We start from the raw sequence: 72089 nt of genomic DNA, 5'->3' as shown, positions 1-72089 counted from the left end.
CTTGCAGAGAATACCTTGCTGAAAACCGCTTATCATTTCCTTCTGCTCCTCGTTGGGTTCGACACTCTTACTTATCGAAAGGACTACGATAGATCCCCTATACTTGTGGGTCATCAAATATGATGATCGAGGTTGTGTGGAGAAGACAAAAAAGGAGAAAGTCTCACATTGACGCGGCTAATCAACGGGCTATGGAGATGCCCATCAATTGATGTCAATGCGAGGAGTAGGGATTGCCATGCAACGGAAGCACTAGAGCTATAAATGTATGAAAGCTCAACAAAAGAAACTAAGTGGGTGTGCATCCAACTTGCTTGCTCACGAAGACCTAGGGCATTTGAGGAAGCCCATTGTTGGAATATACAAGCCAAGTTCTATAATGAAAAATTCCCACAAGTATATGAAGTGACAATATAAGAGACTCTTTATCATGAAGATCATGGTGCTACTTTGAAGCACAAGTGTGGAAAAAAGGATAGTAGCACTGTCCCTTTTATTTTATTATTTTAATTTTTTATTTGGCCTTTCTTTTCCCCCGTTTTTGGCCTTTTTGGGACAATGCTCTATTAATGATGATCATCACACTTCTATTTATTTACAACTCAAGGATTACAACTCGATACTACAACAAAATATGACTCTATATGCGTGCCTCCGGCGGTGTACCGGGATGGGCAATGAATCAAGAGTAACATGTATAAAATTATGCATGGTGGCTTTGCCACAAATATGATGTCAACTACATGATCATGCAACGCAATATGACAATGATGAAGCGTGTCATGATAAACATAACGATAGAAAGTTGCATGGCAATATATCTCGGATTGGCTATGGAAATGCCATAATAGGTAGGTATGGTGGCTGTTTTGAGGAAGATATAAGGAGGCTTATGTGTGATAGAGCGTATTATCTCACGGGATTCGGATGCACCTGTGAAGTTTGCACCGACTCTCAAGGTGAGAAAGGGCAAGGCACGGTACCGAAGAGGCTAGCAATGATGGAAGGGTGAGAGTGGTATAATCCATGGACTCAACATTAATAAAAAAGAACTCACATACTTATTGCAAAAATCTACAAGTCATCAAAACCAAGCACTATGTGCATGCTCCTAGGGGGATAGATTGGTATGAAAAGACCATCGCTCGTCCCCAACCGACACTCATAAGGAGGACAATCAAAGAAACACCTCATGCTTCAAATTTGTCACACAACGTTTACCATACGTGCATGCTATGGGACTTGCAAACCTCAACACAAGTATTTCTCCAATTCACAACTACTCAACTATCATGACTCTAATATCACCATCTTCATATCTCAAAACAATAATCAAGTATCAAACTTCTCATAGTATTCAATGCACTCTATATGAAAGTTTTTATTATACCCAACTTGGATGCCTATCATATTAGGACTAAATTCATAACCAAAGCAAACTACCATGCTTTTATAAAAGACTCTCAGAATAATATAAGTGAAGCAGGAGAGTTCATCTATTTCTATAAAATAAAACCACCGCAATTCTCTAAAAGATATAAGTGAAGCACTAGAGCAAACGACAAACTACTCTGAAAGATATAAGTGAAGATCAATAAGTAGTTGAATAATTATGTAACTATGTGAAGACTCTCTAAAATTTAAGAATTTCAGATCTTGGTATTTTATTCAAACAGCAAGAAAAGCAAAAGAAAATAAAATGACACTCCAAGCAAAACACATATCATATGGTGAATAAAAATATAGCTCCAAGTAAAGTTACCGATGAACGAAGACGAAAGAGGGGATGCCTTCCGGGGCATCCCCAAGCTTAGGCTCTTGGTTGTCCTTGAATATTCCCTTGGGGTGCCTTGGCATCCCCAAGATTAGGCTCTTGGTTGTCCTTGAATATTACCTTGGGGTGCCTTGGCATCCCCAAGCTTAGGCTCTTTCCACTCCTTATTCCATAGTCCATCGAATCTTTACCCAAAACGTGAAAACTTCACAACACAAAACTTAATAGAAAACTTGTAAGCTCCGTTAGTATAAGAAAATAAATCACCACTTAGGTACTGTTGTGAAATCATTCTAAATTCATATTAGTGTAATATCTAATGTATTCCAACTTCTCTATGGTTCATACCCTCCGATACTACTCATAGATTCATCAAAATAAGCAAACAACACATAGAAAACAGAATCTGTCAAAAACAGAACAGCCTGTAGTAATCTGTATCAAACGTATACTTCTGGAACTCAAAAAGTTCCTAATTAAATTGGTGGACGTGAGGAATTTGTATATTAATCATCCTAAAAAAGAATCAACTTAATAGCGCTCACCAGTAAAAAAGGTAGCTAATGTCGTGAGCGCCAAAGTTTCTGTATTTTACAGCAAGATCACAAAGACTTCACCCAAGTCTTCCCAAAGGTTCTGATTGGAAAAAACACTAATTAAAACATAAAACCACATCTAAACAGAGGCTAGATTAATTATTTATTAATAAACATGAACAAAAGGAAAGGAACAAAAATAAAATTGGGTTGCCTCCCAACAAGCGCTATCGTTTAACGCCCCTAGCTAGGCATGATGATTTCAATGATGCTCACATAAAAGATAAGAATTGAAACATAAAGAGAGCATAATGAATGAATTCAACAATATAACCATTACATAAAGCATTCTTTTCATGATCTACAAGCATATAATTTTTATTACTCTCCACATAAGCAAATTTCTTCTCATTCGGAATAGTGAGAGTATCATAAGAAACTTGAATACTATAAATTGTTTCCATATTGAAAGAATAAAATTCAGAAAAAGGGTAATCATAATCATGACAAGTTTTATAAATATAATCATCACTACTTTTTATAGCATAAGTATCATCACAATAATTATCATAAGTATCAACTTTGTTCTCATCATAATCGATTGAAACCTCTTCCAAGATAGTGGAATCATCACTAAATAAAGTCATGACCTCTCCAAATCCACTCTCATAATTGTCACAATAAGATTCAACACCCTCCAAAATAGTGGGATCATTACTTCCTAAAGTTCACACTCTTCCAAACCCACTTTCATCAATATAATCATCATAAATAGGAGGCATGCTATCATCATAATAAATTTGCATATCAAAACTTGGGAGGTTAAAGATATCATCTTCATAAAACATAGCATCCCCAAGCTTGGGACAAACATTAATTGCAGTAAATAAATTCTCAAACATGTCATTTTCATCAAACATAGCATCCCCAAGCTTGGTCCTTTCCATATCATAAGCATAATCACTCTCATCATTAATAGTATGGATAGCACCGATATTATAGCAACTATTATCATCACAATGAGTAGTAGGAGCAACATCATTTGAGAGGGATGCCTTTTTACCTTTTCTTCTCCGTCTTTTCTTTTTATTCTCCACATCATGTGTGGGTTTAATCCTCTTTTTGGAGCTCCTTATTAATGAGATTGGCTGAATAGAAGGCTCCTCCTCGTTACCTGATTCATCATAAGAAATAATAGGGGGATATTGGGAAGTCTCTTCCCTTTCATTAGTATTCTCTTCATCTTCTATTTGTTTTCTTGTCTTTGTGTAATTGGCAATATAAGGATTTTCAATGCAATTCACCACACAATACATATAAATTTCCTCTAGATCAAAATCAAGAACATTATCGAGGGCAAATTTTGGAATATCCTTAATTATGCATTTCATTTCTTCATAACCCTGAAGCAAACTAAGTTCATTATGATGCGCAAGGGAAATCAAGTCATCACAATTTTTGGACACGATTCGATCATGAAACAATTTGCATTGGATATTTTAATGAGCATGTTCATTGCAAAATTCACAAGGATGACTAAGAAAATTTAAATTTTCAGCACAAACATCTAGCCTTTCTTGCAACCATTTAGTTTCTAAATACTTATGCCTCTTGCAAAATCTATCTTCCCTATTTGGTGTGTACTTGCAAACTCTATGTACTCCACAAAAATTGACATGCTTATAAGAGACATTTTCATCATGACTAGTGCAATCATTATTAGTATCATGCATATTCAAAGAGTTCGTACTAACAACATTGCAATCATGCTCATTATACAAAGATTTAGTGCCAAACATTCTAATGCATTATTCTTGTAACACTTTGGCACAATTATCAGAATCCTTATTTTCATGAAAGACATTAAAAAGATGAAGCATATGAGGTACCCTTAATTCCATTTTGTTGTTGTTTTCTTTTATAGACTAAACTAGTGATAAAACAAGAAACAAAAAGATTCGATTGCAAGATCTAAAGATATACCTTCAAGCGCTAACCTCCCCGGCAACGGCGCCAGAAAAGATCTTGATGTCTACTACACAACCTTCTTCTTGTAGACGTTGTTGGGCCTCCAAGTGCAGAGGTTTGTAGGACAACAACAAATTTCCCTCAAGTGGATGACCTAAGGTTTATCAATCCGTGGGAGGCGTAGGATGAAGATGGTCTCTCTCAAACAACCCTGCAACCAAATAACAAAGAGTCTCTTGTGTCCCCAACACACCCAATACAATGGTAAATTGTATAGGCGCACTAGTAGCGAAGAGATGGTGATAGAAGTGCAATATGGATTGTAGATATAGGTTTTTGTAATCTGAAAATATAAAAACAGCAAGGTAGCAAGTGGTAAAAGTGAGCGAAAACGGTATTGCAATGCTAAGAAACAAGGCCTACGGTTCATGCTTTCACTAGTGCAAGTTCTCTCAACAATAATAACATAATTAGATGATATAACTATCCCTCAACATGCAACAAAGAGTCACTCCAAAGTCACTAATAGCGGAGAACAAACGAAGAGATTATTGTAGGGTATGAAAGCACCTCAAAGTTATTCTTTCTTATCGACCTATTCAAGAATCCGTAGTAAAATAACACGAAGCTATTCTTTCCGTTCAATCTATCCTAGAGTTCGTACTAGAATAACACCATAAGACACAAATCAACCAAAACCGTAATACCACCTAGATACTCCAATGTCACCTCAAGTATCCGTGGGCATGATTATACGATATGCATCACAAAATCTTAGATTCATCTATTCAACCAACACAAAGAACTTCAAAGAGTGCCCCAAATTTTCTACCGGAGAGTCAAGACGAAAATGTGTGCCAACCCCTATGCATAGGTTCACGAGGTCACGGAACTCGCAAGTTGATCACCAAAACATACACCAAGTGGATCACGTGATATCCCATTGTCACCACAGATAAGCACATGCAAGACATACATCAAGTGCTCTCAAATCCTTAAAGACTCAATCTGATAAGATAACTTCAATGGGAGAACTCAATCCATCACAAGAGAGTAAAGGGGGAGAAACATCATAAGATCCAACTATAATAGCAAAGCTCACGATACATCAAGATCTTGCGAATCAAGAACACGAGAGAGAGAGAGCGAGAGAGATCAAACACATAGCTACTGGTACATACCCTCAGCCCTGAGGGTGAACTACTCCCTCCTCGTCACGGAGAGCGCCGGGATGATGAAGATAGCCACCGGAGAGGGATTCCCCCCTCCGGCAGGGTGCCGGAACGGGTCTAGATTGGTTTTCGGTGGCCATAGAGACTTGCGGCGGCGGAACTCCTGACCTAGGTTTCTTTCTGGAAGTTTTGGGTTATATAAGAGGTGTTGGTGTCGAGAACAAGTCAGGGGGGTCCCCGAGGCTACCACGAGGTAGGCGGGCGTGCCCAGGGGAGTGGGGCGCGCCGCCACCCTCGTGGTGGCCTCGGCACTCTTATGGCCCATAGCTGGTACTCTGTGGGCTTCTTCTGGTCCAAAAATGATCTCCGTGAAATTTTAGGTCAATTGGACTCATTTTGGTTTTCCTTTTCTGCGATACTCAAAAACAAGGGGAAAATGGCACTGGGCTCTAGGTTAATAGGATAGTCCCAAAAATCATATACAATAGCATATAAATGCATATAGAACATCCAAGGTTGATAATATAATAGCATGGAACAATAAAAAATTATAGATACGTTGGAGATGTATCACGGTTTAATACCCTACTCCAGTGTGGTGTGGTGGATTGCCTCATGGGTTGAGGATAAACAGTTACAAGATCCACACCCTTCATCTTCATCCCAACTCCGTCCTTCTTTTGTCGATTTTCGCCTTCTACTGCGAGGCGTACGTCGAGGTGATGTCGTCCGTGGCGCTGTCGCGCCACTTATTCTTTGTCCGGCTTACGGAGGGCCCCTACTGGGGGTGTGTTGGCTTCGTCGCGGCCAACAAGACCAATGCCATCTTGAAGGCCGGGAAGAAGGCCGAGGGATTTAGGAGCAAATGGGTCCTGATGGACGCCAAGCGCGTCCACCCCTGGTTGGTGCTGCCGTCGGAGATGCCTGTGTCCCACGAGGGGTGGCTTCAAGGGAAGCTCACCGACCCGCGGGCGACGCGGGTGCTAGAGAGGATGACCGCCGACCTATAGCCCGGCGATTCGAGGACAACGAAGCTGACATCACAACGCGTGGCTCCCCTCCAGTCGCGCCCGCACCCACTGTGGAAACTTGGAGAAGGAGGGGATGACCTCCGCCTACGCCTGGAGTCCTTTTCGATGAGGAATTGCACTCTGCTCTTTGTTCCTTGGTCGGGGACGATAAAGGGTACCCGCCTGATGGCCTTGTTCCCCTGTACCAAGCATGGGCTTGTGCTGCCTGGGCCCACCGGCATCCTGGTGGCGACAACTCCGGTGATCATGTCTTCGGGTGAGTCTCGTGAGGAGGGTGAGGAGGAAGAAGAGGGAGAGGAGGAGCGCGACTCGGAGGCGACCCGCGAAGGGGCGGGGGAGACCTCCCCCTTATGCAAGGCCGACATCCTCCGCACCCTGTCTGATGATGATGACGAGGCTGATGTCCCCCCGGAGAGGGAGGAGCCACCCGTGGCTGGGGGCTGCTCGAGGCCCAAGGCAAGCCCCGGAGGAGGTCACTGGTCAACGTTCCGACGAGGGGCATGTCGGTGCAGATCTCCCGAGACGATGCTCCTGCCCGCTTCCGCTCCTGGAGCCAACGCGCCTGCGCCTCAGGCTACGAGGCTTTCAGGCTTCAAGCTTAAGAAGCGGGGGAGCTATGCTGCAGTGGACCAGTAAGTGTTCTTGTCCTGTCATGTTCTTGCTTCTGCTGCTTATCCTTTACACTTCTCTGCTGCTTGATTAGGCTGTCGCCCGCGGCAAAGAAGAGGAAGGAGGAAAAGGCGGTGCTGCTCGGGACCAGATCGCCTATGGTGGCCGCACCCTTCTCCGTGGACAAGGGCTGCGACGGCGCTCGCGCTTCTCCGTCCCGATCATCCTCGCGAGGCTTGGGAGAGCATCCTCGGGAGGAGTCAGCCCTTGTGGCCCCGCTGGCTCCAGAGGTGCCAACGTTCGGCCCGGGCGCTGGGGTCCTCGAAGCTCAGGAGCTTCTGGCCTCCTAGGCCATGGTGACGACGTCGCCTCCTCCTGCCGGACCGCAATCTCTGGGTCCTTTCGCCTCCCCTGACATCCTGGAGCGCGCTCTTTCTGCGACAGCTCTGCTGCAAGAAGATCTTCAGGGCGCCGACTCCCGCCTGGTAGCCGGGCGCCTGGAGTTGGTCTCTGGCTGGCTTCACTCAGACGTGTCCGTTCGGGCGGCACTGAGCAAGGCGGCGGCAACCTCCTAGAAGGACAAGCAGGCCGCCACTCAGGCCGCGGCCGCCCGCGAGGTGGCGCTGAAAGATGTTGTGGCCGCACAGGATCACTGCCAAATGCTGGAGGCCGAATTGAAGACTTTGCGCAACGAGTGTGCGGAAGAAGCTCGTGGCTGCAAGGGGAGGAGGAGAGGATGAAGGCCCGAGAGGACGCTGTCAGGGGTCGCAACACCGAGCTGGAGCAGTTGGGGAAGGCACAAGACGCGGAGTGCAGCCTGCTGGAGAAGCTGAAACGGGAGATGGAAGCGGAGAAAGCCGAGCTTGATGCCAAGGCGAAGGTCCTGGCCGAGGACCACGCGGCCTTCAAGATCCTAAAGGAGAGGTCCCGCAAGGCGCTGCGGTCACTCTACGAGAAGGGTTTGGAGGAGCCGCTGGCCACTGCCGACGAGGGACCCACCCAGCTGCTTCCTTATCTGGTCGAGGCGCTTGAGGAAGTCGTGAGCGGTGTCGGCCCCTTGGCGGAGTAAGAAGCCCACATTCTTTCTTCAACTGCATTGACGTGCGTCTTCAGCCACCTCCATCTTCGCGATCCCACCACCAACCTTGACGACCTGCAGGAACTTGTGGATGCCGAGCACTACGTAGCTGCTGCCGAAGCCGTGAAGAGCCAGGTGGAGGCCCTGCTGAAGAGGTTCCGCGCCTTCGATCCCGTGCCTTCAACTGGCGGTGCTGCTGATCTTGCAACTCTGGCGGGTGGTGTAGGTGAGGGCAACGCAGCTATAGGAGAAGCATCCCTTGTGGCCGACAGCGGCGTCCAGGAATGACTTGCTGACGGCTCCTTTCCTGTTTACTTTCTGCGATACACACCATGCCTCGTGGAGGCGTTAAACTTGCGTTTGGTTCAGGAGAACAATATGTCTTGTAATATTTGCTTTGAAATTGTGCGATTTCCTTTCCATTTTCTTTACGTTCTACATCGACAGGGCCCGACCACGCACATACCTCAGCCGCCATTGGGCTGTCCGGATCACCAGGACGGACCAAGGAGTGAGGGGCTACATGGTCAGTTAGCCTCCTGAGTCGCGATGCTCAGGAGTCCCCCTTGACGTGCAAACAACCTATAGAAAGGAGATCTGGGAGTAGGCCTAGTGTTCTACGTCAGTGAGGCCCGACCCCGCGCATACCTCAGCCGCCATTGGGCCGTCCGGATCACCAGGATGGACCAAGGAGTGAGGGGCTACGTGGTCAGTTAGGCTCCTGAGTCGCGATGCTCAGGAGTCCCCATTGACGTTCAAACGACCTTTGTACCTTGGCTCCGCTTGGGTGGGCACGTGATGACCAGGTCCGAGGGACCTGGCAGGGTGCTGTATGCTTGGGCGTGACCCGAGCGCAGCCCCCTCGCCCAGCCCCCTCGCGCGACTCTCCCGAGGGGAGGTATTATGATGAGGCCATACACTGAGCTTGGAGGCTCCCTGAGGTTGATACGGCCGTGAGGCCACCCTTAGTTGTTTATCACCAGCTCGGAGCATAGAGCTTCCGCACTTGCACGGGCATAGCCGCTCCTCGGCAGTGTCGACTGCCAGCGTGGAGCATGGTGCTTCCACTGGCACGTGGGAGGTGACTCCATACTGCGGAGAGCCCCCAGGGCGTGTACAGCCCCGCCCTGACAGGTGGCTTGCATGGTAGGGCTAGACGAGGTGTGTCTGGGCACTCATGAGCCAGCGCGGGATTCACGAGGCCCTACCTCAAGGCGGGTTGCGCTTGGTCTTGGTTCTTGTTGATTGCGGTGGTCCTACGAGATGGTTAGACAACCTGCCTCGATCGAATCTCATGAGGTTATCGCACGAGAAGGCCAAGCACCAACGACCCCAGGAGGTGACGTGAACAGGGCCGGCCCGCCAGACAGAGCTTCGTTGGATTTATCAACGTTGCAGGGACGGACCCGAGCATAAACGTCGTGCCTAGCCTTCTTATGCGAAGGATCCTAAAGAAAGACGATCGGCGCGCCGCTCCAGCGGTGGGCGGCAATCAAGAAGGTAGTGACGATAGGTAGCTTATGCATGGAAAGCAAACTAGCTGAGGTAAATGCAAGAACGATACATGCCACTGGGTCGGACCCGAGTGGCCTAGGGAAGGTGCAGCCCGGGGGGCGCCCCCAGCATGGTAAACTAAAGATGCAAGTGGATACATGCCACAGGGACAGGCCCATGCGACCTGGGAATAATGCGGCTCGAGGGGCGCTCCCAGCTAAATAAACTTGGAAAATGTCACCTGGTTTGGTTGTCGAAGGAGTGTTTGGGTAGCTGAAGGCGCGCGTTGAAGAAGTCGCTACTCACGAGCTGTCGAGACCCTGAGGCTCGGGAGGCTCTAGTGGCTCAGGTGGCCTCCTGAGGACCGTCTCATCTCCGCCAGGACCGCATGATGCCTGGCTTCCTGGGTCACCAAGACGCTCCGTAGATTGCGCTGGAAGGCAGTTGCGGTGCTCGGCAGGCCGAACGGCATGTGCACATAGTTGTGAGGTGAACCCTCACACCGACCAGCATGCGAAGGCCAGAAGCGCTCCTGAGACGCGGCCCTCTTGATCCCTAGGATGTCGATGCAGACGCGTAGCTCACCACCCTCGCCTGAGTGGGGAGCTACACCAGGTGGGCAGTGGTCGCCGCGCATCGCCCTTGCTTCCTAAAGCTCCTGAGTGGTCTTGACGATGAACTCCTTAGCGCCGGGTGCTCCTCGCCCGGTGCCCTCCTAAGGGAAACGTGCCGCGAAGCACGCCTCCACGTGCTGCCCGAGTGACTCCGTCGTGATCTTAGCCAGGTCTGAGGCCCTCCAAAAGAGAGCCCCCGTGCCCTGCCCCAGGAGGGCGCCGGGCGTGCCTTCCTATGCGAGGGAGGGAGGCACCCCAGGCGCGGGCGCTGATCCTGAGGTGGCGCCGCTCCCCTGAGGCCCAGTGTGGAGTAGTTGCTTCATATTGTTGGGGTTGGCCTTAGGAGGGTACTGCAAAGACGCGTTGTTAGGGTATTCGACTGCTGCGTCTTGGAAGGCGCGCTCGAGGGAGCACACCATGTCTCTTTCTTCGCAGGGGACTGTGATGATTCCACCGCTTCCCGGCATCTTGAGGACGTTGTAGCCATGGTGGGTGACTGCCATGAATCTGGCTAGCACTGGGTACCCAAGGAAGGCATTGCAGGGCAAGCGGATGTGGGCGACATCGAAGTCGACGAGCTTGGTGTGGTAGTTGTCGTGCTGACCGAAGGTGTCAGGGAGACGAACTTGCCCTATCGGGTGGTGGAGCCGTCAGTAACTCCTGAGAAGGGCTTGGTGGGCCGAAGCTGATCATATGGCACTTGAAGGCTATCAAACGTCTCGACGGACAGGACACTGAGCCCTGCACCGCCATCAATGAGGGTCTTGGTGACTTGGACATTGCTTATGATGGGTGAATAGAGCATCGGGAGGACGCCGACGGTTGCCGCGCATTTGAGTTGGTCCACTGTGCTAAAGGTGATGGTGTACTTGGACCATCCAAGCGGGCGCGTGGCCTCGAGCTTGGGGAGGGCTGCATTCACCTTGCGGGAGAACTGCTTGAAGGTGCGCTAGGAAGCCGAGGCCTGAGCACCACCCAAGATGCAAGCGATCACGCGCGGCTCCTGGAAGCCCCCAGCCCCTTCGTCTTCTTGGTGGTCGTCGTTCCTCCTTGGCGGTGGCGGCATCGGAGGGAGGCCAGGATTGCCCTAAGGATGGTCCTCATGAGGCTGGTCACTCCAGGTGCCCTCACGAGGCTGGTCGCACCACTCTTGGCGGGGCCCGTGGTTATCCCAACGTCCTCCACCTCGTCCACTTCCTCGGCCTTAGCCCCGGTCGCTACGCTCGGGGCGTCGACCGAAGCGTCCATCTCGAATGGCCCTAAGCTCTTGACAATCATTGGTGTTGTGGCTGCGCATGTTTTGGAAGGCGCAGAACATACGGCAGCCCTTGGACGACTCGAGGAGGTCCCGGCCGCGCTTTGTGTCTCGCTCTACCGCGAGTATGACCACTCCTTTTTGCTTCACGTCCTTGACCTTGGCCTTCTTCTCCTCTGGATCTGCAGCAGGGCCCTCAGCTCTTGCACACTTGGTTGCTATGTTGAATAGCTCCAAAGTCGTGCACATCTCCTCATGGATGGTGAGTTCCTCCTTCATCTTGATATCACGGACGCCATCGGAAAATGCTGAGATGATGGCCTCGTCCGTCACCTTGGGGATCTTGAGACGCACCTTGTTGAAGCGCTGGATGTACTTCTGCAGGATCTCTCCCAGCTGTTGCTTGACGCGACGCAGGTCACCCACGGCCGGAGATCGGTCGCGTGTGCCTTGGAAGTTGGAGACAAAGCGGTCGCGCATCTCACTCCAGGAGGAGATCAAGCCTGGAGGCAGGTTCAGGAGCCACGATCGGGCGCCGTCCTTGAGAGCCATGGGAAACTAGTTCGCCATGACCTTTTCATCGCCCTTGGCTACCTCGATGCTCAGCTTGTAAAGCTGCAGGAATTCTGCGGGGTCGGGGGTTCCGTCGTAGTGTGGAGGCAGATCCAGCTAGAACTTGCCTAGCCAGACGATGCTATGCAGCTCGGGAACGAGAGCCCAGCAGCCTGCGATGGCCACCGGGGCCCTCTGCAGGGGCAAAGCCTGCCCTTGATGCCCGCGCACCACCACCATAGGTGGCACATGGTCTTGTTGTGGTGCCAGGAGTGCTGGAGCATTTTCTTACGGCCGGGGAACCTCTCGGCAGCTTCCTTCTTCGTGTGCAGGCACACGACACGGTGGGTCACGCCGCGGGACCGCACGTCTTGGGGCAAGGACGCCGTCTTGACGCGGAGGAGGCAGAGGTGCTTCATGAGCCGCGTGTCTTGGCGCGAGGGAGCTGTCTTGGTACGGAGGAGGCGGAGGCACTCCATGAGCTACATTGCCCACAACTGGAGGTGGGCGAGGCAGCGAGAGGGATGGTGCAGGAGAGCCTCCAGCGCCGCTGACGAGCTCGGCGATGCGGTCCAACCAGTCCTTGTAGAGGTCATCGACCGGGCGGTAACGTGTCCCATGAGCAGTGCGGCCTGCGCGTCTATGGGTGGGCGGCGAGCGTGAGACGACGAGCCGGCCGGAGTTTGCGACGGGGTGGCGGTGCGGCCGTCCCGCCGCATGGAGGGGTGCAGTGAGGAGGCCTGCTGCTCGTTTGCCGCCAGGCTAGTGGCGGCATTGGCAAAAAGGGAGAACGACGGGGAGGCCCGACGACAAGCGCCTTCTGAGCAACATGGGCGGCGAGGCGGCCCGGCGCTCGGCACGGGCTCGGCGCACGTCCGGCATGGGTGTGGTGGAGCGAAGGGACGCGGATCAGCGGAAGGAAAGCTTCAGTGCACCCCTACCTGGCGCGCCAAATGTCGAAATTCAGGTTCCGGCAAAACCCTTCAGGTTCGAACACTGGGGTGCGTACGAATATCTCTTCCCTCTAGCTCTCGCCCTCACCACAATCTCAAGTCTTGGCCCATCGAACTCGCAGAACAAAGGAACACAAGATTTATACTGGTTCGGGCCATCGTTGCGGTGTAATACCCTACTGCAGTGTGGTGTGGTGGATTGCCTCGTGGGCTGAGGATGAACAACCACAAGGGGAAGAACGGCCTCCTGAGGAGAGGTGTTCTTGTGCTTGGCGAGCTTGTCTGGTGTCTGGTGGTCTGAATGATCCTCTCCCCTTGCTAAGGTGGTGGCTAGTCCTATTTATAGAGGCCCTGGTCCTCTTCCCAAATATTGAGCGGGAATGGATCCCACAACGGCCAACTTTGAAGGGGGACAACTAGTACAAGTTATCCTGACAAAAGTAGTCTTTGCCTGCCAAAGGCTCTGATGGTGACGCCGTCTAGGGCTCCACGGTGACCTCTGTCCTGCTATCCTGCTGGTCTTGGTCTTGTTGCGCCGATATGGAAACCTTTGCTGATGCCTCAGGACTCCACGCTTGAGCTTGCCTCTTTATTACCAAAGAGGAAACGAGGACACTACGCACGCTGGTGCCCGCCTGGCCTTGGTCGTCATGGCTTACGTCGTGGGGACCTCGCGAGGTCTCCCTTGCCTTGATCTCTTCGCCCCTCGCGAGCCAGCCTGGTGAGGCTGCCCCCAAGGCGGTCTTGCATTGTCCTCCTCGCGAGGGTCTTGAGTACTTGCTGGTGAAGATGGGCCACACAGGGCTGCTGGTGGAGCCACCCTGTGGGCCGCAGGCAGGCTAGTGTGGGGACCCCCGTTCCCAGAATGTCGACAAATTGTACTAGAATTAATCGTTCAGCTGTCGCTCTTTCGACATACTGTTTGTTTAGACCTTAACTGTTTTCAATCTTCATGTCTACTTAGGCAGTGCTACCACATGGAAAAAACGTATAACCAGTCGGTGGCGTAATAAGCACAAGGATTTTCTTAGTTCTCATGACATTCATTTGAAGACAATAACGACGGAAGTATATGCATCCAACCAGGTAAACAGAAGCTTTGCCACATTCTTCCTGTTGAATGCGAGGATATTATTGTCCATGAGGCTTAAGTTTTACTGCAAGAGATTTCTCACGGACGGACAGGTTGGACAACGAAAAAAGAAGTTTCAGGTGGACAAATGGGCTTCTAAACGTGCTCGGCTTCTATTTACAACAAGTTGTAGTCATCCTGAAATAATTGTTTTTGCACATGATGTTCATTTTATGGATCAAGCCGATCCGTTTGTTTGTGACTGCGAAAAAGAGTGGTTGGGTTGGATGTTACTTCCATGTTCAATCTAGGTTTTCTCTAAAAATTTGATGAACAATTAATCCTTGGGCTTTTTGTACCATTTGTAAGCTTGAGTTGCTTGTTGTTGCCCTCGTACTCCCCTCCACCTGCCACTACACTACCCCATCTTCCACGGCTGCTGTTCGTTCCCGTCCGAGGCCTATCCGTCATTCTCCGCCTTGGTTCACTCATTGTGCCCGCCGCCGTATGGCATTGTGAACATGGTCAACAAGCGACCCGCAAAAAAACATGGTCAACAACCAAGAGGAATCAGGAGATGACTGTACGTGGAGAGGCTGACAGTAGGGACCCACCAGGGTCATTCCATTATGCAAGCAGGTGCCTCGTTATTAGATGCCAAAAAATGTACTTCCTCCTAATTCCTCGCTGCTAGAAAATCACTTAAATGTCTTAAAAGGTCAAATGACCCCTGAAATTTTACAAATTTTGACATGACAGTTGTATTAGTACTAGAAAATTTCTTGTTCATTTAAAACACCATCCGTTGCAACTTTACTCCAAATTTGTATTTCACAGCTAATAAAAAGTATGTACAACATCACACACAGTTGTTTTCTAGGAACCGTTTGTGATGAAAATATCTGGGTCTATTTAAGTCTCCCTCCTTAAGCTTCGCCAACTCGTCTGCTCCAGTGCCGGCAACCCCCGAATCCACGAATCCCAATCCCCATTCCCGCACCCCCTTCTTGTAGAGATGACGCCGTAGAAACGCTTCGTGAAGGTCCGTACGATGGCCGCGTCCCCCCGAGCACCGCCCCCCTATGCCGAGAGCGCGGCCGCCTACACCGAGACTGTCGTGGCATCCGCATTGAGCATGTCCGCTTCTGCCGAGAGGGCGTCTGCGGCAGCTGACAGGGCAGCCGCGGCAGCCGAGATGGCTGCAGCTACTACTGTGACGACGGATGCAAACGCCGAGAGCACTCGAGCTGCCGTCTGTGCCGCCGATGTCGCCCTAGCCCGGGTCGAGGCCATCCATGCCAAGATCGAGGATGCACACGCCAAGATATTCCAGGCCACCTCGGACTCCCGCATGCAACCCACGTCTGAAAAGGCGACGGTGGCTATGGAGCACCTGCTTCCTCATGAGGTCGTCGAGCGGGAGCTGGAGATGCAAGAGGCGGCGGAGATCAAGGAGCGCTGGGAGGAGGAGTTGCGCGTGATCGAGGTCGATGTAGAGAAGAGTCTGTCCGTCGAGGAATTGGCGGTGGAGTACCAACGCGAGCTCTAGCGCAGCCACTACTACGAGTACTACAACCTTGAAGGCGGCACCGACGATGAGGAAGAGGACGCGGTCGACTTCAGCAAGGGGGGCGCGGAGTCCACCAACGGCAGCATGTCGCCAGGACAACTCATCAACGTCTCATCTCATATCGGTGATGCATAGGCCAGCGCGGTGGCGGATTTGTTAAAATTACACAACAAGCGGATAACACCAGGGACCCAGCAGCACGCCTAGTTGTTTTTTTAGTTTCATAGACGGACCTCAACTGCATGATGTGCGGGAGCTATGGCCCGTCTAGCCCACGCTTACGCTTTTATTGATGCACATGACGAGCCCAGTTCATATCTTTTATATTCTGAAAATAGCTAGACCAGTTCTTTTTTTGGAGAACACCAAAGCCGAGGCCTACTTGCTTTTCTCAGCCCTGCTGGGCAGCAAATCTTTCAAGACCAGGAGGGAGGGATGTAAAGTAGTAAGAAATGGGCTTCCCCAGAAAATGGGCTGTAAGTTGTAAGAAATGGGTTGTAAATATTTAAACCAAAGCCAACCGACAATTACATTAAAATATCATTTTTTTCTAGATTTCTCTACTCTCTACTCTTATAAAAACCAAATCCAACTAGCAATTACATTAAAAGATCATCCTTTGTCCCACAAGATAAACTTCTCATACAAATGCATCTTCATGTTCCGTGCAACGCATGGGCATCTTGCTAGTTAAGATTTTAAATTTCATTCATTTTTTGCAGAGAATTGTTTTTTGAATTTTATTTTTATATAAGTTTTTAAAAATTATTTTAACGCGACTCGAAATTTCGTGATTAAAAGAGTTCGGACCCCACCGAAATCTGAAAAATTTCGTTGATTTTTTTAGAAGTGCCCAGAATACGTGGTCTGTAATGCTAATAAAAAGATTATGGGCTTCAAATATCCTTAAGAATTAGCAAATGGTCTGTAAATTATTGAAAATAATGGATAATGGGTTGTATGTTGTTTTCCACATATTTGGAGCCTGACTTCTGGGCCTATTAGGTTGACGATGACGCTGTCTTCAATTTTTTTGACACATAGCAAGGCTTTGTCAACTTCTTCAACACAGAGCAGTGACTGTTAGATGTCCATCCAACGGTCGCCGTGCTTCTTCATTCTTTGATCTTCCTACTCCAAGCACCCAAACCAGCACCGACGGGACTGCCTGCTCCCTCCCCCCGTGGCTGGTTGTGTTGCCGCCAGGCCATCGCTCTGCACACCTGCACATCCTGTTATTTTCCAGCGACGTCAGCCTCACCCTGCAGCCGACAAGTCAGCGCTCGTACACCTCTCAGCGTGGGCATCCACTGCGGTAGCTTCGCCGGCTCCGGGTCGTTCCCTTCCCGGGCCTCGCCCTCGTCCACCGCGTTTGTGCCCTCGGCACGGCGAGGTCAACATGGTCAACAAACAATAGCCATAGTAAGAGGCTGACAGTAGGGGTCCACACAAGGAAATGCCTCCTTATTACACGCAAAATAATGATTCCTCCACCTGACAACTGGGACCCACCGAAAGGGCCTTTGTATTTCTTAAAAAACGTCCCCCCACTGTCAGCTCGGACCCACCAGCTATATCTTCGCACACAAGGAAGTGCCTCCTTATTATGGACAAAAAGATGAATACTCCCCCTACTAGCTGGGACCCACAATTGTGGGAGGCTGACTTGTGGGCCTACTAAGATGACGTGGACCGAGGGCTTTGTCAACCTAGTCAATATGAACGATTCTAGCTCCAGTGACCGTACGATGTCCATCGAACAGCCGTAGTGCTTCTTCAACCTCTGGTCTTTTCACTCCAGCCGCCCAAAGCAGCGCCGATCATGCTGCCTGCTCCTGCCTCCCGTGGCCGGCTATGCTGCCGCGGAGGCCTCACCGCCCCCTACTACTCCCACCGCTGGCCAGGCCATCCCTCCACTCACCCACACCCCATATTATTCTGCGGCGATGGCAGCCTCACACCAAAGCCGAACTAGTGAACCCTCGTACTCCTCTCCGCGTGGGCATCCACTGCCTCATCTTCCCCGGCTCCCTATCGTCCCCTTCCTAGGCCTCGCCGTCGTCCACCGCCCAGGTGCTCTTGGCGCGGCGTGGTCAACCTGGTCAAGGAACGACTTCCATTGGAAGAGTACTGTACATGGAGAGGCTGACAGCTGGGTCCACGGCCGCAGCAAGGAAGTGCCTCCTTAGTACGCGGAAAATAATGATTCCTCCACTTGACAGCAGGGACCCACTGGTCGGGCCACCATATTTGACAAAAGAATGTTCCCCCCTGACTGTTGGGACCCACCATCTACATCTTCGCACGCAAGGAAATGCGTCCATATTACGGGCAAAAAAAATGATCCGCCCCCCTGACTGCTGGGACCCACCAGCTACATCTTCGCATGCAAGGAAGTGCCTAACAGTCGAGACCCACCCTGTCGAAGCATACATAGCATTGTCATTCTGGTCGCGAACGTGTACCTACATACGATCGGTCTGTCTGCAGGCTGAAGCGATGAACCGTGGCCGTGCAAGGAAGGGCACGTGTCGTAGTACAGGCGCGCACATGTCGTAGTAGAGGCACGCACGTAGCATGTACACGTACGTACAGCGGCCAGGGTGCAAGAAAGTAAATACAGCCACGTACGTACATACGTGTGGGGTCTCGAATGCCTACTCACGCATACGTACGGCCAGGGCTCGTGTACATGGCTGGGTCGGAATGGATAAACTGCGTCGTCATCATGTTCATGGGGAGCTAACCGGCTGGGTCGGAACGGAATGCGTCGTCGTGTTCATCAGGAGCCAACCGGCTTGGACGGAACAACCGATGGAAACGAGGCCTGGCGTACCGCAGAACGGAGGAAACGGCCTTGTGTTTGACCGGTCACAGTCAAAACAGGATCCTATTTATCGGGAGGGGTCTGGTGTACCACAAAACGGAGGAAACGGACTTCTCTTGGACCTCCTACTGTTGAAACAGGGTCCTGTTGACCGGGAGGGGTGTGGCATACCGCAAAACAGAGGAAACGGACTTGTGTTGAAGTGCTACGGTCGAAACGGAGGTCTTGTTCATTGGGAGAGGTGTGGCGTACCGCAAAACGGGACTCCACAGGATACTTTTCATCCCCATCGTCGATCTCCTCCAGCCTCCATGGGCTACTGTTCATCCACCGTCGACCTCCTCCAGCCTCCACCTGCGACTGTTCATCCATGGGCTCCTGTTCATCCAGCCTCCACCGCTACTGTTCAACCAGCCCTCTCCACGGGGTCCTGTTCAACCACCCCTCCACGGTGTACAGTTCATCCAGCCCTCCACCGGCTACTATTCAACCAGCCCTTCACCGGCTACTGTTAAACCAGCCCTCCACGGGGTCCTATTCATCCAACCCTCCACGGGGTCCTCTTCATCCACCGGCTCGATCGATCACGGTACTGTTCATCCAGCGGAAAAAGCCTCTACTACCACGGGTTCCTGTTCATCCAACCACCACCGGGAACTGTACACACAACCCCCCCCCCCAACAACGCTCGCTGTTCATCCAGAGGCAACATCGATCGGCTTCAGTTAGCAGCAGTAGCGAAGGAATCGCTCGATCAGGTTCAGTTAACAGCCATCGAGCGGTTGCCCGGGTTCAGTACGCGTAGCCTGTAGTGCAATTGCTCGGGTTTAGTTAGAGCCCAACGCCTTGCTCGAGTTCAATTAGAGCGCAACGCCTCGCACACACCTGCGTGCGTACGAGAGAAACGCACATCGCTCGAACCCCGACCACCCACCATAACTGGGAACTCCCCGATATTTTCCTCGCCCTCGCTTCTACCATGGTTTTTTCCGTCATGGACGGCCCAAAGAATGTCATGCAGCCGCGTCTTCGGCCCGCCCAGGACGAAAAGCCCATTTTCTATCATGATTTTTTGTCATAGAAGTAGGAGCCCACCACATATATTATGATACCGGGTTTTGTCACAATTATCGTCATAGAAATGTCATAAGTATGACAGAAAAAATTCATTCGGCCCAAAATGTCACGGATATGTCTTTTTTTGTATCGCATGATCACGCATAATGATGGTTTTCTTTGCATGCAGCAGGGGCTCGTCAAGTCGAACGGTTGCCGAGGCAGCATGGGGAAGCGCAGGCGCCCACATCCCATTGATCACCACACGTCGATCGAGGCCGCAGGTGGTTGGGGCCCGCGGCACTCCGCCCTTGCCCTTTGGCTTCGCCTCGAAGCCAAGTTCGAGCGCACCTTGGGCCCGGGGGCTGCTATCGGCGTCTTGGGAACGGGGGTACCCAGACTTGCCTACCTGCGGCCCACAACATGGCTCCATCAATGGCCTGGTACAGCACAGCTTCAGAAACAACTCAAGACCCTCGCGAGGGGCCAAGCCTCGTGAGGCGGACGACACCAAGACTTGCCTAGGGGGCGGCCTCACCAGGCTGGCTCCCGAGGAGTGGAGATATCAAGGCAAGGTGCACCTCGCGAGGTAAACATGACGTCAGCCATGACGACCAAGGCCAGGCGGGCGCAGTGTAACAGTTTCCCCTTTGGTGCCAAGGAGGCAAGCACAGGCATGGAGTCCCGAGGAATCAAGAAAAGGTTTCCATATCGGTGCAACAAGACCAAGACCGCCAGGACGGCAGGACGGAGGTCATCACGGAGCCCACCACAACGTCACCACCAGAGCCTTTTACAGGCGAAGACTACTTTTGTCAGGACAACTTGTACTAGTTGTCCCCCTTCAAATTTGGCCGTTGTTGGATCCCTTCCCGCCTTACATTTGGGAAGAGGACCAAGGCCACTATAAATAGGACCTAGCCACCACCATAGAGAAGAAGGAAGAGAGGAGAGGAGGGGGGATCACTGAGATCATCCACTCACACACTAGCTCATCGAGCTCAGGAACACCTCACCTCCTGAAGCTGTTTAACCATTGTACTAGTGCAACCTCAGCCCCTCAAGGCAATCCACCACAAAGCTTGAGTAGGGTATTACACCGCAAGGTGGCCGAAACCAAGATAAACCGTTGTGTCTCTTGTCCCTTGGGTTCGTCAAGCTAGGCTATGGAATCATCGAGCATGCAGACTAGGAGCAGAGAGTTCTTCGCATGCACCCCAGTGTTCGAACCTCTCAAGGGTCTGCGGAACCCCGAATCTGACAATCAATGTGACCAATGAGTTAGTTGCATCATGAGGCATTACGGAACGAGTAAAGAGACTTGCCGATAATGAGATTGAACTAGGTATGAGGATACCGACGATTGAATCTCGGGCAAGTAACATACCCATGACAAAGGCAATAACGTATGTTGTCATTGCGGTTTGACCGATAAAGATCTTCGTAGAATATGTAGGAACCAATATGAGCATCTAGGTTCCGCTGTTGGTTATTGATCGGAGATTTGTCTTGGTCATGTCCACATAGTTCTCGAACCTATAGGGTCCGCAGGCTTAATGTTCAATGATGATTTGTATTATGAGTTATGTGTTTTGGTGACCGAATATTGTTTGGAGTTGGGAATGAGATCATGGATATGACGATGAGTCTCGAATAGTCTATAGGTAAATATTAATATATTGGACGATGGTATTCGGACACCGGAATGGTTCTGGAGTGTTTCAGGTATTTTTTGGAGTACTGGGAGGTTACTGGAACCCCCCGGGAAACTAATGGGCCAACATGGGCCATAGGGGAGAGAGAGGGGAGCCCACAAGGGGTGGCGCTCCCTCCCTCATGGGTTGTCCGAATTAGACAAGGGGAGGGGGCGCGGCCCTCCTTTCCTTCTCCCTCTCCCTCTCCTTCCCCCTTTACCCCTCCGAAAGAAGGAAGGGGGGCCGACTTGGACTAGGAGTCCTAGTCAGTCCCCCCCGCATGGCGCGCCCCCTTAGGGCGGCCTCCTCCCCTCCTCCTTCATATACGGGGGCACGAGGGCACCCCAAAGCACATCAATTGTTCTCTTAGCCGTGTGTGGTGCCCCATCCACGGTTTACTCCTCCTGTCATATTGTCATAGTTCTTAGGCGAAGCCCTGTGCGGATCACATCACCATCACCGTCACCACACCGTCGTGCTAACAAAACTCTTCCTCAACACTTTAATGGATCAAGAGTTCGAGGGACGTAATCGAGTTGAACGTGTGCTGAAATCAGATGTGCCGTACGTTCGGTACTTTGATTGGCTGGATCATGAAGACGTTCGACTACATCAACCGCATTAAGTTAACTCTTCCTCTTTGGGTCTACAAGGGTACGTGGACTGACTCTCCCCCTCTCGTTGCTATGCATCTCCTAGATAGATCTTGCGTGATCGTAGGAAATTTTTTGAAATTGCATGCTACGTCCCCAAAAGTGGCATCTGTCGGCGTCCTGGGAATGGGGGTACCTAGACTTGCCTAGTTGGGGCCCATGGCGTGGCTCCGTCAACGGCACGGTACGGCCTAGCTTCATCAACAACAACCCAAGACCCTCACAAGGGGCCAAGCCTCGCGAGGCGGATGACACCAGGGCCTCCTTGGTTGGCGGCCTCACCGGCTTGGCTCCTGTGGAGCAGAGATATCAATGCAAGGTGCACCTCACGAGGTTCACATGACGTGAGCCATGATGACCAAGGCCAGGCGCGTGCCAGCGGTCGCAGTGTACCAGTTTCCCCTTTGGTGCCACGGTGGCAAGCACAGGCACGGAGTCCCGAGGAATCAAGCAAACATTTCAATATCGGTGCAACAAGACCAAGACTGCCAGGACGACAGGACGGAGATCATCGCGGAGCCTAGTGCAGCGTCACCACTAGAGCCTTTTGCAGGTGAAGACTACTTTTGTTAGCATAGCTTGTACTAGTTGTCTCCCTTCAAATTTGGCCATTGTGGGATCCCTTCCCACCTACATTTGGGAACAGGACTGGGGCCACTATAAATAGGAATGAGCCACCACCATAGAGGGGATCGGATCCATTCCACCCTGACCACCTCACTAGCTCATCGAGCTCAAGAACACCTCACCTCCTGAGGCTGTTCGTCGACTGTACTAGTTCATCCTCAGCCCCTCGAGGCAATCCAACACAAAGCTTGAGTAGGGTATTACACCGCATGGTGGCCCGAACCAGGATAAACTACTGTGTCTCTTGTCCCTTGGGTTCGTCGAGCTAGGCCGTGGGTTCGTTGAGCAGGCAGGTTGGGAAGAGGGAGTCCTTCCCACGCACCCCAGTGTCCGAACCTATCAAGGGACTGCAGAACCCGAATCTGATAGCATCAGATCTAGGTCTATGCGTAGATGATATGCACGAGTAGAATACAAAGAGTTGTGGGCGATCATAGCCATACTGCTTACCACCAACGTCTTATTTTGATTCGGTGGTATTGTTGGATAAAGCGCCCCGGACCAACCTTACATGACCACGTTCATGAGACCGGTTCCACCGACAGATATGCAACTTGTTTTGCATAAAGGTGGCTAGCGGGTGTCTGTTTCTCCATCTTTAGTTGAATCGAATTTGACTACGGTTGGTCCTTGTTGAAGGTTAAAACAACACACTTGACGAAAAATTGTTGTGGTTTTGATGCGTAGGTAAGAACAGTTCTTACTAGAAGCCCGTGGCAACCACGTAAAACTTGCAACAACAAAGTAGAGGACGCCTAACTTGTTTTTGCAGGGCATGTTGTGATGTGATATGGTCAAGACATGATGATATATACGTTATTGTATCAGATGATCATGTTTTGTAAAAGTTATCGGCAACTGGTAGGAGCCTTATGTGTCAGATCATGAGTTCCGGCTAACCCTTGAGGTTCTAACACAGGGGTGTGCATGAAGTATTCCTCCTCTCTGGTTCGCTCGCTTGACGATTCCACGGCCTAACTCGACGAACCCAAGAAACACGAGACACATAGATTTATACTGGTTGGGGCCACCGTTGTGGTGTAATACCCTACTCCAGTGTGGTGGTGGTGGACTACCTCGAGGGCTAGGGATGAACTAGTACAATGGATGAAGTGCCTCCTAAGTAGATGTGTTCTTGAGCTCGATGATCAGGTGTGTGTGTGGATGGTCCGAATGATCCATCCTTTGCTACGGTGGTGGCTAGCACTATTTATAGAGGCCCTGGTCCTCTTCCCAAATGTTAGGCGGGAAGGGATCCCACAACGGCCAAGTTTGAAGGGGGGCAACTAGTACAAGCTATCCTAACAAAAGGTGGTCTTCGGTCAAAGACTCTGGTGATGACGCTGCTATGGGCTCCGCGGTGACCTCCGTCCTGCCATCATGCTGGCCTTGGTCTTGTTGCACCGATATGGAAACATTTGCCTGATGCCTCGGGACTCCTCACCTACTCCTGCATCTTTAGCACTAAAGAGGAAACTGCAACTGCTGGCGCCCGCCTGGCCTTGGTCGTCATGGCTCATGTCACGTGATCCTCACGAGGTGCCCCTTGCATAGATATTTGTGCTCCTCAGGAGCCAGCCTATTGAGGCTGCCCCCAGGGAGGGCTTGGCTGTAATGCCCATGATGTGGCTATATCTCCCACGTGTCGAAGCACGACTTAGAGGCATAACCGCATTGAAAGCAATGTCGCAAGTGAGGTAATCTTCACAACAACCCATGCAATACAATAAGGGAAAAGGAGTAACATAGTTGGCTTACACTCGCCACGTCACACAAATGCATAAATAACATTACATTCATCCAATTACACTCAAGGTCTGACTACGGAACCAAAATGAAGATCAACCCCCAAATGCGACAAAGTCCCCGATCGCCCCAAATGGGCACCACTACTGATCATCTGGGAAAGACACGTAGTAACGACGAGAGTCTTCATCGAACTCCCACTTGAGCTCAAACGCATCACCTGGAGCAGTATCATCGGTCCCTGCATCTGGTTTTGGAAGTAATCTGTGAGTCACGGGGACTCAGCAATCTCACACCCTCGCGATCAAGACTATTTAAGCTTATAGGTAAGGTAAAGGTATGAGGTGGAGCTGCAGCAAGCGACTAGCATATTTGGTGGCTAACATATGCGCAAAAGAGAGCAAGAAGAGAAGGCAAAGGCACGAGCGACAAACTATGATCACGAAGTGATCCTAGAATAACCTACGTCAAGCATTACTCCAACACCATGTTCGCTTCCCGGACTCCGCCGAGAAGAGACCATCACGGTTACACACACGGTTGGTGCATTTTAATTAAGTTAAGTTTCAGGTTATCTACAACCGGACATTAACAAATTCCCATCTGCCCATAACCGCGGGCACGGCTTTCGAAAGTTCGAATCCCTGCTGGGAGTCCTAACTTAGCACATCACAAGCTCTGACGGTCAACAAAGAATATTCCTTCTCCCAAGACAATCCGATCAGACTCAGCATCCCGGTTACAAGACATCTCGACAATGGTAAAACTAAACCAGCAAAGCCACTCGAATGTGCCGACAAATCCCGATAGGAGCTGCACATATCTCGTTCTTAGGGCACACCGGATTGTCCAAGGTTCCGGTAGGCCAGCCCAGAGTTTCCCCTGGTGGCCACCGGCAGCTGACAGGTTGGACCAACAGTCAGAGGAGCACTGGCCTGGGGGTTCAAATAAAGATGACCCTTGAGTCCGCGGAACCCAAGGGAAAAAGAGGCTAGGTGGCGAATGGTAAAACCAATGTTGGGCATTGCTGGAGGGCGAACTGTCAAGGGGTTCCCATTATAACCCAACCATGTAAAGAACGCAAAATCCGGGAACATAACACCGATATGACGGAAACTAGGGCGGCAAGAGTGGAACCAAACACCAGGCATAAGGCTGAGCCTTCCACCCTTTACCAAGTATATAGGTGCATTAAGATAAACAAGATAATATGGTGATATCCCAACAATAAACATGTTCCCACAAGGAACGATCTCCAAACTTCACCTCCAACTAGCAACGCTATAAGAGGGGCTGAGCAAAGCGGTAACATAGCCAAACAACGGTTTGCTAGGACATGGTGGGTTAGAGGTTTGACATGGCAACTGGGGAGGCATGATAAGCAAGTGGAAGGTATCGTAGCATAGGCATAGCAAAAGAGCGAGCATCTAGCAAGCAAAGATAGAAGTGATTTCGAGGGTATGACCAATCTTGACTACAAAGTTCTCAGAGTTGTCTTGATCCTCGTAAGCGTACTCAACGGGCTCCTCGTTCACATACTCGTCTCTCGGCTCTACCCAAGCAAGAACAACAAGCAAAAAGGAACACAATCAACCACGTGCAATTCTCGAGCAACATGATGCAAACATGGTATGATATGCGGGATGCGATATGTGATGCATGTGCAAGATTTGGAAAAGGAACGGTTGAACCTGGCCTCAACCTGGAAAACCAAGAGTGCCACTGGAAAGAGCAGTTGATTTCGGTCGAAACCGATATAAAGATCACTGGAATCGGATGCACGGTTTGGAAATGGCAAGCAAAACAAATATGGCACCAGTCTGCGATAAACAGCAAGTAGCCTTTTAAATGCATCAAGATAAACAAGCTACTACACTCAAACATGACCACAAAATACATGGTAGGGATCCACTCATGATGCTTTACAAAAGATGAACACTGAGCTGCGGCTAATTCACTCATTAACAGGTTCAAACAAGCATGGCAAAAGTGCAAAAGATTACTGGTTTCAGACTTAGTGAAATTAACAGCAAGTCAGGAGTTTAACATCAGGAAGCAAAGTTTAGAGCACGATAAGTACATGCTACAGGAACATATCATGGCAAAGCAAGGCATGGTATGAAGATACTCAAAGCATACAAGAAAAGTCCCTTAGTGACCATGAGCCAAAAGGGATCAGAAAATACAATTGCAAGCATGTGAACATAGCAAAAATATAAACAGATTCAGTCTTAGTGAAAAACTGGAGCATGGCAAAACAGACAACAAGTAGGCATGTTTACGAGCTCGATGCACTCACTACGAGGCATTGCATGACAAACTAAGCATACACCCAACAAATAGACATGTCATAGAACCTAGACATGGCAAGAACAACAACATAGCATGCACGGATCAACAACAACAAGCTCGGCAAAATTGCTAAACATGTTAACAATCTGCCAGGAACATTTTATAGCAAAAGTAGAGCTCGATTGACTCAAGATAGTGTGCTCTAGAAATGCAAACAAATGCAGGGATGGATAGAGCACAACATTATCTACAAAACATCCTTACTGATCATGCTCAAAAGAGGCACGGATCCCTAGGAAACAACATGAACATATGGCATAAACATAATGACAGGGCAAGGACTTAGTGAAATTCTAAGTCCCTGAAATCAGCATCATTGAGTAGGCTACTTTGCATGCTTGTGCTAGTCACCACAAATATCACAAAAATACATGGCATATACCCCTGGAAAGATGACATGGCATTCTTCAAAACACATGTAGAGCTCAGGATCATAGCATGCACACATTAATCATGGCAAAAATGACAAAAGTGCATTTGCTGAAATAGATCTGAAACTATCATGACATAGCCCTCTTCCAACAGCATTTCGAGCATCAAGATGAGCTCAAATGAAAATGATGCACTAAGGTGAAATGATGTACTCGTCGAGATGAACATTTTGATATGCTACACGCACGAATCGGAGCCACCATGAGGAAGTTATGATGCGTCAAAGTATGCAAAAAGTAACATGAGGAGAGCGAAAAGTCAACCCCCGACTAGGGTTTACTGTAGCGGCAATCTCAGATCCGGCGACGGGCACTGTAGCGGCGGTGCAACTCGAGGTCTCCGGCGAGCTACGAGCTCACTCCAGCGAGGGGAGGCCGTGGCACCCGAGGGCGGCGAGGGGCGCACGGTGCTCGAGCGGATCCGGCGGAGAGGCGGCTGGCCGGCGGCGTGGACGCGTGGTGGTGCTGTGGAGGTGAGGGCGGCCGGTGTCGGGCTGCGCGAGGCTGGGCGGCGGGCAAGCTCGCCGGCGGCGAGGTCGAGCGGCGAAGGCGGCGGGGAACTGGGTCGGTGATGACGGCGAACAGGCGCGGGCGACGGCACTCGGATGGGCTGCGGGGAGGGCCGGAGATGGGCCCCGCGGGCCCTGGCGACACGGTGAACTGGGGACCGGGCGGCGGCGAATAGGGCGGCGACATGTGGCGGTGGCGGGGGCAGGTTGGACGTGTCCGGCCAGACGAAAATTTTTCCAGCGGCGCGTTGAGAGGGAGGGGACTAGGGTTTGCCCGAAAATTTCAGGGGGAGGCCTTTAAATAGAGGTAGAGGGAGCTAGGAGAGTCCAAATGAGGTGCGGTTTGCCACCACGTGATCGTGATCGAACGGCCTAGGTGATTGAGGAGGCTTAGGTGGGTTTTGGGCCACTTTGGAGGGGTGTTGGGCTGCAACACACACGAGGCCTTTTCGGTCCCTCAGTTAACCGTTGGAGTATCAAACGAAGTCCAAATGGCACGACACTTGACAGGCGGTCTAACGGTAGTAAACCAAGGCCGCATGACAAGTCTCGGTCCAATCTGAAAACTTTTAACACCCGCACACGAAGAGAGGTAGAAAGGACCACCGGAGGACATAGGAGCGCCGGAATGCAAAACGGACAACGGGGAAAATGCTCGGATGCATGAGACGAACATGTATGCAAATGCAATGCACATGATGACATGATATGAGATGCATGACAAAGACAAAACACACGGAGACAAAACCCGACAATGAGGAAATATCATAACTTAGTGCCGGAAACGGCAAGAGTTGGAATACAAATAAGGTAAATTACATCCGGGGTGTTACATTGGCGTCATCCGCCATGCGAGGCTTGGCCCCTCCCGAGGGTCTTGAGTTGTCACTTCAGATGATGGGCCGTACCAGGCCGCTGGTGGAGCCACGTCATGGGCCGCAGGCAGGCAAGTCTGGGTACCCCCGTTCCTAGGATGCTGACAGTAGCCCCCGAGCCCAAGGCATGCTCGAACTTGGCTTTGAGGTGAAGCCAAAGGGAAAGTGCGGAGCACCGCGGGCCTCAACCTCCCGCGGCCTCGGTCGACGTGTGGCAACCGACAATACGTGGGTGCCTCCACTTCCCCACACGGCCTTGATATCCACTAGGCTAGGCTACCTCCATTACCTACACAGCTCCACCTCCATCATTGGTAGCACGCTCCCCCAACTCCTTTGCCTTTTAGAAAACAGCGGTCTCCCCCTTCGCCTCGACCGGGGTCCAACCCTCTCCATAGCCATGGCACCTAGCTGAAAGAAGAAGGGAAAGAAGAAGCCACAGGCCTTAGCCGAAGCACCGTCGTCCTTCGAGCCCGCCTTCGAGCATTCGGTTGTGCTCAACCAAGAAGCGATGGACAAGGTTCGCCCGACGCTCCCTGCCGATTCCAATGAGTGGGGGGCGATGGTACCCTGGTCTGCTTCCCGCGCCGCAATTGATAGGATGACCATCGATATCCCCATTCATCTTCATGCCCTCTTTGCTAGCCTGATTCCCTAAAAGCACAAGTGCTCCCTGGGTGGTTTTGGTAATTAATGTCAACATATCTCTTGTTGGACTAATGGTTTTATCTAGTATATTTCAGATAAGTTCGATAGATGGAGTGGCGTGGACAAGAAGGTGTGGAACCCCTTCAAAATGCCAATGACAAAAGATTGGCTCAAGACTATGCATTTTGGTTTTAGTGATCCAAGATCACATTGAGTCCATAGGAAAGACAATATTATTAAAAGGGGATGAGGTGTTTCTTAATGGCTTGCTTTCTCAAAGTGCTTAGTGATATGCTCCAAAGCTCTCAACCACTTTCTCATATCCACATATGTCCCAAACGAGAAGTCAAACTCGACCCCACTGAAATCTTTCAACCGGCGCCACTGAGTTCTCTTGACATAGCCATTGCCACAAATCCTAATCAATTCGGTCACACTGATGGGATCTCGGTCTCACCGAGATGGGCTTGCAAACTCTTTGTTGCCGATTGCAATAATCTCAGTCTCACCGAGATATGCAACTGGTCCCATGAGTTTGCTTGGCCAACTCTCTGTTTCGCTTACTACCCAAATCGGTCCCACCGAGTTTGTGTAATCGGTCGAACTGAGATGAGGTTTTACCCTAACCGTAGAACATCGGTCCCAGCGAGCTGATCATGTCGGTCCCACCGAAAATCCTAACGTTCCCATTCTGAACTGAATCGGTCCGACTGAGTTTCACGATTCGGTCTCACCGAGTTTGGTCAATTCTGTGTGACGGTTAGATTTTATGTGGAGGCTATAAATACCCCTCCACCCACTCTTCATTCATGGAGAGAGCCATCAGAAAATGCCTACAGTTCCATCATACATTTTCTGAGAGAGAACAACCTACACTTGTGTAGAGGTCAAGATATTCCATTCCAACCACATAAATCTTGATCTCTAGCCTTCCCCAAGTTGCTTTCCACTCAAATCATCTTTCCAACAAATCCAATCCTATGAGAGAGAGTTGAGTGTTGGGGAGACTATCATTTGAAGCACAAGAGCAAGGAGTTCATTACCAACACACCGTCTATTACCTTTTGGAGAGTGGTGTCTCCTAGATTGGTTAGGTGTCACTTGGGAGCCTCCGTCAAGATTGTGGAGTTGAACCAAGGAGTTTATACGGGCAAGGAGATCGCTTACTTCGTGAAGATATACCCTAGTGAGGCAAGTCCTTCATGGGCGATGGCCATGGTGGGATAGACAAGGTTTCTTCTTCGTGGACCCTTCGTGGGTGGATCCCTCCGTGGACTCGTGCAACCGTTACCCTTCGTGGGTTGAAGTCTCCATCAACGTGGATGTACGATAGCACCACCTATCGGAACCATGCCAAAAATCACCGTGTCTCCAATTGCGTTTGCAAACTCCAATCCCATTCCTTTACATTCTTGCAAAGTTGCATGCTTTACTTTCGCTGCCCATATACTCTTGTCATGCTTGCTTGATATGTATTGTGAATGTTTAAACATGTTCTAATACTCCACCTTAACTTGAAGAAGTTAAAAACGGTCACTTTTCTTTGCTAAGTGTCTATTCACCCCCTCTAGACACCTCTTCTCGATCCTTTTCAATTGGTATCATAGCTTTGGTCTCCATTGCTTTGGTTTAATCACCATTGGAGGAAGATGGATGAGTATACGTTGGGAAGTCTTAGACGTAGAGTGCCTATTCTTGATGGATAGTACTTTCATTAGTGGAAAATTGAAATGCTTGATATTTTCAATGAATATCATTTGAACAAGTGCATTACTAGCCCTTGTGCACCTCATGTTGATCCTTTGCATCCTACCCTTGATGAGTCTATTGAAATGATCCGTAATCTTAGAACTGTCAATTTAATCACTAGAGGTTTGCCTAGAAACTTGCTTGCTAGCGTGCCTGCTCTTGATTGTGCCTACACCATATGGAGATTCCTTGAGGAACGATTTCCAAACTATTCCTTGAAAAACTGAGGTGAGATTCTTCATAAGTCTATTGCTTTGAGTTAGATGAGTTCCAATGATCCCAAATTTGGTGATTGTTTATTTGAGATTATTAATCTTATGAGTGCCAAAGGAGATGTTGGAATCTTTAGCAATATCATTTCCGAAGTCATTAGAATTCATAGAGATAAACATTGTTACGGTCGTACTTCTAATGAATCACTCTCTGTAGGAATTGATCCACCACATGACGATGTTGAACATGGATACTATGATAGTGACTATGATCTTGATGATGCAATGAGACACATTGGTCTGATGGCTAATCTTTGCAGCTACATGGCTGGAGGAAAGGAATGGGTTCTTGATAGTGGGTGTACCGATCATATGACCGGAGACAAAGATATGTTTTGTGAGCTTGCTGAAAACAACGGCCCTCGAAACTATGTCACTTTTGGTGATAACTCAAAGGGTAAGGTGGTTGGCCTTGGTAAGGTGGCCATCTCACATGATAGCTCTATACAAACTGTTATGCTCGTTGAATCTCTTGGCTACAATTTACTTTCCGTATCTATACTTGCTGACTTTGGTTTCAGTGTCCTATTTACTGAAGTAGTTTGCCAAGTGTTTCATTGAGATAATCATAAAATGGTCTTTGTCGGTACACGTAGAGGTGGTCTATATATTGTTGATTTCACTAGAAAGGCTCAACCTAGAACTTGCCTAATTGCTACATCCTTGAAAGGTTGGTTGTGGCATAGAAGGTTAGGTCATGTGGGCATGTGAAATCTTGATAATCTTATTAAAGGTGATCATATCCTTGGAGTAAAAGATGTTATATTTGACAAGGATAGGCTTTGTAGTGCTTGTCATGCAGGAAAACAAGTTGGAGGAAGCCACCCCGTGAAGAACATCATGACCACGAGAAGACCGCTCGAGCTACTTCACATGGATCTCTTTGGCCCCAATGCCTACAAGAGTCTCGGTGGTAACTCATTTGGTCTAGTCATAGTCGATGATTTTTCAAGATTTACGTGGGTGTTCTTTCTTGATGATAAATCGCAGGTCCAAAAGATCTTCGAAAACTTCGCTAGGAAGGCCCAAAATTAATTTGCAGTGAAGATCAAGAAGGTTCGCAGTGACAACGGAACAGAGTTCAAGAACGCAAATGTGGATACCTTTCTTGACGAAGAAGGGATTTCACATGAGTTCTCGGCTACGTACACGCCTCAACAAAATGGAGTTGTTGAGAGGAAGAACCGAACTCTTATTGAGATGGCAAGAACGATGCTTGATGAGTACAAGACTCCAAAACACTTTTGGGCGGAAGTGGTTGAGACAGCTTGTCATGCAACAAATCGCTTGTATCTTCACAAGCTGCTCGGCAAGACGACATACAAGCTTCTCACCGGTAACAAACCCCAAGTTGGGTACTTTCGAGTATTCGGCACAAGGTGCTACATTCTTGATAAGCATCGTCATTCTAAATTTGCTCCTAAATCTCATGAAGGTTTCCTACTTGGTTATGGCTAAAACTCTCACACTTACCGTGTCTACAACAATTTCACCCGAAAGGTTGAAGAGACGGTAGATGTGAAGTTTAATGAATCTAAAGGCTCGCAAGTAGAGCAATTGCCAATTAATGTAGGAGATAAGGATCCTTCGGAAGCAATCCAAGACTTGTCTATTGGCAAGATTCGTCCAACGGAGGTGAAGGAGAGTACCTAGTCCATCCAAGTGGAAGCTTCTACCTCACGACAAGGTGAACCAAGAGTTGATATGGAAGCATCCACAAGTGGGACGCGCCAAGATGAAGAAAACGAGGAAGTATGCCAAGATGAACCTGCTACCTCTTGAGCACTGCATTGGTTTTCCCTTGAAGAGGAGAGGGTGATGCAGCAAAGTAGCATAAGTATTTCCCTTAGTTTTTGAGAACCAAGGTATCAATCCAGTAGGAGACTACACGCAAGTCCCTCGTACCTACACAAACAAATAAGAACCTCGCAACCAACGCGATAAAGGGGTTTTCAATCCCTTCACGGTCACTTACGAGAGTGAGATCTGATAGAGATAATAATAATAAGATAAATATTTTTGGTATTTTTATGATATAGATAGGAAAATAAAGATTGCAAAATAAAATAGTTTGGAAAGTTATATGATAAAAGATAGACCCCGGGGCCATAGGTTTCACTAGTGGCTTCTCTCAAGATATATAGGCATCACGTCGAGCAATTGATAGAAAAGTGCATACTTATGAGAATATCTAGGCATGATCATGTATATAGGCATCACGTCCGTGACAAAGTAGATCGAAACGATTCTGCATCTCCTACTATTACTCCACACATCGACAGCTATCCAGCATGCATCTAGAGTATTAAGTTAATAAGAACAAAGTAATGCATTAGGCAAGATGACATTATGTAGAGGGATAAACTCAAGCAAAATTATATAAACCCCATCTTTTTATCCTCGATGGGAACAATACAATACGTGCCTTGCTGCCCCTGCTGTCACTGGGAAAGGACACCGCAAGATTGAAGCCAAAGCTAAGAACTTCTCCCATTGCAAGAAAGATCAATCTAGTAGGCCAAACCAAACTGATAATTCAAAGAGACTTGCAAAGATAACCAATCATACATAAAAGATTCCAGAGCAGAATCAAATATTGTTCATAGATAAACTTGATCATAAACCCACAATTCATCGGATCTCAACAAACACACCGCAAAAACAGTTACATCAAATAGATCTCCAAGAAGATCAAGGAGAACATTGTATTGAGATCCAAAGAGAGAGAAGAAGCCATCTAGCTAATAACTATGGACCCGAAGGTCTGAGGTAAACTACTCACACATCATCGGAGAGGCTATGGTGTTGATGTAGAAGCCCTCCGTGATCGTTTCCCCCTCCGGTGGAGCTCTGGAAAAGGCCCCAAGATGGGATCTCTTGGATACAGAAGGTTGCGGTGGTGGAAATAGGGTTTCGTGGTGCACCTCGTTATTTTAGGGGTATATGAATATATATAGGAGGAAGAAGTAGGTCAGTGGAGCCATGAGGGGCCGACGAGGGTGGAGGGCGCGCCCAGGGGGGTAGGCGCGCCCCCTTCCTCGTGGCCTCCTTGTTGGTTTCTTGACGTCCACTCCTAGTCCCCTGGATCACGTTTGTTCCAAAAATAACTCTCCCGGAGGTTTTATTCCGTTTGGATTCCGTTTGATATTTCTTTTCTGCGAAACACTGAAATAGGCAAAAAAACAGCAATTTGCACTAGGCCTTGGGTTAGTAGGGTAGTCCCAAAAATAATATAAAAGTGTATAAATAAGCCCATTAACATCCAAAACAGATAATATAATAGCATGGAACAATCAAAAAATATAGATACGTTGGAGACATATCAAGCATCCCCAAGCTTAATTCCTGCCCGTCCTCGAGTAGGTAAATGATAAAAATAGAATTTTTGATGTGGAATGCTACCTAGCATAATTCTCAATGTAATTTTCTTTATTGTGGCATGAATGTTCAGATCCGAGAGATTCAAGACAAAAGTTTAATATTGACATAAAAATAATAATACTTCAAGCATACTAACTAAGCAATCATGTCTTCTCAAAATAACATGGCAAAAGAAAGTTCATCCCTACAAAATGATATAGTTTGGGCATGCTCCATTTTCGTCACACAAGAATGCTCTCATCTTGCACAACCCCGGTGACAATCCAAGCAATTGTTTCATACTTTAGTAATCTCAGACTTTTTTCAACCTTCACGCAATACATGAGCATGAGCCATGGATATAGCACTATGGGTGGAATAGAATAATGATAGGGGGTTATGTGGACAAGACAAAAAAGGAGAAAGTCTCACATCGACGAGGCTAATCAACGGGCTAGGGATATGCCCATCAATTGATGTCAATGCAAGGAGTAGAGATTGCCATGCAACGGATGCACTAGAGCTATAAATGTATGAAAGCTCAACAAAATAAACTAAGTGGGTGTGCATCCAACTTGCTTGATCACGAAGACCTAGGGCATTTGAGGAAGCCCATTGTTGGAATATACAAGCCAAGTTCTATAATGAAAAATTCCCACTAGTATATGAAAGTGACAAAACAAGAGACTTTCTATCATAAAGATCATGGTGCTACTTTGAAGCACAAGTGTGGAAAAAAGGATAGTAGCATTGCTCCTTTTTATTTTTTTCTTTTTTTTCTTTTTTGGGCCTTTTTATTTGTCCTTTCTTTTTTATTTGGGACAATGCTCTATTAATGATGATCATCACACTTCTATTTATTTACAACTCAATGATTACAACTCGATACTAGAACAAAATATGACTCTATAGGAATGCCTCCGATAGTGTACCGGGAAGGGCAATGAATCAAGAGTGACATGTATGATAAATTATGCATGGTAGATTTGCCACAAATATGATTTCAACTACATGATCATCCAAAGCAATATGACAATGATGAAGCATGTCATAAATGAAATGGTGGAAAGTTGCATGGCAATATATCTCAGAATGGCTATGGAAATGCCATAATAAGTAGGTATGGTGGCTATTTTGACGAAGATATAAGGAGGTTTATGTGTGATAGAGCGTATCATATCACGGGGTTTGGATGCACCGGCGAAGTTTGCACCAACTCTCAAGGTGAGAAAGGGCAATGCACAGTACCGAAGAGGCTAGCAATGATGGAAGGGTGAGAGTGCGTATAATCCATGGACTCAACATTAGTCATAAAGAGCTCACATACTTATTGAAAAAATCTACAACTCATCAAAAACCAAGCACTACGTGCACGCTCCTAGGGGAGTAGATTAGTAGGAAAATACCATCGCTCATCCCCGACCGCCACTCATAAGGAAGACAATCAAAGAACACCTCATGTTTCAAATTTGTTACACAACGGTTACCATACATGCATGCTACGGGAATTGCAATCTTCAACACAAGTATTTCTCAAATTCACAATTACTCAACTAGCACACTTTAATATCACCACCTTTATCTCTCAAAACAATTATCAAGTATCAAACTTCTCATAGTATTCAATGCACTTTCTATGATAGTTTTTATTATACCCATCTTTGATGCCTATCATATTAGGACTAGTTTCATAACCAAAGCAAATTACCGTGCTGTTCTAAAGGACTCTCAAAATGATATAAGTGAAGCATGAGAGATCAATAATTTCTATAAAATAAAACCACCACTGTGCTCTAAAAGATATAAGTGAAGCACTAGAGCAAAATTATCTAGCTCAAAAGATATAAGTGAAGAACATAGAGTATTCTAATAAATTTCAATTCATGTGTGTCTCTCCCAAAAGGTGTGTACAGAAAGCATGATTTTGGTAAACTAAAAAGAAAAGACTCAGATCATATAAGACACTCCAAGCAAAACACATATTATGTGGTGAATAAAAATATAGCCTCAAGTAAAGTTACCGATAGAAGAAGACGAAAAGGGGATACCTTCCGGGGCATCCCCAAGATTAGGCTTTTGGTTGTCCTTGAATTTTAACTTGGGGTGCCAATGGCATCCCCAAGCTTAGGTTCTTGCCACTCCTTGTTCCATAATCCATCAAATCTTTACCCAAAACTTGAAAACTTCACAACACCAAACTTAAACAAAAAATCTCATGAGCTCCGTTAGTATAAGAAAACAAACCACCACTTAAGGTACTGTAATGAACTCATTATTTATTTATTTTGGTGTTAAACCTACTGTATTCCAACTTCTCTATGGTTCATAACCTCCAATACTAGTCATAGATTCATCAAAATAAGCAAACAACACGCGAAAAACAGAATCTGTCAAAAACAGAACATTCTGTAGTAATCTGTAGGTTTCGAATACTTCTGCAACCCCAAAAATTCTAGATTAAGTATCTAGACGTGAGTAGTTTATCTGTTAATCATATGCAAAAATAATCAACTTAATCTCACTCTCCAGTAAACAATGGTAGCAAATCTCGTGAGCGCTAAAGTTTCTGTTTTTTACAGCAAGATCGCAAAGACTTCCCCCAAGTCTTCCCAAAGGTTCTACTTGGCACAAACACTAATTAAAAGCATAAAACCACATGTAAACAGAGGCTACATGAATTATTTATTACTAAACATAACCAAAAAGCAAGGAAGAAAAACAAAATTGGGTTGCCTCCCAACAAGCGCTATCGTTTAACGCCCCTAGATAGGCATAAAAGCAAGAATAGATCTAGGTGTTATCATCTTTGGTTTTAATTTTTTTAGCGGAGTCAAGCTCGAATCCGGGAGGTTATTTACATTTCCCTTCATATTCAGAAGTTTTTAGATCTAAAGAATCCAACCGCTTATTGCAAAGGGTAATCAACATATTCATGCGGTGAATGTTTCCACTAAGACTCTCAAGAGATTCAAGAGACTTTTGTAAGATTTTCGTTACTTCGCAAATCTTTTCAAAAAGTTGTGTCTCTTCCTGGGTATTGATACATCTCCAATGTATCTATAATTTTTTATTGCTCCATGCTATATTATCTACTGTTTTGGACATTATTGGGCTTTATTATCCACTTTTATACTATTTTTGGGACTAACCTATTAACCGGAGGCCCAACCCAGAATTGTTGTTTTTGCCTGTTTTAGTGTTTCGAAGAAGAGTTATATCAAACGGAGTCCAACGGAACGAAACCTTCGGAAACGTGATTTTCTCAACGAATAAGACCCAGGAGACTTGGACCATACGTCAAGGCACAAGAGAGGTGGCCATGAGGTAGGGGGCGCGCCTGCCTTCCCCAGGCGCGCCCTCCACCCTCGTGGGCCCCCTGTTGCTCCACCGATGTACTCCTCCCTCCTATATATACCTACGTACCCCCAAACGATCAGATACGGAGCCAAAACCCTAATTCCACCACCGTAACTTTCTGTATCCATGAGATCCCATCTTGGGGCCTGTTCCGGAGCTCCGCCGGAGGGGGCATCGATCATGAAGGGCTTCTACATCAACACCATAGCCTGTCCGATGAAGTGTGAGTAGTTTACCTCAGACCTACGGGTGCATAGTTAGTAGCTAGATGGCTTCTTCTCTCTTTTTGGATCTCAATACAATGTTCTCCCCCTCTCTTATGGAGAACTATTCGATTTAATCTTCTTTTTGCGGTGTGTTTGTTGAGATCGATGAATTGTAGGTTTATGATCAAGTCTATCTATGAATAATATTTGAATCTTCTCTGAATTCTTTTATGTATGGTTGGTTATCTTCCCAAGTCTCTTCGAATTATCAGTTTGGTTTGGCCTACTAGATTGATCTTTCATGCAATGGGAGAAGTGCTTAGCTTTGGGTTCAATCTTGCGGTGTACTTTCCCAGTGACAGTAGGGGCAGCAGGCACGTATTGTATTGTTGCCATCGAGGATAACAAGATGGGGTTTTCTTCATATTGAATGAGTCTATCCCTCTACATCATGTCATCGTGCTTAAGGCGTTACTCTGTTTTTAACTTAATACTCTAGATGCATGCTGGATAGCGGTCGATGAGTGACGTAATAGGAGTAGATGCAGACAGGAGTCGATCTACTTGTCTCGGACGTGATGCCTATATAGATGATCATACCTAGATATTCTCATAACTATGCTCAATTCTGCCAATTGCTCCATAGTAATTTGTTCACCCACCGTAGAATACTTATGCTCTCGAGAGAAGCCACTAGTGAAACCTATGGCCCCCGGGTCTATCTTTATCATATTGATCTCCTACTACCTAGTTATTTCCTTTGCTATTTACTTTGCCTTTATTTTACTTTGCATCTTTTATCATAAAAATACGAAAAAATTTATCTTATCATGTCTATCAGATCTCACTCTCGTAAGTGGCCTTATAGGGATTGACAACCCCTATTTGCGTTGGTTACGAGGATTTATTTGTTTTGTGCAGGTACGAGGGACTCACGCGTAGCCTCCTACTGGATTTATACCTTGGTTCTCAAAAACTGGGGGAAATACTTATGCTACTTTGCTGCATCATCCCTTCCTCTTTGGGGAAACCAACGCAGTGCTCAAGAGGTAGCAAGAAGGATTTCTCGCGCCGTTGCCGGGGAGGTCTACGCAAAAGTCATAATACCAAGTACCCATCACATACCCTTATCTCCCGCATTACATTATTTTCCATTTGCCTCTCGTTTCCCTCTCCCCCACTTCACCCTTGCCGTTTTATTCTCCCTCTCTCTCTCTATCCTCCCTCTCTATTTGCCTCTTTTGCCCACTTGCTTTCTGTTTGCTTGTGTGTTAGTTTGCTTGCTTGTCATTATGGCTAGTCCCTTATCTTCTCCGTTGTCTCCCGAGAATGAAATTCTAAATTTTAAGCAAAGGGAGGGAGAAAATCTAAAAGATGCTTGGTATAGAATTTGCAATGCTCAAAATAGATCTACTAGGAAGCAATCTACTTCTGTTCTTCTTCGCAATTTTTATGTAGGCATTACTCCTTGGCACCATTATGTTCTTGATACTATTACCGGAGGGAATTTTTTGGGTAGCCATACTTTTGATTCTTACAATGCTATGTTAGATTTATTTGGCTCACCTCCTCTCTTGGTTAATGGAACTATATTAACTTTGGAGCATGTAATGCAAAGGCTTGAAATTTTTGAAACTAAGGTTGCTACCGTAGAATTAATTGAAATTTTGGATAAAAATATCCACAGTCGAATCTCTCAATATGGATCTAAAGTAGGAGTTACTTTGAAAGATATTAAAGAAAAGGAACCCATAGTTAATGAGAAAATAAATCACGATTTCGTCAGGATCGATAAACTTGAGAATATCATTACCAACTTGGGAACCGCTTTTTCTTCCATAAAGAATACTCCAAGTCCTTCCACTAAAGTTGCCAAGCTTATGTACGTTCCTAAAAATAAGGGTGAATCCTCCAGTAAGGATGTGAATCTCAAATCTATAAGTATTCATCCCAATCTTTTTGCTATCATTAAGGAACCATTTGTTACAAATGAATTTTCAGATCTTGTGCCTAAAAGTTTGATAATTAATAAAAAGAAAGAAATTCCTAAAGATGGTAGATGCCTAATTGAAGAAGTGCCTACCAAAGATGGCAATACCTAGATCTATTCTTGCTTGTTATGCCTAGCTAGGGGCGTTAAACAATAGCGCTTGTTGGGAGGCAACCCAATTTTATTTTTATTCCTTGCTTTTTGCTACTGTTTAGTAATAAATAATTTTTCTAGCCTCTGTTTTGGTTGTGTTTTTTGTCTTTAATTAGTGTTTGTGCCAAGTAGAACCGTTGGGAAGACTTGGGGAAAGTCTTGTTGAACTTTCTGTAAAAAACAGAAACTTTAGCGCTAACGAGAACTAATGCAATTTTTATTTGGAAAGTGCTATTTAGTTAATTAGTTTTTGCAGATGATTAATATATAAATTACTCACGTCCAGCAATTTATATTAGAATTTTTGGGGTTCCAGATCTTGCGCTAGCTACAGATTACTACAGACTGTTCTGTTTTTGATAGATTCTGTTTTCGTGTGTTGTTTGCTTATTTTGATGAATCTATGGCTAGTAAAATAGTTTATAAACCATAGATAAGTTGGAATGCAGTAGGTATAACACCAATATAAATAAACAATGAGTTCATTACAGTACCTTGAAGTGGTCTTTTGTTTTCTTTCGCTAACGGGGCTCACGAGATTTTCTTCTTTAAGTTTTGTGTTGTGAAGTTTTCAAGTTTTGGCTAAAGATTTGATGGATTATGGAACAAGGAGTGGCAAGAGCCTAAGCTTGGGGATGACCATGGCACCCCCAAGATAATCTAAGGACACCTAAAACCCAAAGCTTGGGGATGCCCCGGAAGGCATCCCCTCTTTCGTCTACTTCTATCGGTAACTTTACTTGGAGCTATATTTTTATTCGCCACATGATATGTGTTTTGCTTGGAGCGTCTTGTATGATTTGAGTCTTTGCTTGTTAGTTTACCACAATCATACTTGCTGTACACACCTTTTGAGAGAGCCATACATGATTTGGAATTTGTTAGAATACTCTATGTGCTTCGCTTATATCCTTTGAGTTATATAATTTTGCTCTAGTACTTCACTTATATCTTTTAGAGCATGGTGGTGGATTTGTTTTATAGAAACTATTGATCTATCATGCTTCACTTAGATTATTTTGAGAGTCTTAAATACCATGGTCATTTGCTTAAAATCCTAATATGCTTGGTACAAAAGATTAATAATAAAACTTTCTTATGAGTGTGTTGAATACTATGATAGGTTTGATACTTGATAATTGTTTTGAGATATGAAGATGGTGATATTAAAGTTGTGCTAGTTGAGTAGTTGTGAATTTGAGAAATACTTGTGTTGAAGTTTGTGATTCCCGTAGCATGCATGTATGGTGAACCGTTATGTGATGAAGTCGGAGCATGATTTATTTATTGATTGTCTTCCTTATGTGTGGCGGTCGGGGACGAGCGGTGGTCTTTTCCTACCATTCTATCCCCCTAGGAGCATGCGCGTAATACTTTGCTTTGATAACTTGTAGATTTTTGCAATAAGTATACGAGTTCTTTACGACTAATGTTGAGTCCATGGATTATATGCACTCTCACCCTTCCACCTTTTCTAGCCTCTCTAATACCGCGCACCTTTCACCGGTATCATACACCCGCCATATACCTTCCTCAAAATAGCCACCATACCTACCTATTATGGCATTTCCATAGCCATTCCGAGATATATTGCCATGCAACATTCCACCATTCCGTTTATTATGAGACACTTCATCATTGTCATATTGCTTAGCATGATCATGTAGTCGACATCGTATTTGTGGCAAAGCCACCGTTCATAATTCTTTCATACATGTCACTCATGAGTAATTGCATACCCTGGTACACCGCCGGAGGCATTCATACAGAGTCACATTTTGTTCTAAGTATCGAGTTGTAATTTTTGAGTTGTAAGAAAAATAAAAGTGTGATGATCATCATTTTTAGAGCATTGTCCTAGTGAGGAAAGGATGATGGAGACTATGATTCCCCCACAAGTCGGGATGAGACTCCGGATGAAAAAAGAAGGAAAAGAGGCCATAAAAAAGAGAAAATGCCCAAATAAAAAAATGAGAGAAAAAGAGAGAAGGGACAATGTTACTATCCTTTTACCACACTTGTGCTTCAAAGTAGCACCATCATCTTCATCGTAGAGAGTCTCTCATGTTATCACTTTCATATACTAGTGGGAATTTTTCATTATAGAACTTGGCTTGTATATTCCAATGATGGGCTTCCTCAAAATGCCCTAGGTCTTCATGAGCAAGCAAGTTGGATGCACACCCACTTAGTTTCTTTTTGAGCTTTCATATACTTATAGCTCTAGTGCATCCGTTGCATGGCAATCCCTACTCACTCACATTGATATCTATTGATGGGCATCTCCATATCCCGTTGATACGCCTAGTTGATGTGAGACTATCTTCTCCCTTTTTGTCTTCTCCACAACCACCACTCTATTCCACCTATAGTGCTATGTCCATGGCTCACGCTCATGTATTGCGTGAAGATTGAAAAAGTTTTGAGGATGTCAAAAGTATGAAACAATTGCTTGGCTTGTCATCGGGGTTGTGCATGATTTAAATATTTTGTGTGGTGAAGATAGAGCATAGCCAGACTATATGATTTTGTAGGTATAACTTTCTTTAGCCATGTTATTTTGAGAAGACATAATTTGTAACGCCCTCGATGCGGCTATATCTCCCACGTGTCGAAGCATGACTTAGAGGCATAACCGCATTGAAAGCAATGTCGCAAGTGAGGTAATCTTAACAACAACCCATGTAATAAATAAGGGAAAAGGTACATAGTTGGCTTACACTCGCCACATCACACAAATAGCATAAATATCATTACATTCATCCAGTTACACTCAAGGTCCGACTACGGAACCAAAATGAAGATAAACCCCAAAAGCAACAATGTCCCCGATCGCCCCAACTGGGCACCACTACTGATCGTCTGGAAAGGATACGTAGTATCGTCCTAAGTCCTCATCGAACTCCCACTTGAGCTCAGTCGAATCACCTGGAGCGTTATCATCGGTCCCTGCATCTGGCTTTGGAAGAATCTGTGAGTCACGGGGACTCGGCAATCTCACACCCTCGCGATCAAAACTATTTAAGCTTATAGGAAGGGTAAAAGTATGATGTGGAGATGCAGCAAGCGACTAGCATATATGGTGGCTAACATACGCAAAAGGGAGCGAGAAGAGAAGGCAACGGCACGATCGAACAACTATGATCAAGAAGTGATCCTAGAACAACCTACGTTCAATCATAACACGAGACCGTGTTCTCTTCCCGGACTCCGCCGAAAAGAGACCATCATGGCCACACACTCTGTTGATTCATTTTAATTAAGTTAAGTTTCAGGTTATCTACAACCGGACATTAACAAATTCCCATCTGCCCATAACCGCGGGCACGACTTTCAAAATATCAAATCCCTGCAGGGGTGTCCCAACTTAGCCCATCACAAGCTCTCACGGTCAACGAAGGATATTCCTTCTCCCAAGACAATCCGATCAGACTTGGAATCCCGGTTACAAGACATCTCGAAAATGGTAAAACTAAACCAGCAAAGCTGCCCGAATGTGCCGACAAATCCTGATAGGAGCTGCACATATCTCGTTCTCAGGGCACACTCATATGAGACATCCTACGAGTAAAACCAACCCTCAAGTTGCCCCGAGGTGGCCTCTTAGTCTACTCGGTCAGACCAACACTCAGAGGAGCACCGGCCCAGGGGGGGTTTAAATAAAGATGACCCTCGGGCTCCGGAAACCCAAGGGAAAAAGAGGCTAGGTGGCAAATGGTAAAACCAAGGTTGGGCATTACTGGAGGAGTTTTATTCAAGGCAAACTATCAAGGGGTTCCCATTATAACTCAACCGTGTAAGGAACGCAAAATCAAGGAACATAACACTAGGGCGGCAAGAGTGGAAGAAAACACCCGGCATAAGGCCGAGCCTTCCACCCTTTACCAAGTATATAGGTGCATTAAAGTAGACAAGATATAATAATGATATCCCAACAATAAACATGTTCCAACAAGGAACAAACTCCAATCTTCACCTGCAACTAGCAACGCTATAAGAGGGGCTGAGCAGAGCGGTAACATAGCCAAACAATGGTTTGCTAGGACAAGGTGGGTTAGAGGTTTGACATGGCAATATGGGAGGCATGATAAGCAAGTGGTAGGTATCGTAGCATAGGCATAGCAAAAGAGCGAGCATCTAGCAAGCAAAGATAGAAGTGATTTCAAGGGTATGGTCATCTTGCCTGCAAAGTTCTCCGAGTTGACGTTGGCTTGATCCTCGTAAACGTACTCAACGGGCTCCTCGATCATGCACTTGTCTCCTGGCTCTACCCAAGCAAGAACACAAACAAAGGGAGACACAATCAACCACGTGCAATGCACAAGCAACATGATGCAAAACATGGCATGATATGCGGGATGCGTTATGCGATGCATATGCATGATTCGGAAAGGAATGATTGAAACTGGCTTCAACTTGGAAAACCAAGAGTGCCACTGGAAAGAGGAGTTGATTTAGGTCAAAATCGATATAAAGATCACCGGAATAGGATGCACCGTTTGGAAATGGCAAGCAAAACAAATATGGCACCGGTCTGCGATTAACAGCACGAGACCATCTAAATGCATCAAGAACAACATGCTACAGCACTCTAGCATAACAACAAAATACATGGAAGGGATCCACTCAAGATGCTTGACAAAAGATGAACACTGAGCTACGGCTAATTCACTCAATAGCAGGTTCAAACAAGCATGGCAAAAGAGCAAAAGATTACAGGTTACAGACTTAGTGAAAATAACAAGTCAGGAATTTAACATCAGGAAGCAATGTTTAGAGCAAGATAACAACATGCTACATGAACATATCATGGCAAAGTAAGGAATGAAATCAAGCTACTCAAAGCATACAACAAAAGTCCCTTACTGACCATGAGCCAAAAGGGATCAAAAAATACAATGGCAACCATGTGAACATAGCAATTATCTTTAACAGATTCAGACTTGGTGAAAAACTGGAACATGGCAAAACAGATATCAAGTAGGCATGTTTACGATCTCGATGCACTCACCACAAGGCAAGACATGACAAACTAAGAATACACCTAGCAAGTAGACATGACATAGAAGCTAAACATGGCAAGAAAAACAACATAGCATGCACGGATCAATTACAACAAGCTCAGCAAAATTGCTAAACATGTTAACAATCTGCCAGGAACATTATATAATAGAAGTAGAGCTCGATTGACTCAAGCTAGGGTGCTCCATAAATTCAAAAAAAGACATGGATGGATAGAGCACCACCATATCAACAAAACATCCTTACTGATCATGCTCAAAAGAGACACGGATCACTCGGTAGCAACATGAACACATGGCATAAAAATTACAGCAGGACAAAGACTTAGAATATTTCTAAGGCCCTGAAATTAGCAACATTAAGTAAGCTCCTTTACATGCTTGTGCTAGTCACCACAGAGATCAAAAAATACATGGCATACACCCCTGTAAAGATGGCATGGAATATTCAAAACACATGTAGGGCTCAAGTTCATAGGAGGCACACATTAATCATGGCAAAAATGACAAAAGTGCAAATGCTGATTCGGATCTGAAACTAACATCACGTAGCCCTCTTCCAACAGCATTTAGGGCATCAAGATGAGCTCAAATGAACATGATGCAATGAGATTAAAAGAAGTACTCGTCGAGACAAACATTTCGATATGTTGCACGCCCGAAACGGAGCCACGATGATGCAATTATGACATGATGAAGATCGCATAAAAATTAGGGTAAGGGGGCAAAAGTCAACCGAATCATCCAGATCCAGATCCGGGGCACTGTAGCTGCACGTGGCCCGAGGTTCGCCTGAAATTCTGTTCACCGGAGATGGGTCGCCTGCCGGAGACGAGGAAGAGGTGGGGAGGCGAGGTGGTGGTGCGGCCGTCGCCGGCGCATGTCCACAGGGGCGCGGGGCGGAGATCTGGGCGACGAGGCGCGGCTCCAGCGCGGGGGCGGCCGACGGAGCTGTCTGGCGGCGAGGAGGCGATGTCCGGCAAGGTGCCCGCGGCGGCACGGTGACGCCGGACGGCGGAAGAAGGTGGCGGGGCGCGGTAGGAGGCGGCGCGGGGCGCGCGGGCCTCGGGGGCTCTCCCCGGGCCGAGCGGGCCGACAGGAGGGGGGGAGACCCGGTGGCGACACATGGCGTGATGTGGTTGGTGCGGCGGGGTTGTCTGGCCGGAAGCGGACACGTCCGGCGTGGCGTGAGCAGAGTTTTTAGGGTTAGGGGTGGAGGAGACCCGGGATTTTCGGGGAGAGATCTATAAATAGAGGTAGAGGGAGCTAGGAGGCTCCAAATGAGGTGCGGTTTGCGGCCATGCGGTCGTGATCGAATGTCCTAGATGATGGAAGGGGTTTAGGTGGGTTTTGGGCCACATTGAAGGGGTGTTGTGCTGCAACACACACGAGGCCTTTTTGGTCCCTCGGTTAACCGTTGGAGTATCAAACGAAGTCCAAATGGCACGAAACTTGACAGGCGGTCTACCGGTAGTAAACCAAGGCCGCTTGGCAAGTCTCGGTCCAATCCGAGAACGTTTAATACCCGCACACGAAAAGAGGTAGAAAGGGACACCGGAGGACATAGAAGCGCCGGAATGCAAAACGGACAACGGGGAAAATGCTCGGATGCATGAGACGAACACGTATACAAATGCAATGCACATGATGACATGATATGAGATACATGACAAAGACAAAAGCACACAAAGACAAAAACCCGACAACGAGGGAATATCATAACTTAGTGCCGAAAATGGCAAGAGCTGGAATACAAATATGCCATGTTACATATGGGGTGTTACAACACTCCACCACTACGAAAGGATCTTGTCCCGAGATCTAGGACTAGAAAAACTCCGGTTACTCAGAACGGAGGTGATCCTTGCGTTCCCAGGTGGCTTCACAGTCGGAATGATGTGACCACTTGACTTTCAGGAATTTGATAGACTTGTTGCGAGTCTTGCGCTTAGTTTCTTCAAGAATAGCAACGCGGTACTCATGATAAGACGGGTCTTCTTGGAGCTCAATCTCTTTGAAGTTGATGGTGCGGTCAGGAGTCTTGAAACAGTTGCGGAGTTGAGACACGTGAAACACGCCGTGCACGTTTGCAAAGTTGGAGGGAAGCTCAAGTTGATAGGAGAGATCGCCTCTTTTGCTGATGATCTTGAAAGGACCCACGTATCTAGGGGCAAGCTTCCCTTTGATACCGAAGCAATGAGTACCTTTCATTGGAGAGACGCGGAGGTAGACATGGTCTCTGATCTCGAAAGCCAAGTCACGATGCTTGCTATCATAGTAACTCTTCTGGCGCGATTGCGCGGCTTTGAGATTTTCATGAATGACTTTGCACATTTCTTCTGCCTCTGTGATCAAGTCATTTCCAAGAAGTTGGCGTTCGCCAGTCTCTAACCAGTTAAGAGGAGTATGGCACTTCCTGCCATAGAGAATTTCGAATGGGGCCTTGCCCGAACTCGCTTGAAAGCTGTTGTTGTAGGAGAACTCGGCATATGGAAGACAATCTTCCCACTTCATACCAAAAGAAATGATGCAAGCCATGTGCATATCTTCAAGAATCTGATTTACTCGCTCGACTTGGCCACTAGTTTGAGGATGAAAAGTTGTGCTGAAGGGAATGTTGGTGCCCATGGCCTTCTGAAAAGAATCCCAGAACTTAGATGTGAAGATGCTGCCACGATCTGAAGAAATCAACTGCGGAATGCCGTGCAAAGAGACAATCCGGGAGGTATATAGCTCTACCAACTGAGTTGCTGTGATAGATTCTTTGATAGGAAGAAAATGAGCCACTTTAGTGAGTTTGTCGATGACAACAAAGATAGCATCATTGCCACGCTTAGACTTTGGAAATCCAGTCATGAAGTCCATCTCAATATGGTCAAACTTCCATTCTGGAATGGCAAGAGGTTGGAGGAGACCAGCTGGTCGTTTGTGTTCTTCTTTCACTCTTCTGCAGACATCACATTCATTCACGAACTGAGCAATCTCGCGCTTCATTCGAGTCCACCAATACGACTGCTTGAGGTCCTGGTACATCTTTGTACTCCCAGGGTGAATAGAGAGGAGTGAATTGTGAGCCTCATTCATAATGACTTTACGAAGGTCACCTTTTGGCACAACAATGTGATCCTCGAAGAATAGAGTATCCTTGTCATCAAGGCGATAGCACTTGTGCTTGGGTTGACTCTTGGCTATCCCAATCTTCACCTTCTTCACCATAGCATCAAGAAGTTGAGCCTCACAAATCTGATCTTCCAAAGTAGGAGAGACTTGGAGGTTGGCCAGAAATCCTTGAGGAACAACTTGCAGATTGAGTTTGCGGAAAGCTTCACAAAGCTCGGGTTGGTAAGGCTTGAGAATCAGACTGTTGCAGTAAGCCTTCCTGCTCAGTGCATCAGCAATTACATTGGCCTTGCCTGGAGTATATTCGATACTCGGATTATACTGTTGAATCATTTCGATCCAACGAGTCTGCTTGAGGTTGAGGTTTGGCTGAGTGAAGATGTACTTGAGACTTTTATGATCAGTGAAGATGTCCACTTTTCTTCCTAATAAGAGATGTCTCCAAGTTAAAAGAGCATGGACAACTTCCGCCAACTCAAGGTCATGAGTGGGGTAGTTCTTTTTGTTGGGCTTCAACTGGCGAGAGGTATAGGCCACAACTTTCTTCTCTTGCATCAACACTGCACCAAGACCTTGAAGGGAAGCATCACAGTAGACCTCAAACGGTTTGGATTCATCAGGAGGAGTCAGAACTGGAGCAGTGACTAACTTCTCTTTTAGGGTGTTGAAAGCGATGTAACATTCAGGCAACTAGACGTACTTCACATGCTTCTAGAGAAGGTTGGAAAGAGGCTTTGCAATCTTAGAGAAGTCCTCAACGAATCTTCGACAATAACTTGCGAGCCCAAGGAAACTGCGGAGTTGCTTCACGTTCTGAGGTGGTTCCCAATTCACAATTGCAGACACCTTCTCAGGATTAACCGCTATGCCCTTGGCAGAGATGATATGCCCAAGGTAGAGAACCGCATCGAGCCAAAACTCGCACTTTGAAAACTTCGCATAGAACTGATGTTCTCTGAGTTTATCCAGCACAAATCTTAAGAGCTTGGCATGATCCTCCTTGTTTTTGGAAAAGACCAAAATGTCATCGAGGTATACCAAGACGAAGTCATTAGTGTTGGCATTGAAGATGAAGTTCATCATGCGAGAGAATGTTGGCAGAGCGTTGACAAGGCCGAAAGACATGACAGTGTATTCATATGAACCATAGCTTGTTCTGAATGCTTTCTTAGGGATATCTTCTTGACGAATGCGAATCTGATGATAGCCCATACGGATATCAAGCTTGGAGAATACTTGAGCACCTTTGAGTTGTTCAAACAGCTCGTTGATGTTGGGAAGTGGGTACTTGTTCTTTATGGTCTTCTTGTTCAATGGACGCTAGTCGACACAAAGTCGGTCCATTCCATCCTTCTTCTTGACGAAAAGAACACCACAACCCCATGGAGAAGAACTTGGTCGGATGAGACCCATACGCTCTTGAATATCGAGTTGCTTCTTCAGCTCCTTTAACTCTTCAGGTCCAAGCTTGTAAGGACGTTTACAAACAGGTTCCGTGCCAGGCTCAAGATCGATGACGAATTCAGGCTGGTGAGGAGGCATTCCTAGAAGCTCATCTGGAAAGATGTCTTGATACTCACAAATGACTCGAATCTGAGAGATGGCATCCAGCTCGCCCTTCTCATTGAGAGAAAACAGTCGAATGGTATCATCACGAGCGGCAAAGACGATGACATCCTCAGATTAATGTGTCAATTGGATCTGCCTGGCAGCACAATCAAGGTGAGCCTTGTGCTTAGAAAGCCAATCCATTCCGAGAATAAGATCAATATCTGAGTTACCAAGGACCACTGGAGAGGACAGAAACTTGTAGTCGCCCAACGTGATAGAAACATCTGGAGCAACCAAACTAGAAGTCATAAGCTTTCCAGGAGAAACAACTTGCACGACTTTAGGTAAAACCTCAGTGTCAACATTGTGCTTCGATGCAAATGGGAATGGCAATAAAGAATGCGATGCACCAGTATCAAAAAGTACTTTAGCAGGAACATCGTTAACAGGAAGGTTACCCATGATGACATCTGACGAGTCCTCAGCCTGAGCTGCGTTCAACAAGTTGACCTTGGCATGCTTGGGATTATGCTTGACCACTACGGTGCTGGCAGATCTCACAGGAGGAGGAGGAGGGAGACGCCTCTGGTTGAAGCATTTGTTGGCATAGTGACCCTTTTGCTGACACTTGTTGCACGTGACCTCTGAAAGCGGATGGTGATACGGAGCACTTGATTTTGGAGCTTGAGATGAAGTCTTGTTCTGAAAGCCTGGGTTGGGTGGGTGGGAAGATCCATTGCCACCTTTGCTCTTCTGCTGATAAGGTTGACGGAACAGAGGAGGAGGAGGCAACCAATACTTTTTCTGCTTAGTAGCCACTTGAGTTGAGGAAGAAGGAGTTGCATCTCTGACTCTCTTCTTGGAAGCATCGCACTTGAGTTGAGCATCTTGTTGTTTCATTGCCATGTTGGAAAACTCATCGTACTTCTGAGGCTCGAAAAGGACAAGAGAAAGTTGAAGATCTTCTCTGAGGCCACCCGTGAACTGATAAATCATGCTCTTCTCATCAGGGACGTCCTGCTTGGCGAAACGAGCGAGCTTCTGGAACATGATGTTATACTGGTAAACAGACAAGCTGCCTTGCTTCAGGTTGCGGAATTCCTCACGCTTGCTCTCAACAACACTCTAAGGAATGTGGTGAGCTTTGAAGTCTTGACGGAATTCATCCCAGGTAATCACACGGCCTCCTCTGGAATCTTTGTATTGTTGAAACCATTCTGCAGCTTGGTCTTTGAGTTGGAAGGAGGCAAACTTGACAAAGTCCTCAAGCCTGACGTTGCTGCACTCGAAATGCTGGCAGATATCCACGAGCCAATTATCAGCGTCTGTTGCCTCGACACAATTGCTGAAGGTCTTTGGCTAGTTAGCGAGGAACTGGTTGAGTGTAGCAAACTGATTCTGATTGTTGCCCTTGCCATGATACCCTTGGTTGCACTCTTGTAGAATTTGCATGATCAGCTATGTGTTTGCATTGGTAGCGGCCATCATAGCTTGCCATGCCTCCGGAGGTGGAGGTGGTGGTGGCAAATCAGGATTCGGACTCGTACGCGTTGGAGGAGCCATCCTGGAGAGGGTGACATCCGTTAGCATCTTGACAGACATATATTCAAGCTGAATCAAACGGATTGAAATTGCAACATATAGTCTTAACATTCGAACAAAATGAACGAATGCATTCCAATAGAAATGGTCACACTTCCATAAATTGAGAAGCCACTTAGATAGAGGTAGAAGAATAAAAAAGCAACAAGGTACGGACATGAACAAATACTTGGTGAGGATTACCCAATCACAAACCAAATATCCGCGGAAGAAATACAAGAGCTACATGAATTCCCACCTATGAAACTCCCGAACCTTTCCGATTATGCAATCAGGTGTTGGGGATACAGGGGAAGCATAATATCTCACCCAAAGCTAGCAAATCCTACATCCAGCTGTATCCATCCTTCAACACATAACCAAGAAAACTTCAGAAATCATTTACCTCAACCTTCGAAAAGCATCAGTTATACGAGTTATGGCGATACTCCCGACCTCCCGCCCCAGTACTGGGTGGCGTCGAGGTTATCTCACAAGCAACTGCATAAAAGATATTTTCGATGTCGACGAAACTCAGGTATTCCAGAATTGCAACGATAAAATTGTGACGACAACACCTCGGAGCTCAACTCCCTGGGACACTGCCACAACCCCTAAATGTCAGGAGGCACCAAGAATAATGTTCTCGTCACAAAACCATCAGAACGATTCCAAGATACCCGCGTGATCCTAAATTTTTTTTTGTGAAATTTGAGAAGAGAAGAGTCAAAACTCTACGTCATGATGCCTCACCAGAGCGACAAAGGGACTGAGGAGTAAAAAGAATCCTACTCTTCGATATATATAATTCCTAAATGACTCAAAACATTTTTCTAGACTCAACAACGCCAACGATTCGATCAAGCAGGGTGCTCTTGAAGTCGGGGAAGGCTCTGATACCAACTTGTAATGCCCTCGATGCGGCTATATCTCCCACGTCTCGAAGCATGACTTAGAGGCATAACCGCATTGAAAGCAATGTCGCAAGTGAGGTAATCTTCACAATAACCCATGTAATAAATAAGGGAAAAGGTACATAGTTGGCTTACACTCGCCACGCCACACAAATAGCATAAATATCATTACATTCATCCAGTTACACTCAAGGTCCGACTACGGAACCAAAATGAAGATAAACCCCAAAAGCAACAATGTCCCCGATCGCCCCAACTGGGCACCACTACTGATCGTCTGGAAATGAAACATAGTATCGTCCTAAGTCCTCATCGAACTCCCACTTGAGCTCAGTCGAATCACCTGGAGCGGTATCATCGGTCCCTACATTTGGTTTTGGAAGAATCCGTGAGTCACGGGGACTCAGCAATCTCACACCCTCGCAATCAAAACTATTTAAGGTTATAGGAAGGGTAAAAGTACGATGTGGAGCTGCAGCAAGCGACTAGCATATATGGTGGCTAACATACGCAAAAGAGAGCGAGAAGAGAAGGCAAAGGCACGATCGAACAACTATGACCAAGAAGTGATCCTAGAACAACCTACGTTCAATCATAACACGAGACCGTGTTCTCTTCCCGGACTCCGCCGAAAAGAGACCATCATGGCCACACACTCTGTTGATTCATTTTAATTAAGTTAAGTTTCAGGTTATCTACAACCGGACATTAACAAATTCCCATCTGCCCATAACTACGGGCATGGCTTTCGAAAGATCAAATCCCTGCAGTGGTGTCCCAACTTAGCCCACCACAATCTCTCACGGTCAACAAAGGATATTCCTTCTCCCAAGACAATCCGATCAGACTCGGAATCCCGGTTAGAAGACATCTCGACAATGGTAAAACTAAACCAGCAAAGCCGCCCGAATGTGCCGACAAATCCCGATAGGAGCTGCATATATCTCGTTCTCAGGGCACACTCAGATGAGACATCCTACGAGTAAAACCAACCCTCAAGTTGCCCGGAGGTGGCCCCACAGTCTACTCGGTCGGACCAACACTCAGAGGAGCACTGGCCCAGGTGGGCTTAAATAAAGATGACCCTCGGGCTCCGGAAACCCAAGGGAAAAAGAGGCTAGGTGGCAAATGGTAAAACCAAGGTTGGGCATTGCTGGAGGAGTTTTATTCAAGGCGAACTGTCAAGGGGTTCCCATTATAACCCAACTGTGTAAGGAACGCAAAAATCAAGGAACATAACAGCGGTATGACAGAAACTAGGGCGGCAAGAGTGGAACAAAACACCAAGCATGAGGCCGAGCCTGCCACCCTTTACCAAGTATATAGGTGCATTAAAGTAGACAAGATATAATAATGATATCCCAATAATAAACATGTTCCAACAAGGAACAGACTCTAATATTCACCTGCAACTAGCAACGCTATAAGAGGGGCTGAGCAAAGCGGTAACATAGCCAAACAACGGTTTGCTAGGACAAGGTGGGTTAGAGGTTTGACATGGCAATATGGGAGGCATGATAAGCAAGTGGTAGGTATCGTAGCATAGGCATAGCAAAAGAGCGAGCATATAGAAAGCAAAGATAGAAGTGATTTCGAGGGTATGGTCATCTTGCCTGCAAAGTTCTCTGAGTTGACGTTAGCTTGATCCTCGTAAACGTACTCAACGGGATCCTCGATCATGTACTCATCTCCCGACTCTACCCAAGCAAGAACACAAACAAAGGGAGACACAATCAACCACGTGTAATGCACAAGCAACATGATGCAAAACATGGCATGATATGCGGGATGCGTTATGCGATGCATATGCATGATTCGGAAAGGAATGATTGAACCTGGCCTCAATTTGGAAAACAAAGAGTGCCACTGGAAAAAGGAGTTTATTTCGGTCTAAATCGATATAAAGATCACCGGAATCGGATGCACGGTTTGGAAATGGCAAGCAAAACAAATATGGCACCGGTCTGCGATTAACAGCACGAGACCATCTAAATGCATCAAGAACAACATGCTACAACACTCTAACATAACAACAAAATACATGTCAGGGATCCACTCAAGATGCTTGACAAACGATGAACACTGAGCTATGGCTAATTCACTCAATAGCAGGTTCAAACAAGCATGGCAAAAGAGCAAAAGATTACAGGTTACAGACTTGGTGAAAATAACAAGTCAGGAATTTAACATCAGGAAGCAATGTTTAGAGCAAGATAACAACATGCTACTGGAACATATCATGGAAAGGTAAGGCATGGCATGAAGCTACTCAAAGCATACAACAAAAGTCCATTACTGACCATGAGCCGAATGGGATCAGAAAATACAATGGCAACCATGTGAACATAGCAATTATCGTTAACAGATTCAGACTTTGTGAAAAACTGGAACATGGCAAAACAGATATCAAGTAGGCATGTTTACGAGCTCGATGAACTCACCACAAAGCAAGACATGACAAACTAATAATACACCCAGCAAGTAGACATGGCATAGAAGCTAAACATGGCAAGAACAACAACATAGCATGCACGGATCAATTACAACAAGCTCGGCAAAATTGCTAAACATGTTAACAATCTGCCAGGAACATTATGTAGCACAAGTAGAGCTCGATTGACTCAAGCTTGGGTGCTCCATAAATGCAAACAAAGACATGGATGGATAGAGCACCACCATATCAACAAAACATGGATGGATGGATAGACATAGGGTGCTCAAAAGAGAAACAGATCACTCGGTAGAAACATGAACACATGGCATAAAAATTATAGCAGGACAAAGACTTAGAATATTTGTAAGTCCCTAAAATCAGCAACATTAAGTAAGCTACTTTGCATGCTTGTGCTAGTCACCACAGAGATCATAAAAATACATGGCATACACCTCAGTAAACATGGCATGGCATGCTTCAAAACACATGTAGGGCTCAAGTTCATGGGAGGCACACATTAATCATGGCAAAAATGACAAAAGTGCAAATGCTCATACGGATCTGAAACTAACATCACATAGCCCTCTTCCAACAGCATTTAGGGCATCAAGATGAGCTCAAATGAACACGATGCAATGAGATGAAATGAAGTACTCGTCGAGACGAACATTTCAATATGCTACACGCACGAAACGGAGCCACGGTGATGCAGTTATGACATGATGAAGATCGCATAAAAATTAGGGTTAGGGGAAAAAAAGTCAACCGAATCATAGATCCAGATCCGGGGCACTGTAGCTGCATGCGGCCCGAGGTTCACCTGAAATCCTGTTCACCAGAGATGGGTCGCCGATCGGAGACGAGGAAGAGGCGGGGAGGCGAGGTGGTGGTGCGGCCGTCGCCGGCGCACGTCCACGGCGGCGCGGGGCGGAGATCCGAGCGACGAGGGGCGGCTTTGGCGCGGGGGCGGCCGACAGAGTTGTCTGGCGGCGAGGAGGCGAAGTCCGGCGAGGTGCCCGCGGCGGCGCGGCGATGCCGGATAGCGGAAGAAGGCGGCGGGGCGCGGTAGGAGGCGGCGCGGGGCGCGCGGGCCTCGGGGGCTCTCCCCGGGCCGAGCGGGCCGGCGGCGGGGGAGACCCGGCGGTGACACGTGGCATGATGTGGTTGGTGCGGCGGGGTTGTCCGGCCGGAAGCGGACACGTCCGACGCGGCGTGAGCAGAGTTTTTAGGGTTAGGGGTGGAGGAGACCCGGGATTTTCGGGGAGAGATCTATAAATAGAGGTAGAGGGAGCTAGGAGGCTCCAAATGAGGTGTGGTTTGGGGCCACGCGATCGTGATCGAATGGCCTAGATGATGGAAGGGGTTTAGGTGGGTTTTGGGCCAATTTGAAGGGGTGTTGGGTTGTAACACACACGAGGCCTTTTTGGTCCCTCGGTTAACCGTTGGAGTATCAAATGAAGTCCAAATGCCACGAAACTTGACAGGCGGTCTACCGGTAGTAAACCAAGGCCGCTAGGCAAGTCTCGGTCCAATCCAAGAACGTTTAATACCCACACACGAAAAGAGGTAGAAAGGGACACCGGAGGACATAGAAGCGCCGGAATGCAAAACGGACAACGGGGAAAATGCTCGGATGCATGAGATGAACACGTATCCAAATGCAATGGACATGATGACATGATATGAGATGCATGAAAAATACAAAAGCACACAAAGACAAAAACCCGACAACGAGGGAATATCATAACTTAGTGCCGAAAATGGCAAGAGTTGGAATACAAATATGGCATGTTACATAGGGGGTGTTACATAATTGCTTTGTTAGTATCCTTGAAGTATTATTATTTTTATGTCAATATGAACTTTCGTCTAGAATCTTTCGAATCTGAATATTCATACTACAATTAAGAAGAGTTATATTAAAATTATGCCAAGTAGCACTCCGCATCAAAAATTCTGTTTTTATCATTTACCTACTCGAGGACGAGCAGGAATTAAGCTTGGGGATGCTTGATACGTCTCCAACGTATCTATAATGTTTTATTGCTCCATGCTATATTATCTACTATTTTGGACATTATTGGGCTTTATTATCCACTTTTATACTATTTTTGGGACTAACCTATTAACCGGAGGCCCAGCCCAGAATTGCTGTTTTTGCCTGTTTTAGGGTTTCGAAGAAAAGGAATATCAAACGGAGTCCAAATGGAATGAAACCTTCGGGAACGTGATTTTCTCAATGAATAAGACCTAGGAGACTTGGACCCTACGTCAAGGCACAAGAGAGGAGGCCACGAGGTAGGGGGGCGCGCTTGCCTACCCCAGGCGCGCCCTCCACCCTCGTGGGCCCCCTGTTGCTCCACCGACGTACTCCTTCCTCCTATATATACCTACGTACCCCCAAATGATCAGATACGGAGCCAAAACCCTAATTCCACCACCGTAACTTTCTGTATCCACGAGATCCCATCTTGGGGCCTGTTGCGGAGCTCCGCTGGAGGGGGCATCGATCACGGAGGGCTTCTACATCAACACCATAGCCTCTCCGATGAAGTGTGAGTAGTTTACGTTAGACCTACGGGTCCATAGTTAGTAGCTAGATGGCTTCTTCTCTCTTTTTGGATCTCAATACAATGTTCTCCCCCTCTCTTGTGGAGAACTATTCGATGTAATCTTCTTTTTGCGGTGTGTTTGTTGAGATCGATGAATTGTGGGTTTATGAGAAAGTCTATCTATGGATAATATTTGAATCTTCTCTGAATTCTTTTATGTATGATTGGTTATCTTTGCAAGTCTGTTCGAATTATCAGTTTGGTTTGGCCTACTAGATTGATCTTTCTTGCAATGGGAGGAGTGCTTAGCTTTGGGTTCAATCTTGTGGTGTCCTTTCCCAGTGACAGTAGGGGCAGCAAGGCATGTATTGTAATGTTGCCATCGAGGATAACAAGATGGGGTTTTCTTCATATTGCATGAGTCTATCCCTCTACATCATGTCATCTTGCTTAAGGCGTTACTCTGTTTTTAACTTAATACTCTAGATGCATGCTGGATAGCGGTCGATAAGTGGAGTAATTGTAGTAGATGCAGGCAGGAGTCGGTCTACTTGTCTCAGACTTGATGCCTATATACATGATCATACCTAGATATTCTCATAACTATGCTCAATTCTGTGAATTGCTCAACAGTAATTTGTTCACCCACCGTAGAATACTTATGCTCTCGAGAGAAGCCACTAGTGAAACCTATCGCCCCCGGGTCTATCTTTATCATATGGATCTCCTACTACCTAGTTATTTCCTTTGCTATTTACTTTGCCTTTATTTGACTTTGCATCTTTTATCATAAAAATACCAAAAATATTATCTTATCATATCTATCACACCCCACTCTCGTAAGTGGCCTTATAGGGATTGACAACCCCTATTTGCGTTGGTTGTGAGGATTTATTTGTTTTGTGCAGGTACGAGGGATTCACGCGTGGCCTCCTACTGGATTGATACCCTGGTTCTCAAAAACTAAGGGAAATACTTATGCTACTTTGCTGCATCATCCCTTCCTCTTCGGGGAAAACCAACGCAGTGCTCAAGAGGTAGCAGGTATGATGTGACCCCTTTTGTTGAGGTAGTGCTCCCACTATTCCCTCTATGATTTCATGAGCAATACTAGGATCAATTTCGATAAAATTCCCTTTGGCAGCGCAATGCAAGAGTTTTCTGTGCGACATATTCAGCCCAACATAAAAATTGTGAAGTAAAATTCTTAAATTCACCTCTAGGGTGCAATTACGATAAGATTCCATCATCCTAAACCAAGCATCTTTTAAATTTTCTCCTTGTCTTTGTTTGAAGTGAAGAACTTCAAACTCGGGGGACAAAGGGGCAGATAATGGACTAGCCATGACGACACACGGCAACACAAGAAGCAAGCGAAAAAAGGTGAACTAGAAAAGAGGGCAAATAAAATGGCAAGGGTGAAGTGGGGGAGAGGAAAACGAGAGGAAAATGGCAAATAATGTAATGCGAGGGATAAGAGTTTATGATGGGTACTTGGTATGTCTTGACTTGTGCGTAGATCTCCCCGACAACGGCGCCAGAAATCCTTCTTGCTACCTCTTGAGCACTGCGTTGGTTTTCCCTTGAAGAGGAAAGTGTGATGCAGCAAAGTAGCTTAAGTATTTCCCTGAGTTTTTGAGAACCAGGGTATCAATCCAGTAGGAGACAACACGCAAGTCCCTCGTACCTACACAAACAAATAAGAACCTCGCAACCAACACGATAAAGGGGTTGTCAATCCCTTCACGGTCACTTACGAGAGTGAGATCTGATAGAGATAATAATAATAAAATAAATATTTTTGGTATTTTTATGATATAGATAGGAAAATAAAGATTGCAAAATAAAATAGATTGGAAAGTTATATGATAAAAGATAGACACTAGGGCCATAGGTTTCACAAGTGGCTTCTCTCAAGATAGCATAAGTATTACGGTGGGTGAACAATTTACTGTCGAGCAATTGATAGAAAAGTGCATAATTATGAGAATATCTAGGCATGATCATGTATATAGGCATCACGTCCACGACAAGTAGATCGAAACGATTCTGCATCTACTACTATTACTCCACACATCTACCGCTATCCAGCATGCATCTAGAGTATTAAGTTCATAAGAACAGAGTAACACATTAGGCAAGATGACATGATGTAGAGGGATAAACTCAAGCAATATGATATAAACCCCATATTTTTATCCTTGATGGCATCAATACAATACGTGCCTTGCTGCCCCTGCTGTCACTGGGAAAGGACACCGCAAGATTGAATCCAAAGATAAGCACTTCTCCCATTGCAAGAAAGATCAATCTAGTAGGCCAAACCAAACTTATAATTCGAAGATACTTGCAAAGATAACCAATCATACATAAAAGATTTCAGAGAAGAATCAAATATTGTTCAAAGATAAACTTGATCACAAACCCACAATTCATAGGATCTTGACAAACACACCACAAAAAGAGTTACATCAAATAGATCTCCAAGAAGATCGAGGAGAACATTGTATTGAGATCCAAAGAGAGAGAAGAAGCCATCTAGCTAATAACTATGGACCCGAAGGTCTGAAGTAAACTACTCACACATCATCGGAGAGGCTATGCTGTTGATGTAGAAGCCCTCTGTGATCGATTCCCCCTCCAGCGGAGCTCCGAAAAAGGCCCCAAGATGGGATCTATTGGGTATAGAAGGTTGCGGCGCTGAAAATAGGGTTTCGTGGTGCTCCTCACTGTTTTCGGGGTATATGAATATATATAGGAGGAAGAAGTAGGTCAGTGGAGCCACGAGGGGCCCATGAGGGTGGAGGGCGTGCCCAGGGAGTAGGCGCGCCTCTACCGCATGGTCTCCTCATTGGTTTCTTGACGTCCACTCCAAGTCCCCTGGATCACGTTTGTTCCAAAAATAACTCTCCTGAAGGTTTTATTCTGTTTGGATTCCGTTTGATATTCCTTTTCTGTGAAACACTGAAATAGGCAAAAAAAGCAATTTGCACTGGGCCTTGGGTTAGTAGATTAGTCCCAAAAATAATATAAAAGTCTATAGATAAGCCCATTAACATCCAAAACAGATAATATAATAGCATGGAACAATAAAAAATTATAGATACGTTGGAGACGTATCAGAACGTCATCAACCTCCTTCTCCACCAAGATAAGAGAACAACAACGCCAATAATGAAGAAGGCCAAGAAGAAGGACAAGATGATGAAGAAGATGTTCAACCCCGACCAAAGCAAAAGCTTTCACGAGTTCGAGCAAGAGTCTCAAGAGACCATCCCGTCGAACAAATCTTCAATGTTATTCAAACTGGGAGAATCATTCGCTCTAAAACTCGTTTGGCTAACTTTTATGAACATTATTCGTTCATCTCTAGCATTGAACCTATGAAGGTTGAAGAAGCATTAGAAGATCCGGATTGGATAAATGCCATGCATGAAGAACTACACAACTTTGAGAGAAATCAAGTGTGGACATTGGTCGATAAGCCCGGCAACAACCACAACATCATTGGTACCAAATGGGTGTTTTCCAACAAGCAAGACGAAGATGGTCAAGTCATCCACAACAAAGCATGTCTCGTCGCCCAAGGCTACACTCAAGTCGAAGGTATGGACTACGGTGAGATATATGCCCCTATTTCTAGACTTGAGTCCATCCGCATCTTACCTGCCTATGCTAATCACCATGATGTCACCTTGTACCAAATGGACATTAAGAGTGCTTTTATTAATGGTGAAATTGAGGAGGAAGTTTATGTTAAACAACCTCCTAGCTTTGTCAATCCTAAGAAACCTAATCATGTTTACAAACATCACAAAGCTCTTTATGGTCTTAAACAAGCTCCTAGAGCGTGGTATAAATGCTTAACCAAGTTCCTTATTGAAAAAGGGTGTGAGATTTGAAAAATAGATTCTACTCTTTTTACTAAAATGATTAATGATAAATTATGTGTGTGCCAAATTTATGTTGATGATATAATATTTGGTTCGACTAACCCTCATTTTAGTGAAAAGTTTGGGTAGCTAATGTCGAAAAAGTTTGAGATATCTATGATGAGTGAACTCAAGTTCTTCCTTAGTTTGCAAATCAAGCAAACTAAGGAAGGTACCTTTTTTCTCAAAAAAAGTACACTAAGGACTTATTCAAGAAGTTTAACATGCAAGAAAGCAAAGGTATGAAAACTCCCATGCCTACTAGTGGACATCTTGACTTGACCAAGGATGGAAAACCGGTTGACCAAAAGGTTTATCGCTCTATGATTGGTTCATTATTATATCTATGTGCCTCCCGTCCCGATATCATGCTAAGTGTGTGCATGCGTGCACGATGTCAAGCGCCCCCCAAAGAATGTCATCTTAAGGTTGTGAAAAGGATAGTGAGATACTTAATACATACACCAAATTTTAGCATTTGGTATCCCAAGAGGTCTTCTTTTGATCGTGTTGGATACTCCGGTTCGAACTATGCTGGAGACAAGGTTGATAGAAAGTCCACTTCGGGTACTTGTCAATTTCTTGGTAGATCTCTCGTGTCTTGGTATTCCAAGAAACAAAACTCGTTATCCTTATCCACCGCCGAAGCGGAATACATTGTCGTTGGTTCATGTTGCGCTCAAGCATATTCAAGACAAGGAAGCATGAAACCCCACAACATATCCTTTGACAAATCCTATATCAAATTTCACGATTGTCATCTTGGATACACAAGTGCTCTTCCTTGAAAGACTAACCCATGTAGGTAGATGAACTCCAATTTCAAGTGGTTCTCCCAACTCGTGATGAGCTACCTCAACCTTGAGAAACCCACACAAGTTCAACTACATGATCAAGTTCAACACCACCACCCAAGGTATGTTATTCCATCTTAGAGAAGCTTTACCCCGAGACATGGGTCAAAGCAACCCAACAAGATGCGAATACATCAAAAGCTTAAACGATAAATGGTAACCCCATTTTGAGCTTAAACGATGAGTATGACCTACGATCAAGTGTTCTCACTTGACTCCTCAGTCAATATAATCTAACATAGGTGACTCTGTTGACGACCAATTCTAGATGAAGTTCTCTAGTGTTTCTATGTATTCTTGCATTTGTCTCTTGCGTATTTATTTCCCTTCATCTAGATTTCTTCTCATTTTCTATTTAGTTCTGCATTTTCTGCATCCAATTCATTGCAAATCTTTCAGTTAATTCCTTGCAAATCTTTGTGAGATCTTATTTGCCTAGTGAGCTGAGGTGACAAATGTTCTCTCTGTCTGGAACTTGGTCATACCGATTCGTCTCTTTCGGTCACGCAGAACCATTTCAGTGCAACCGAAAAATATAACTCGGTGTCACCGATTTCACTACAGAGAAAACAATTTGCCACTTGTTCTTGCAGTTTTGTTCCAGCTCCACTTGATGATTCTTGTCCTCTACCAGCATCACAATCTATATGCTGCTTTGCTCTGTGACTCAAGGACCAAACCTATTTTGACTCACACTCCAGAAGATCCCTTCTTGGAAATTGATGTCAAAGGGGGAGAGAGATCACATCAAAGCTTATTCTCTTCAAAGGGGGAGAGCGAGGTAATCACATCAAAGGCCCCAGATGCTTGGTGTTCAAGAGGAGAGAAGTCACATGTGTTTAAGAGGGGAAAGACATGTCTATGTTATGTTTATGTTTATGATCTGTTTTTCTTTGATTTTGCTTCCCTATGTTCTCCCATTATCCAATACAAGATTTAGGGGGAGAAAGACTGCTAGGGAAGGAAATCATTGAATTCATTGCATATCTTCACCCTTTGGGGACATGTCTATATACAATCTTGGTACCTAATATTCACTCTCTACATCTCATCCCAATCTTGGTACTCTTGTGGTTTGCTGTTCTGCTCTACTTACTAGATGTCTCTGTGTTATCTAACCTTGTTTACCCAGGTTCATCTCTTTCAAAGCCTGCTCAAGACCACAAGGTAAGTATATGCATCACACTCATGTGCATGAGGATTTCTTGCTGATGTACATACTGTTTGCAAGAAGGAATCATGAGCATGAAGTTACAACTTCATACACTCACATCATTTGCTCTGCTGCATATAGCCAAGATACATGCAACACATTGCTTGCTCTGTCATGTTTATGCATTCACATGCTCTTACTTTCCATATTGACATGATTGCATACATGTAGGGGGAGTCCATGCATGTTACATGTCTTTCCAAAGCTTTACTTGCTATTCTCTACATCTTTATCTAAAGCTTTGATGTATGTTGTCATCAATTACCAAAAAGGGGGAGATTGAAAGCACAAGTGCTCCATGGGTGGTTTTGGTAATTAATGTCAACATATCTCTTGTTCGACTAATGGTTTATCTAGTATATTTCAAATAAGTTCAACATATGGAGTGGCGTGGAGAAGAAGATGTGGAACCCCTTCAAAATGCTAAGGACAAAATATTGGCTCAAGGCTCTACATTTTGTTTTTAGCGATCCAAGATCACATTCAGTCCATAGGAAAGCATGTCGGCGTTCTAGGAAGGGGGTCCCCAGACTTGCCTACCTGTGGCCCACGGCGTGGCTTTGCTAGCAGGCCTGTACGGCCCATCTTCATCAACAAGGCATTCAAGACCTTCGGGAGGGGCCAAGCCTCACGGGGCGGACGACACAAGACCTCCTCAGGAGCGGCCTCACTAGGCTGGCTCGCGAGGGGCGGAGAGTTCAAGGCCAGGAAAACCTCGCGAGGTTCTAGTGACGTGAGCCATGACGACCAAGGCCAGGAGGGCGCCAGCGCGCAGTGTCCTTGTTTCCTCTACGGTGCTCAGGAAGCAGGCGCAGGCGCGGAGTACCAAGGCGTCAAGCAAAGGTTTCCATATCAGTGCAACAAGACCAAGACCAGAAGGACGACAAGGCACAGGTCACCGTGGAGCCCAAGATGGCGTCACCACCAGAGCCTTTGGCAGGCGAAGACTGCTTTTGTTAGGATAGCTTGTACTAGTTGTCCCCCTTCGAATTGGCCGTTGTAGGATCCCTTCCCGCTCAATATTTGGGAAGAGGACCAAGGCCTCTATAAATAGGACTAGCCACCACCATAGCTAGGGGGTGAGATGAAGAGAGACCAGAACACACACAAGTCCGCCAAGCCCAAGAACACCTCAACCTCAGGAGGCTGTTCTTCCCTTTGTACTGTTCATCCTCAGCCCGAGAGGCAATCCACCACCACCACACTGGAGTAGGGTATTACACCACAATGGTGGCCTGAACTAGTATAAATCTTGTGTCCATTGTGTTGCGAGTTCGTCGAGTTAGTCCATAAGATCTTAGCCGAGCTAGGAAGTGGATCGGTAGGGGGAGATCTTCGCGCGCACCCCAGTGCTCGAACCTTAAGGGTTTTGCCGGAACTCGTGATCCGACATTTGGCGCGCCAGGTAGGGGTGCACCGAAGCTTCCCTTATGTCGCTCTGCGTCATGTTGCTTCATCGTATCCATGGCAGACGCACGCCGCGCATGCGCCGAGCACCGGGCTGCCCTCGCCACGCGCGTTGCTCAGACGGCCCCTGTCGGCGGGCCACCCCGTCGCTCTCCGTCGCCTGCCGCCAACGCCGCCACCGGGCCGGCAGGGAACGAGCAGCAAGCATCCTCGCTGCACCCCTCGGTGTGACAGGACGGCCGCACCACCACTCCATCACTGACTCCCGCTGGTTTGTCGTCTCACACTCGTCGCGTTCCCACGGACGCACATGCCACTTTCCTCATGGCGCACGAGCTCCTGCGCTACCGCCCAGTCGACGACCTCTACGAGTACTGGCTTCATGTCCACGCCGCAGGGGGCTCCCCTGCGCCGTCCCTCTCTCAGCCTCGCCCTTCGCCAGCCACGGGCGACGTAGCTCATGAAGCACCTCCACCACCTCTACACCAAGACCGCACCCTAGCACCAAGGCGCGCGGCTCCACGGCGCGACCCACCGTGTCCGGCACCCGCGTGTGAAGAAACAAGCTGTCAAGAAGTCCCTCAACCGCAAGAGAACGCTCCGCCACTCCTCACACTGCCACGCCAGGATCGTTTGTGCAAGGCCCTACTGTCGGTGTCAAAACTGGCGGAACTCGGGTAGGGGGTCCCGAACTGTGTGTCTAAGGCGAATGGTAACAGGAGGCGGGGGGGCACAATGTTTACCCAGGTTCAGGCCCTCTCGATGGAGGTAATACCCTACTTCCTGCTTGATTGATCTTGATGATATGAGTATTACAAGAGTTGATCTACCATGAGATCGGAGAGGCTAAACCATAGAAGCTGGACTATGGTATGATTGTTGTTGTCCTACGGACTAAAACCCTCCGGTTTATATAGGGAGGAGATCTACATATCCGAATTGCCAAGCTTGCCTTCCACGCAAAGGAGAGTCCCATCGTGACACGAGACGAAGACTTCAATCTTGTATCTTCATAGTTCAACAGTCCGGCCAAGGGATATAGTCCGGCTGTCCGAGGACCCCCTAATCCAGGACTCCCTTAGTAGCCCCTAAACCAGGCTTCATATGGAATATTCGGAGGATAGTGTCCGACTCTGCAAAAAAAATTCCACATACCACCGTAGAGAGTATAATATTTCCACAAATCTAATCTGCTGACAACTTTTCATAATGTGACATCACGCCATGGCCTCGGTCCTTATTCGAACCGTTTTTCCCTGCCCGCCACTACACGTGTTGTGAGGCGGTTTTATTGGCACGTCTTCTCGAAGCAGAGATAGTGTCCCTTATCACGGGATTCTCATCAATACGGGTGTGTGTAATCCAATCATGCTCGTTAGTACGACTCCTCGATTTTAGGCAAGTTCCAAACGGCCACGCGGAGGACGCTTGATATTCGCCCTCTTTATAAAGGGGCCAAGGCAAGTCCCTTTCCTCTCGCACTCAATCCCTCCCTTCCCCCACCCCGAGTTGCAACACCCAAGGCTCAGGCGAAGTGCTTCAGACCTTCAATCATGTCCGGATCCAACCTTCAGGGCTGGTGGATGGCTTCCTCTATCACAGAGGAGGACATCAAGAATATAAGGGAGGCCAGGTATCTGACCGCTGAAATCTCGCACAGGCTGCCTGCCCGAGGCCAGGTCATCCCCACTCCCGAACCCAACGAGAGTGTCGTATTTGTTTCCCACTTCCTCCGAGGGCTAGGCTTTAGTATTGATCCCTTCGTCAGAGGGATCATGTTCTATTATGGGCTTGACTTCCACGATCTAGCTCCGGATTCCATTCTTCACATCTTGTCGTTTATCATCGTATGTGAGGCCTTCCTCCGCATCACCCCACACTTCGGCTTATGGCTCAAGACCTTCAATGTGAAGCCGAAGATGATCGATGGGTGACACGCAGAATGCGGAGGTGCCACAATAAGCAAAGGCATCGATGCCCCATGGCCAAAGGGTTCCTTCCCGGAGATATCCAACTTATGGCATCGGGAGTGGTTTTACATCATAGCTCCCTGAAGTACTAAGTAGGTGGCTGCCCCCGCCTTTCGTTCAGGCCCCCCACGACAACTGGCGTCATGGCTCAACAAGGGGCTAGACTGGGGGCTGGTTAATGACGTGCCGACATTGCAAAGTTGCATCTAAGATCTCCTCAAGAGGGATGTCGGTCTCGTCAAAGTAATGCAAGTTATGCTAGTTCGTCAGGCCCTGCCATGCCAACGTCGATCTCTCCGTATGTGGGAGTTCAACCCGGAAGGACAGCGAACTATTCAGCAGTTCTTCGGCATGACGCTCGAAGAGATGTATGGATTGTTCTTCGGATCACGAATAACGTGTCCGGACACCACCGAGGATGCGGGTCTCAACTGTAATCGTCCAGATACCCAGGTAAGTATTTCCAGGACCGAACACACTGTCTTTTCATTTGCCATAACATAATTTTGAAAGAATTGCTCCTGGCCAGGACTAGGTAAGAAAGGCAAAGATGATCAGGTGTTCGGCTCCCCTTCCCAAAGGCTCGCCAGATCCTGTACTAGTCAGGATGCTGGAGTACGCACCTTATCAAGTGCCCTCGAGGGAGATAAAGGGAGAGACGAAAAAGCTGAAAGTGAGCCTCACGCATTACTCATCCAAACCGAAGGAATTAGTACCTCCACAAAGGAGGATAATCGGGGAGAAGAATCTGAAATTCCCTCTCCCCAAGGAAGGAAAAGGACCGCTCCTGAAGACTTGGAAACAAGGGTTTCCAAAGGAGTGAAGAAACCCTCGCCAGGGGGTCCTGATTCGACGGGCATCCTTACCGCACAATGTCGGCAAAGGGGTCAGCCCTCCACCGAGCTGTAAGTGAACAAAAGTACTTTTGGTAAATATATTCTACTTTATTTCTGCGGACAATAACCGAGACATATGTCTTGCAGTCCAGATCGTAGCCCTTCCCGACAGAGTTTGTCTTCGGGGGATCTTCTCTCGGAGATGATGGAGAGCGAAATGCCTCCCCTTATCTCCCCCCCTCTTGGGGCGGATGACCCTGAGGTGTCTTCACGGAGGATTTATCCTGATCCGCCAATGCCAGAAGGTAACCCTTCGGCCACTCGAAGTCCGGATTATTCGGCTCCTAAGGGGAGTAACAGAAAGAGTCCGGGATTTTCCGGTGCGCAACCGGACGTACTGACGGGTCTTTTGGAGCAAGCGTCTATCTCGGAGGAGCATCGTACTTTAATGGGTACGGTGGTTCAGAGGATCTCATCCGCCCAAAGTGGGTTGCATGAAGCTTTTACGAGCCTGCTAAAAGGCTTTGAGGTACGCAAAAAAATTTGATGGTACAGCACATGCTAGGTGTGCTCTATATAGATAGTAGCCCCTGAGACTCTGGTTGCTGTCCCAAGGCGGCAAACATAGGATCATAGTCCCAGGTAATGATCATGCTGCTTTCATGTGCAGGTAGCGGACGGTCTGGTGGCTGGCCGGACTTAGCCGGCAACTGGACGCGACATATGCCGACATTGCGCTTGTGAACAAGCGCCTTGACGAGGCACATGGTATGTATTTTCGGGTAGTCAACAAGTATTAAGAGGAGCATGATGCTAGTATCTATAATATGTTTTGACTGCAGATGGAGCTGCCGCCGTGGAGACCCTTCGGGCAGAACTTGTCCGAGCCAAGGAATAAGCAAGGAGAAGTGATGCAGCCGCCCTAAAGGCGGCCGAAGGCTTAAGAGCTGAACAGGCTGCTCATCGCAAGAGCGAAGATGAAATAGCCAAGATGGTTGTTGAGCTGAAACATGCCGCCGGCCGATATGAGCTTCTTTAAAAAGAAAGCCAAGCGAGAGCGGCTGACCTGAAGAGAGCCGTGGAGGCAGCCAAGGAAACCCATTCTAAAATCAGAGCGGCAGAGGAGGAGCTCCGTCAAGCCGGAGATATCACGGCTGGGAAGCCCTTTTGTTGCGGATGAAGTTTGGAGATCCAAACTATGCCCCTCTAGATCTATTATTGAGTGCTACATACGCGTATGTGGACTTGGCAATGAGTGTTGCTAATGCGACTGCATTTTTCAAAGATCAAGAAGATCATGAGGTAGAGAAGTTGTTCTGGTCGCAGTTCAGTGCTCCGACGCGTCCGCTGCTGTTAAATGAGCGAATGTCCGAGTGGGCTGAGCTCCATAGGTTGTCCGGGCTTGCCATGAGGTCTGTCGTGGATCATCTTTGGCCGTAAGGACCAAAGCCGAATAGTTATTTTGGTTTAGTGCAACGATTCCTTGGTGTTGTGCAGCATATCGATACTGTAAAGAGGTCAGCATGCATAGAGGGTGCGCGGATGGCTCTTGCCCGTGTTAAGACATACTGGGCAGAGATGGATGCCACCGCTATTGCAACCCAGGGTCTGGCCGTGGGCTAGGTCTCGGCCGAGCACTATTTAGAAGAAGTCCTAGAAGGCGCTCGTTTAATAGAGGCTCAGTGCTCGAAGAGTATCATGTTCGAGTGACATGTATCCCCATTGTAATAATAGTGTTATTTGAATTACACAGGCTATTTTTATTGCCTGAAGGTATTATGATCCCTCCTATGCGGCCGTTTATGTAAGTATATAACCTGGAATTTGCAGTCATCGGCTTCAGCCCCCACGCACATTATGCGGGGGTGTTTGGAAAAGCACGTATTCACACTTGATCCAACGTCTTGGTCCATGAAGGAGGTGATAGCGCGGCGAACAGGAAATCAAACTATATTGCTTTAACAATTTCACTTAGCCATAGGAGTTTGACAATGGGGCTACTATATAGCCCCTGGTACTTCCGTGCTTATCCGAATACGGTGCGTGTACATACATGACCAGGAAACCGGTCCTTTGTTAATGTGGAGGAATCGCGAAGGTTCCGCTGAGTCCACGAGTGGTTGACCAGTCTCGCGCTTTATCATGACAGTCAGTTTTCGGCTTTCTCTACTATGTTGCTCATCCAGATGAACCAGGGCACAATCGCAGTAGTTCTCCCGGTGCCACCTTATCCGATAGAGCGGAACTTAAGGTAGCAAAACACGGGAGTCAGGCAAACCCAACATTTGACCAAAGACATGATTCGGAGCTGATGCATATAAGGCCAAACTCGCGACGCCGAACACTCCCTAAGGTATTTGGACTTTACAACATATACCGGGCTGAACGAAGCCCTTGATAACGAACCCTGAATTTCCAGGTACATGCATCAGTCTGATGTGGCAAAAATGCCAATAACGTCAGCGTCCCTCTCGGTTGTGCTGATTATCCGGAGGGCGTGAAGCAAGAAGAGACAATGAGAATGGTTTACACAGGGTCTTAATCTAGAAAGAAACCTTTGAGCGGGGCCCTGCTGCACGTCTGCGCCTGTGTCTCTGTTGTCCTGTGTCCTAGAAGGGTGTAGCACGATTGTCATCTGCAAGAGAGAAAAAACCCAGGTGAAAGTCTACGTGTGGAAAATTTGTTATTCTTAATAGACCATGGAAATTCAATCTCAGTAAGGTCAAACCGAACTATAGTCCTTTTTACATGCGGGAAGCCCCTAGTGCCACCTATGGGAGTTTATCCGTCGACCCAATCTCGGGTTTATCTGAATTGTTAGAGCGAGGGGTGCGCCGGACTCGTCAAGCCGTGTCCGCGGTCTTGACGACCGATCATTTATTATGGTTGGAGGGGTCGTTTAGTGTTCGGCTGCGAAAGCCGCTGTACTTTCATCCGCATGTAAGGAATGCTCTGAGTTTCCGCTAATTATGGTGATGCCACGGGGACCGGGCATCTTAAGCTTAAGATAAGCGTAATGCGGTATTGCATTAAAACGAGCGAAGGATGTTCTTCCGAGTAGTGCCTGATAGCCGCTTCGGACTGGAGCGATGTCGAAGGTTAATTCTTCGCTTCGGAAGTTGTCGGGAGAACCGAATACAACATCTACTACTATAGAGCCCGTGCAGCGGGCCTCTGGACCTGGTACTACTCCTTTAAAGGTAGTATTGGTTTGGCTGATTCTTGTTGGGTCTATCCCCATTTTGCAGACTGTGTCTTGATATATCAGATTAAGACTACTGTCGCCGTCCATAAGGACTCGGGTGAGATGGTAGCCGTCAATTATTGGGTCTAGTACCAAGGAAGCTCATCTTCCATGCCGGATACTAGTCGGTTGATCCCTACGATCAAAAGTGATTGGCTAGGCTGACCAAGGGTTGAACTTGGGGGTAACGGGCTCTACGGTGTATACGTCTCAGAGTGCGCGTGTGCTCCTCCTCTTCGTTACGTGAATCATGTTCACTGTTTTGACTTCTGGTGGGAATTTTTTCTGTCCCCTAGTGTTTTGTTGGTGAGGCTCATCCTCGTCTTCACTTGGTGTCTTCCTCCCCTTGTGTTCGGCGTTTAGCTTGCCGGCCTGCTTGAAGACCCAGCATTCTCTGTTGGTGTGATCTGCAGGTTTATCGAGGTGTCGTGAATCTGACAAAATCTGTCCAGAATCTTGTTTAGGATGGACGGTCCATCTCTGCTGCCTTTGAATGGCTTTTCCCGTTGACCGGGTCGAGAGCCCCTGAATCCGGCATTTACCGCCGTGTTGTCTGGGCTGTCTTCGTTGCTTCGACGCTTGCTTTTATTGCGTCGCGGTTTTGCATTGCCATCCCTGACATCGGATGTGCTTGGGTCGCTGGTGCCACTGCGGGCCAGCCAACTATCCTCGCCCGCGCAAAAGCGGGTCATAAGGCTTGTTAGGCCTGCCATTGTCCTTGGTTATTCATGGCCAAGGTGTCTGGCAAGCCATTCGTCCTAGACACTATGTTTGAAAGCCGCTAAGGCTTCGGCGTCCGGGCAATCAACAATTTGATTCTTCTTAGTGAGGAATTTGTTCCAATGCTTTCGGGCTGACTCTTTGGGTTGCTGAATTGTGTGACTTAAATCGTCTGCATGCGGAGGTCGGACATAGGTCCCTTGAAAATTAGCCCTGAAAGCGTCCTCGAGCTCTTCCCAACTTCCAATTGAGTTTTCGGGGAGGCTTTTCAACCAGTGCCTAGCTGGTCCTTTCAACTTTAAGGGCAAGTATTTGATGGCGTGGAGATCATCTCCATGAGCAGTGTGGATGTGAAGGATAAAGTCCTCAATCCGGACCCTAGGGTCTGTTGTTCCCTCGTATGACTATGTTCACGGGTTTGAATCCTTCTAGGAATTCATGATCCAGCACCTCGTCGGTGAAGCATAGGGGGTGCATGGCACCCCCGTATTTGGGTGTGCCTTATGGTTGTAGTGTTTGGTTTTAATTCCAAACTATTATTCTATCAGTATATGTCG

This window comes from Triticum aestivum, chromosome 3A (assembly GCF_018294505.1).
Source record: "Triticum aestivum cultivar Chinese Spring chromosome 3A, IWGSC CS RefSeq v2.1, whole genome shotgun sequence".
NCBI lineage: Eukaryota > Viridiplantae > Streptophyta > Magnoliopsida > Poales > Poaceae > Triticum > Triticum aestivum.
This window is presented reverse-complemented; position numbering follows the sequence as displayed.